This window comes from Ranitomeya variabilis, chromosome 5 (assembly GCF_051348905.1).
Source record: "Ranitomeya variabilis isolate aRanVar5 chromosome 5, aRanVar5.hap1, whole genome shotgun sequence".
Classification (NCBI taxonomy): domain Eukaryota; kingdom Metazoa; phylum Chordata; class Amphibia; order Anura; family Dendrobatidae; genus Ranitomeya; species Ranitomeya variabilis.
In genome coordinates, this window is record NC_135236.1 from 359,102,150 (window position 1) to 359,174,238 (window position 72,089).

Below are 72,089 nucleotides of genomic sequence, written 5' to 3' on the forward strand. Positions count from 1 at the left end.
AGCATCTATTTTTAATTTTGAAATTCACCGGTACCTGCTGCATTTTTTCCCCCTAGGCTTATACTCGAGTCAATAAGTTTTCCCAGTTTTTTGTGGCAAAATTAGGGGGGTCGGCTTATACTCGGGTCGGCTTATACTCGAGTATATACGGTATTTATACACAACACAGCACAGAAATAATGCAATAGATAAGACAAGTGACGTGAAGCAGAACTGTCATTATCTATTGCACTATTTCTGTGCCCAGTTGTGTATAAATATGTGATTCTTCAGGATTTGTATTAGTCTATGCCTGATGAAGAGACCTGAGTAGTCTCGAAAGCTTGCAATTTGTTGCCATTTTTTCAGTTAGCCATTAAAAGGTATCAACAACTGAGGACTCTCAATTCTAAATATTTTTCTATCTACTGGCTAACATGGTACCAAGATATATATCTTTTATACAGTATATACACTTAACAATAGAGGCAAATATAACTGTATAAGCATGGGAATAAGAAGCATCTTACACACACTTGAGAATTGGAACTGGCACAATATTGGGCGGCAACAATGCGTTTTTAAAGCAGTGGTCCAAAATCAAAGTTTAATTTAATTATACATGTTTATATATTTAATATTATAATCTAATCACTTTTCTAACATAGTTTAATTAAGAATCATCTACAGTTCCATCTCTTCCACTCTACTTTATATCCTTTTTTATTTTTTTCTCCGTTTTGATGATGTTTCTTTGAGACTCCTAGTGCATACTGGGACACTCAAATGGGATGTCATCAGGGGGCAATGGCTACAGCAGGTGCTGTCCTCAGCATGAAATGAAGCATCATCAGTGACGTTCAATTCAGGGGCTGGTCTAGTCTCTGTTCTACTGAGCATGTGTTGGCTATCACTTTCAACGCAATCTCAATATGATCTACATAATTACACTGCTATATTTCCTTTGAATGCACAGGGACAGTGCACTTTCTCATTAGCTGTAATGAAAAGTGATGCATATTCAAGAGAGTGCCCTTGGAAATGACAATCAATGCTCAATAAAGTAAGGACTATCCCAGTCCCTGAAATAGACATAATTGATAATGCTTCATTTCATGGTGGGGAACGCTACTGTGGCAGTGATTCAAACCATTGACCCCTGATGACGTCCCATTTGAATATGTCAGCATGCATGAAATGTTATAAAAATGGAAGTAAAAAAAAGAAGATAGAGAGATAGATAGAAAATGGTAGGGAATTTTTAGGCCATGTTCACACGTTGCAGATTTTACCGTGGATCTGCAGCGTTTTTGATGCTGCAGATCTGCAGCAGTTTCCCATGCGGTTTACAGTACTATGTAAACCTATGGAAAACCAAATCCGCTGTGCACATTCTGTGAAAAAAAACGCGCGGAAACGCAGCGTTGTTTTTTCTGCAGCATGTCAATTCTTTGTGCGAATCTGCAGCGTTTCTGCACCGATTGACTTGCATTGAGTCGGGCACATCCGCAGCAAAACCGCAGGTGTAAAAAAGATCTGCGGTTTAGCTGCGGATGAAACGCTGCAGATCGGGAGGAGGGAAGTGTGTGGGCGGTGACTGTGCGTGTATGTGTGCGCTGTCGAGGGTCTGTGCGTGCGCGCGTGTGTGTGTTTTTGTGTGTGTGTGTATCGTCCGATGGGGCTACAAGTCCCATCGGGCTATGCCTGCTACAGTGACAGTGATTGACACATTAGCCAATGATGGGACAGTAGTAGTCCCATCATCCGGCTAATGTGTTGTATGTAAGAAAAAAAAAACACATACAGTACATACAACATATAACAAGCACATGCAACATACAACGGTACATACAACAGTACATACAGTGTTGTGAATTCTGCTTTTGGGCTCCCTCTGGTGGTTGTAGGTGGTAATGCAGTTGCCCCTGAGTTGCAGTCCTGGTCAGGTGTATCTGCTCATTGCAGTTCTGACTGGGGTATTTAGGCATGCAGGATTCATTAGTCCTTGCCAGTTGTCATTTGTTGTTGGGAGGTGTTGGACCTCTGCTTGGTTCCTCCTGCCTTTCTGCCAAATCAGCAAAGATAAGTGTCTGGTTTTTTTTTTCCTGTGGCACACATGCTATGTGCTTCACAATTCAGTGCTATTCTTTGTGTTTCCTTGTCCAGCTTAGATTGTGTCAGTATTTTCTCAGTCTTGTTGGATTCTCTGGAGTGGCAGATATACATTCCATGTCTTTAGTTAGATTGTGGAACTTTTTGTATTATCTGCTGTGGATATTTTTAGAAGGGTTTTAATACTGACCGCCTAGTACTCTGTCCTATCCTTTCCTATTTAGCTAGAGTGGCCTCTTTTGCTAAATCCTGTTTTCTACCTGCGTGTGTCTATTCTTCTCCTACTCACAGTCATTATTCGTGGGGGGCTGCCTATCCTTTGGGGGTCTGCTCTGAGGCAAGGTAGCATTCCTATTTCCATCTATAGAGGTATTTAGTCCTCTGGCTGTGTCGAGGTGTCTAGGGTATGTTAGGCACACCCCACGGCTACTTCTAGTTGCGGTGTTAGTTCAGGATTTGCGGTCAGTACAGGTTCCACCGACTCCAGAGAAAGTTTCATGCGGCTCCAAGGTCACCAGATCATAACAATACAGCATACAACAGTACATACAGCATACAGTACATACATATAGACATACAGTAGATACACAAAACATACAGTACATACAACATAGAGTACATACTCACCATCATCTTGATCCCGAAGCCCCTGCTCACCTGTAAAAAAATATTAAAATAATAAACAAACAATATACTCCCTCATAAGCAGAAATCCAGTTAATACGAGTGTCCCACGACGATCTTCCATAGAGAGCAGCCACATCAGCTGATGCGACCGCTCTCCAGGGGCTCCGAAGATACAATGATGGAAGGTATCCTTCCGCACTGTATCCCTCCGCATCTGTGAGAAACAGTCCCTATTCTCACTTGTGGCACTGCTATGTGGGGAAATTCCCACGCAGCTTTGCCATAAAGTGAGACCAATGAACTCAGGTAACCTCTGCAGTGATGCACTGCAGGAGTCATTGTCTCCTGTCAGTGTGTTACTGGAGGCCCTGTAGAGCAGTGACATCACCTGATGTCACTGTTCTATAAGGGAGATCGTCGTGGGACACTCGTTATTAATTGGACTACGGCGGAAAGTGAGTATGCGGTCGGTTTATTTTTCATTTTTTGCAGGCGATCGAGTATGGTAAGTATGGTGAAATTAAGAATATAAAAATACTTTTTTCTGGCTGTCTTTTTTTTTAACTCTTTCACTACTATAGGATTAGTAATGGATAGGTGTCTTATTGACACCTCTCCATTATTAACCGGGCTTAATGTCACCTTGCATTAGCAAGGTGACATTAACCCCTTATTACCCCATATCCCACTGCTACAGGGGAGTGGGAGGAGAGGGGCTAAGTGCTGGAATTGGCGCATCTTACAGATGTGCCATTTCTGGGGCGGCTGTGGGGGCAAATATCCAAGGCCCCTCCCTAGGCTTTGAATATCAGCCCGCAGCTGTCTGCTTAGCCTTTCTGGCTATAAAATATAGGGGGACCCCACATCATTTTTTTTGGGGGGTCTCCCTATTTTAATAGCCAATAAAGGCTACGCAGACAGCTGTGGGCTGATATTCACAGCCTGGGAAGGGGCCATGGGTATTACCCCCTTTTCAGGCTACAAATATTGGCCCCCTTGGCCTTTTGTTTCTGTTTTTTTAAATTAAACATGTTCATTAATCGACATCGGCCTTGCTATTATATATCTATGGATATATCTATGGATAAATCTATATATCTATAGATGGCTATGTGTCATGGTTCCCAATGGCAAGGGAACGTCAGAGAACATAAATAACAGAACAGCTCTTGGGTGATGGAATCTCGAGCTGACCGTGAGCTAAACCTACCACACAACTAACAGTGGCCGGGTGGCGTACCTACGTTTTATCCCTAGACGCCTAGCGCCAGCCGGAGGACTAACTAACCCTAATAGAGGAAAAGACAGACCTGGCTTACCTCTAGGGAAATTCCCCCAAAAAGGAGACAGAAGCCCCCCACATATATTGACGGTGAGTTCAGAGGAAAAGACATACGCAGTATGAAGGTAGGTTCAGCAAAGCGAGGTCCGCTTACTAGATAGCAAGAAGATACAATAGGGAACTTCATGGTCAGCTGAAAACCCTATTAAAGTACCATCCCGAAATTACTTTAAGACTCATGTGTCAACTCATGACACCGGAGTGGCAATTTCGGCCCACAAGAGCTTCCAGCTACAGAAAAATAACATAACTGTGAACTGGAACAAAAATGCAAAACAAACTTAGGACTAAGAGTCCAACTTAGCTGATAGTAGTCTAGAAGCAGGAACATGCAACAGAAAGGCTCTGGTTACATTGATGGCCGGCACTAGAATAACTGAGCAGCAAGGCTAAATAGGATACACCCATATCCTGATGGAAACAGGTGAACAGAGAAAGTGAAGCACACAAGTCCAGTACCAACAGTGACCACCGGGGGAGCCCAAAAACCAAACTCACAACAGTACCCCCCCCTCAAGGAGGGGGCACCGAACCCTCACAAGAACCACCAGGGCGATCAGGACGAGCCCTATGAAAGGCACGGACCAAATCAGAGGCATGAACATCAGAGGCTGTCACCCAAGAATTATCCTCTTGACCGTAGCCCTTCCACTTGACCAGATACTGAAGTTTCCGTCTGGAAACACGGGAGTCCAAGATCTTCTCCACAACGTACTCCAATTCACCCTCAATCAACACCGGAGCGGGAGGCTCAACGGAAGGCACAACCGGTACCTCATACCTGCGCAATAATGACCGATGGAAGACATTATGGATAGAAAAAGATGCTGGGAGGTCCAATCGAAAGGACACGGGGTTAAGAATCTCCAAAATCTTATACGGGCCGATGAACCGAGGCTTAAACTTAGGAGAAGAAACCCTCATAGGGACAAAACGAGAAGACAACCACACCAAGTCCCCAACACGAAGACGAGGACCAACACGACGACGGCGGTTAGCAAAATGCCGAGTCTTCTCCTGGGACAACTCCAAATTGTCCACCACCTGTCCCCAAATCCGATGCAACCTATCCACCACAGTATCCACTCCAGGACAATCCAAAGACTCCACCTGACCGGAAGAAAAACGAGGATGAAACCCCGAATTGCAAAAGAAAGGAGAAACCAAAGTGGCAGAACTAGCCCGATTATTGAGGGCAAACTCCGCCAACGGCAAAAAGGCAACCCAGTCATCCTGATCCGCAGACACAAAACACCTCAAATAAGTCTCCAAGGTCTGATTAGTTCGCTCAGTCTGGCCATTAGTCTGAGGATGGAACGCAGATGAAAAAGACAAATCAATGCCCATCCTAGCACAGAACGCCCGCCAAAATCTAGACACGAACTGGGTCCCCCTGTCAGAAACGATATTCTCCGGAATACCATGCAAGCGAACCACATTTTGAAAAAACAGAGGAACCAACTCGGATGAGGAAGGCAACTTAGGCAAGGGCACCAAATGAACCATCTTTGAAAAACGGTCACACACCACCCAGATGACAGACATTTTCTGAGAAACAGGGAGATCAGAAATAAAATCCATAGAGATGTGAGTCCAAGGCCTCTTCGGAATAGGCAAAGATAACAACAATCCGCTAGCCCGAGAACAACAAGGTTTGGCCCGAGCACAAACATCACAAGACTGCACAAAAACTCGTACATCTCGAGACAGGGAAGGCCACCAGAAGGACCTAGCCACCAAATCCCTGGTACCAAAGATCCCGGGATGACCTGCCAACACAGAAGAATGAACCTCCGAGATGACTCTACTGGTCCAATCATCAGGAACAAACAGTCTACCAGGCGGGCAACGATCAGGTCTATCCGCCTGAAACTCCTGCAAAGCCCGTCGCAGGTCTGGGGAAACAGCAGATAATATCACCCCATCCTTAAGGATACCTGTAGGTTCAGAATCACCAGGGGAATCATCCGCCTTCACATTTTTAGAACCTGGTAAGTATGAGACCACAAAATTAAACCGAGAGAAAAACAACGACCAGCGCGCCTGTCTAGGATTCAGGCGCCTGGCAGACTCAAGATAAATCAAATTCTTGTGATCGGTCAATACCACCACCTGATGTCTAGCCCCCTCAAGCCAATGACGCCACTCCTCAAAAGCCCACTTCATAGCCAAAAGCTCCCGATTACCAATATCATAATTTCGCTCGGCGGGCGAAAATTTTCGAGAAAAGAACGCACAAGGTCTCATCACGGAGCAGTCGGAACTTTTCTGCGACAAGACCGCCCCAGCTCCGATCTCGGAAGCATCGACCTCAACCTGAAAAGGAAGAGTAACATCAGGCTGACGCAACACAGGGGCGGAAGAAAAGCGGCGCTTAAGCTCCCGAAAGGCCTCCACAGCAGCAGGGGACCAATCAGCAACATCAGCACCCTTTTTGGTCAAATCAGTCAAAGGTTTAGCAACATCAGAAAAACCAGTTATAAATCGACGATAAAAATTAGCAAAGCCCAAAAATTTCTGAAGGCTCTTAAGAGAAGAAGGTTGCGTCCAATCACAAATAGCCCGAACCTTGACAGGATCCATCTCAATGGAAGAGGGGGAAAAAATGTACCCCAAAAAAGAAATCTTTTGAACCCCAAAAATACACTTAGAACCCTTCACACACAAGGAATTAGCCCGCAAAACCTGAAAAACCCTCCTGACCTGTTGGACATGAGAATCCTAGTCATCCGAAAAAATCAAAATATCATCCAGATACACGATCATAAATTTATCCAAATATTCACGGAAAATGTCGTGCATAAAGGACTGAAAGACTGAAGGGGCATTTGAAAGACCAAAAGGCATTACTAAATACTCAAAATGGCCCTCGGGGCGTATTAAATGCGGTTTTCCACTCATCCCCCTGCTTAATTCGCACCAAATTATACGCCCCACGGAGATCAATCTTAGAGAACCACTTAGCCCCTTTTATTCGAGCAAACAAATCAGTCAGCAGTGGCAGAGGATACTGATATTTGACTGTAATTTTATTCAAGAGTCGATAATCAATACACGGCCTCAAAGAGCCATCTTTTTTAGATACAAAGAAAAAAACGGCTCCTAAGGGAGATGAAGAAGGACGAATATGTCCCTTTTCCAGGGACTCCTTAATGTATTCTCGCATAGCAGCATGTTCAGGTACAGATAGATTAAATAAACGACCCTTTGGAAATTTACTGCCCGGAATCAGATCTATGGTACAATCGCAATCTCTGTGAGGAGGTAGTGAACCAAGCTTAGGCTCCTCAAAAACATCACGATAATCAGATAAAAATTCCGGAATCTCAGAGGGAATAGATGACGAAATGGAAACCAAAGGTACGTCCCCATGAGCCCCCTGACATCCCCAGCTTAACACAGACATTGCTTTCCAGTCAAGGACTGGGTTATGAGATTGTAACCATGGTAATCCGAGCACCAAAACATCATGTAGATTGTACAACACAAGGAAGCGAATCATCTCCTGATGGTCTGGATTCATACGCATAGTCACTTGTGTCCAGTATTGTGGTTTATTACTAGCCAATGGTGTAGAGTCAATACCCTTCAGAGGTATAGGAACTTCCAGAGGCTCTAGATCAAACCCACAGCGCCTGGCAAAGGACCAATCTATTAGACTCAAAGCGGCGCCAGAGTCGACATAGGCATCCGCGGTAATTGACGATAATGAACAAATCAAGGTCACAGACAGAATAAACTTAGACTGTAAAGTGCCAATTGAAATAGACTTATCAACCTTTTTTGTACGTTTAGAGCATGCTGATATAACATGAGTTGAATCACCACAATAGAAGCACAACCCATTTTTTCGCCTAAAATTCTGCCGTTCGCTTCTGGACAGAATTCTATCACATTGCATATTTTCTGGAGCCTTCTCAGAAGACACCGCCAAATGGTGCACAGGTTTGCGCTCCCGCAAACGCCGATCAATCTGAATAGCCATTGTCATGGACTCATTCAGACCTGTAGGTGCAGGGAACCCCACCATAACATCTTTAATGGCATCAGAGAGACCCTCTCTAAAATTCGCCGCCAGGGCGCACTCATTCCACTGAGTAAGCACAGACCATTTACGAAATTTTTGGCAGTATATTTCAGCTTCATCTTGCCCTTGAGATAGGGCCATCAAGGCTTTTTCAGCCTGAATCTCTAAGTTAGGTTCCTCATAAAGCAACCCCAAAGCCAGAAAAAACGCATCCACATTGAGCAACGCAGGATCCCCGGGTGCCAATGCAAATGCCCAGTCTTGAGGGTCACCCCGCAGCAAGGAAATTACTATCCTAACCTGCTGTGCGGGATCTCCAGCGGAGCGAGATCTCAGGGAAAGAAATAATTTACAATTATTTTTGAAATTCAGGAAACGAGATCTATCCCCGGAGAAAAATTCTGGTATAGGAATTCTAGGTTCAGATATAGGAGCATGAATAACAAAATCCTGTACATTTTGAACCTTCGTAGCAAGATTATTCAAACCTGTAGCCGAACTCTGAGGATCCATTTTAATCAGGTGAGATCAGAGCCATTCAAGGATTAGAAGGAGAGAGAGAGACAAAGGCTGCAATTAGAGCAGAAATGCAACTAAGTCAACTATAGAGCAAGCTCAGAGGAAGAAAAAAAATAAATAAAAATCTGCAGACTTCTTTTTCTCTCCTTTCTTCTGCCAACGGTTTTAACACTGGGCCGGCCATACTGTCATGGTTCCCAATGGCAAGGGAACGTCAGAGAACATAAATAACAGAACAGCTCTTGGGTGATGGAATCTCGAGCTGACCGTGAGCTAAACCTACCACACAACTAACAGTGGCCGGGTGGCGTACCTACGTTTTATCCCTAGACGCCTAGCGCCAGCCGGAGGACTAACTAACCCTAATAGAGGAAAAGACAGACCTGGCTTACCTCTAGGGAAATTCCCCCAAAAAGGAGACAGAAGCCCCCCACATATATTGACGGTGAGTTCAGAGGAAAAGACATACGCAGTATGAAGGTAGGTTCAGCAAAGCGAGGTCCGCTTACTAGATAGCAAGAAGATACAATAGGGAACTTCACGGTCAGCTGAAAACCCTATTAAAGTACCATCCCGAAATTACTTTAAGACTCATGTGTCAACTCATGACACCGGAGTGGCAATTTCGGCCCACAAGAGCTTCCAGCTACAGAAAAATAACATAACTGTGAACTGGAACAAAAATGCAAAACAAACTTAGGACTAAGAGTCCAACTTAGCTGATAGTAGTCTAGAAGCAGGAACATGCAACAGAAAGGCTCTGGTTACATTGATGGCCGGCACTAGAATAACTGAGCAGCAAGGCTAAATAGGATATACCCATATCCTGATGGAAACAGGTGAACAGAGAAAGTGAAGCACACAAGTCCAGTACCACCAGTGACCACCGGGGGAGCCCAAAAACCAAACTCACAACAGCTATGTCTATAGATATATCTATAGATATAACTATGGATATATCTGTAGATATAACTATGGATATATCTATCTATAGATATATTTATAGATAGATATATCTATAGATACATCTATCCATATATCTATCTGGCTACTTTCACACATCAGGTTTTTGCCGTCAGGCACAATCCGGCGAGTTTTGAAAAAAAAACGGATCCGTTTTTTTTTTTCTGCCGGATGTTTTTTTCTCATAGAGTTGTATTAGTTGATGGCCACACGTTTCATCCGTTTTTTGCCGAATCCGTCAAAAAAGCTGTTTCCGGCGGACGGAGAAAACTTACAGAGGAACGTTTTTTCTGTCCAGCAAAAAAATGCTCAGCGAGTGATCCGGCAAAAAACATATGAAACTGAGATGTGAAATGATGAATCCGGCCTCAAAATCCGTTTTTTCATGCATTTTTCCGTTCAAATCATGCACATTTTCCGTTCGCTCTCTCTCAAAAAAACGGATCAATTGCATCAGTTTTTCACTATTTGCAACAGATCCGTTTTTTCAGAAGAAAACTGATGTGTGAAAGTAGCCTAATTATCCATATATCTATCTAGATCTATCCATACATATATCTATCTATCTGTGTGTGTGTGTGATTGAGTGTAGGTTGGACAAATGTAAAAGAGGAGGTTGGACAAGAACTGACATCACAAATTTTTTTTTTTGCTCAATAATAAATCTTTATTTAGCTGTCAAAAACGCATACAAAAACGCATCAAAAAATGCACCAAAAATGCATCAAAAACGCGCCAAAAAAATGCACCTGAGTTATCTGCCAAGAGATGCAGAATCCACACAAAAAATTCCAGAGGTAAATCCACAACGTGTGCACATACCCTTAATTCAACTATATTATAAAAATGCTGAAAAAAGAGAGAGTGGACAGCACCTCCAAAAATCATACAATAATCTAATGCCGCTAGGCAAAAATATAAATAACTGAACATGAGGTTCATAGTTTAACATTCTGATCAGACTGTATGAAGCCCACTGCAACGTCACGGCAAACCTCTTAGTGGGTTCTACCACTAATGGAGCGGAGCCCCGCGATGACCACCACCACAGCGGCAATGAACAGGCAGGGCAGAGTGCCCGGTGTCTTCAGACCGCGCCACCCCACCAGCACAAAACCACAGCAACAATGGCCGCCACACAGCACCAACCTCAAATGAAAGGAGTCCCCATCACCCCAACGGAGTGGCAATGCAGCGTCAGGGCAGACAGCCTGGTGTCTCACAGCACCCATGCTGCAAGACTGAGCCCCCATGACTCCAGACCGTGCTGCCCCACCAGCACAAAACCACAGCAACAATGGCCGCCACACAGCACCACACCAAATGTAAGGAGCAATGAAACTCATCTACATCAAGCTCTTCAGTGAGAGCAGAAATGGGCTAGACCCCTTACTTTGCAGTCTCCTGCTAATTAATATCACCTGTGCCAAATGGGAGGTGTGCACATCCGAAGAAAAAAAAAGACAGATCATGCAATATGCTGAAAAAAGAGAGTGGGCAGCACCTCCAAAAATCATTCAATCATACAATGATCTAATGCCTCTCAGCAAAAATATAAATAACTGAACATGAGGTTCTTAATTTAACATTCTAATCAGACTGTATGAAGATCACTGCCACGTCACGGCAAACCTGTGCTTGTGGGGTGATGCCGTCTGGAGTCATGGGGGCTCAGTCTTGCAGCATGGGTGGTGTGGGGCACCAGGCCATCTGCCCTGCTGGTGCATTGCCGCTGTGGTGACGGTCGGCTCCTCTCCATTAGGGCGGTAGGACCCACTACGAGGTTTGCCATAATGTGGCAGTGGGCTTCATTCACTCTGATCAGAATGTTTAACTAGGGACCACATGTTCAGTTATATAAATTTTTGCCTAGCAGTTTTAGATCAACGTATGGTTTTTGGAGGTGCGGTTTACTCTCTTTTTAGGTGCAAAGTATATTATAAAAATTCTTACTTTATTATAGGAATCCTTAGCAATCCAGAATGTCACTTTAAGGACTGGATCGCACAGGTCCATCAATTTGTATTCCATTTCAAAGATCTTACATACAGTACATGACTCTGAAATAATATTAACACAAATACAGTAAAAGGTTTATAACCTACCGTTACTGTTATCTATTAGAATTATTATTTTCCCATCTTTAAACCTTCCCTTGCTGCTCCCACAGCTATGAAGCGATGCCAACTGTAACAAAAATTATATGAATGCATGTAAAGACTGGCAACTCCAAAACGACTCACAGCCTACTTCCTCTTCATCTGGCAAAGAAGCCGCAGCACTCGTTTTCTTATCACACTTAAATGGTTAATTGTTTGCTGTCCCTTTTCAACTTCACACTTATTTTCTTTAACCATTAAAACCAAACCAGCTGCGTACATAACTTGTGCCAGTGCCAGTGCCAGTAACCACATCAGTTGCAATGCTGTGGGGTCGTCTGTGTGTACCTTTGCCTGTTCTTTTCCCTGTGAGCACATATTTTGTCATCTTTGCAGACCCTGAACTAGTAGATTATGTTAAAAGCATACTACAGAAATGTGTGCTACATGATGGAGCCAATCATTTATATACACCTTCCCTATGGCTTGGTGGCCATCTGTCTCCACACTTTTCTGGGTCTATGAAGCCAGAGCAGTCAATCAAAGATGAAGGGGATGGAGACAGAGGGACAACAAGCAGGTGGGAAGGTGTATATAACTGATTGGCCCCGCCGTAATGCACCGAGCGGCGGGACTTTGACCAGACATTCTGTGATGACAGAGTCCCTTTAAGAATGGAAACCAAGGCACAGGTGTGAACAGTGTCGTACCTAAATAAAACAACATATTACAATTTTGTTCAAAATAAATATTTACATTTTAAAAAGAGGAAGAATTCTCATTTCAGGTAGCAGAAATAGTTGAGGGATTTTCAACTCTGGAATTTCCCTGAGTAAGCAGTTAACAAAACTGGAAGTAATAAAATAATGGAAACACAATATTGGTATTCTCTATCGCTAGGAAGTTCATACATTTCCCTATTTAATTCTTTTAACTTTATTTTAGAACTTCATTTCTTTTAAAGCACTAAATTGAATGTTCATCTCTGGCCATCATTTTTTATCTATTCTAAATAGGTTCAAAATTTTGATTTTACATTTTCCACGTCTTTATGGGTGTTGAACCTCTTTTCTTTCTTTCCTGGTGTGGAGCCACACATTTCCTGATTACTTCCATACAGACATAGTCGTAAATAATAAAGTTGCCTCCCTGCTGCTACAGTACCATGATGGGTGGAATAGAGGTTTACTGCCTAACGGTATGCACACACTGTATCTTTTCACACAGATTCTGCCTGGAGCCTGAAAAAAGCACTCAAAAAAAAAAAAGAAGAGATCATATGCACTGCAAAGTCTAATCCTCTTGCTGTGCATTTGTTATATCTTTTGTAGATGATGCCAAAGATGCTCTATGAAAAATTCTGCCATCATCTTCCTGAAGAGTCTTCTGCATTACAAATGACTGAGACATTTACACCATGTTCCAAATTATTGTGCAAATTATATTTTTCTCGGATTTTTCTAAATGGTCGGTGCAAATGACAGTCAGTCTAATAAAAGTCATCACCCGTTAGAGTATTCATCGAATTTTATTGAAGAAACCTCCCAATGATAACAGTATAATCTCCAAAATGAATAAAAACTCAAAATGCACTGTTCCAAATTATTAGGCACAGTAGAATTTCTAAACATTTGATATGTTTTAAAGAACTGAAAATGCTCATTTGTGGAATTTGCAGCATTATGAGGTCACATTCACTGAACAAAAAAGCTATATAACTCCAAAACATCCTAACAGGCCAAGTTACGTGTTAACATAGGACCCCTTCTTTGATATCACCTTCATAATTCTTGCATCCATTGACCTTGTGAGTTTTTGGACAGTTTCTGCTTGTATTTCTTTGCATGAAGTCAGAATAGCCTCCCAGAGCTGCTGTTTTGATGTGAACTGCCTCCCACCCTCCTAGATCTTTTGCTTGATGATACTCCAAAGGTTCTCTATAGGGTTGTGGTCAGTGGAAGATGGTGGCCTCCATGCGTTTATCTCCTTTTATGCCCATAGCAGCCAATGACTCAGAGGTATTCTTTGCAGCATGAGATGGTGCATTGTCATGCATGAAGATGATTTTGCTCCTGAAGGCACATTACTGCTTTTTATACCATTGAAGAAAGTTGTTAGTCAGAAACTCTGTATACTTTGCAGGGGTCATTTTCACACCTTCAGGAACCTTAAAGGGCCCTACCAGCTGTTTCCCCATGATTCCGGCCCAAAACATGACTCCTCTACCTCCTTGCTGATGTTGCAGCCTTGTTGGGACAAGGTGGCCATCCACCAACCGTCCACTACTCCATCCATGTGGACCATCCATGGTTGCTCAACACTCATCAGTAAACAAGGCTGTTTGAAAATTAGTCTTCATGTATGTCTGGGCCCACAGCAACCGTTTCTGCTTGTGAACACTGTTTAGGGGTGGCTGAATAGTAGGTTTGTGAACCAAAGCAAGACTTTGAAGGATCCTACACCTTGAGGTTCGAGGGACTCCAGAGGCACCAGCAGCATCAAATAACTGTTTGCTGGTTTGTAATGGCTTTTTAGCAGCTGCTCTCTTAATCCGATGAACTTGCCTGGCAGAAACCTTCCTCGTTATACCTTTATCAGCACGAACACGTCTGTGCTTAGATTCAGCCACAAATCTCTTAACAGTACGATGATCACGCTTAAGTTTAAAATATCTAATGTTTTCATCCCTTGACCAAGGCATTGCACTATTTGATGCTTTTCGGCAGCAGAGAGATCTTTTTTATTTCCCATATTGCTTGAAACCTATGGCCTGCTTAATAATGTAGAACATCATTTTTAAGTAGTTTTCCTTTAATTAGAATCACCTGTAAAACTAATTATCACATGTTTGAGATTGATTTCAGTGATCCATTGAGCCCTGAGACACAATACCATCCATGAGTTTATTTGAAAATCAAAAAAAATTAATCTTTATGACACTTAAATCCAATTTGCATAATAATTTGGAACACTGTGTATAGACTAAAGGTACCTTCACACTAAGCGTCTTTGCAGCGAGAACGACGATGATCCGTGACGTTGCAGCGTCCTGGATAGCGATCTCGTTGTTTTTGACACGCAGCAGCAATCTGGATCCCGCTGTGATATCGCTGGTCAGAGCTAGAAGTCCAGAACTTTATTTCGTCGCTTGATCACCCGCTGTCATCGCTGTATCGGCGTGTGTGACGCCGATACAGCGATGTGTTCACTTGTAACCAGGGTAAACATCGGGTTACTAAGTGCAGGGCCGCGCTTAGTAACCCGATATTTACCCTGGTTACCATTGTAAAAGTAAAAAAAAAACACTACATACTCACCTTCTGATGTCTGTCACGTCCCCCGGCGTCCACAGGGTTATGCGCTGCTGCCGAGAACTTCCTGCACTGACTGTGTCAGCGCTGGCCGTAAAGCAGAGCACAGCGGTGACGTCACCGCTGTGCTCTGCTACTGCCGGCGCTGACACATTCAGTGCAGGAAGCTCTGAGCAGCAGCGTGGATGCTGGGGGAAGTGACAGACATCAGAAGGTGAGTATGTACTGTTTTTTTTTTTTACTTTTACAATGGTAACCAGGGTAAATATCGGGTTACTAAGCGCGGCCCTGCACTTAGTAACCCGATATTTACCCTGGTTACCCGGGTGCTGCAGGGGACTTCGGCATCGTTGAAGACAGTTTCAACGATGCCGAAGTCTTTCTCCTGATCGTTGGTCGCTGGAGAGAGCTGTCTGTGTGACAGCTCCCCAGCGACCTAAACAGCGTCGCTGAGTGTGACGGTACCTTAAAATGAGTTCCGTGATGTCATTATGTTTACTTTTAATGCACAACATACATATAACATTAATCTTTCCTTTTCCCAGACATATTTCTAGTCTAGAATATTTTTAATCTTAAAGTGTTAACAATACACTGCATGTTGCAGCTTAAGGCTGCCGTCACGGTAGCAGTATTTGATCAGTATTTTACATCAGTATTTGCATGCCAAAACCAGGAGAGGGTGATAAATGCAGAAGTGGTGCATATGTTTCTATTATATTTTTTCTCTAATTGTTCCACTCCTGGTTTTGGCTTACACATACTGATGTAAAATACTGACCAAATACTGCTAGTGTGATGGCAGCCTTACAGAAAGTCAAGTTGTTGATAAACAACAGAGTATCATATTCATTAACACAAGATGCACTGAATAAACATGCATATCGGGACAATTAGGGTATGTTACCATGGTCAGTAAACACTGCGGGTACAGAAATTTCATGCCCGCTATGCGTTCACCGACACCCACGTCTTCCCTACAGAGACGGACATGTGGCACTTCTTTTCAGACCGCAGCATGTCTATTTATCTTGGGGAGACACTCAGTCTCCATAAGATAAATGTCACCCGTACAATGTATTGAACGTGATTTTGCACGGTTCAATGAACATATGTGGAATCACCTGCATTCAAAAGCCGGCACTGCTTTGAATCCAGCGTAGATGTGCTGTGTCCAAAGTGCTGCCTAATACTGACCATGGGAACATACCCTTACAGGTTACACCTCCATTCAATTCTAAAACCATAAGCATTAATGGTACCTCATCTGCACCTATAATACCATCCACTCTTCGGGAAGACTCACTACAAGATTTTGTAGGGTATATGTGGGAATTTTTGCCCATTCATCCAAAAAGAGCATTTGCCAGATCAGACACTTATGTTAGACAATGGGACTTAGCTTGAGTTCTCAGTTCTAGTTCATCCCAAAAGTTTTCAGTGGTGTTCAGGACAGGGCTCTGTGTGGGCCAAGTCAAGTTTTTCCACACCAAATTCACCTCGACCTTGATTTTTGCACTGAGGCAGAGTCATTCTAAAACAAAAAAGGGCCTTCACCTTTATGACGGGGTATGCGACAGAGCCGGAAGAGACATAAACAATCCAACAAGATTTATTGGAACAGGGAACTGAGACAACTCAAATGAAAGTAAGTCTGCAGTGTCCGTAAGTAGTCCACAATGAGTTCCCACAATGAGTCCACACAAAGAGGGGAACAGTTCCGGGGGCGCCACCCGGTAATCTGACGCCAGGGAAAAGACAGAAATAATCCTGGTATAAGTTCAATGGACCCAACCGATGAGGAACATAACACAATTCCATGTGGCAGCTTTTAATCCTGCACCAGGACCTCGCCTCAGCAATACATCCTAGCCCCTGGCCCGTCCACATCTACCTGCTTATGCCCAAACATGTGTCTATTGTTCTGTGTTTTGGGATCCACCCCACCATGGGGGAGGGCTCCTACCTACTTTTGACTATATGGCTAACTTAAGAAGTTTACAGAAGCTACAAGCTTGTGTTGGACACTCCTATGATGAGGATAACAAAGACAGACTGCCCCCACTGGTTGTTGACTCAAGCCTGATTACATTGCAGTCCAGGGACACAGGCCGGGGGAGGGACACGCTGTTACCACCTTCACCAAACTGTTCCCACAAAATTGGAAGCATATAATTGTCCAAATGTCTTTGTAACAGCCCTCTGCTATGGCTAAGAGATTAGTACCCTGAACAAATGACCTCTTTGTATTAACTCAAAATGGTGTATGTATATTGGTTTTCTAAACTGTACAACCCCTTTAATGATTATTCATTATTTTACCTACATCATATTATTTCATTAATTAATAAATCTGTGTGAATAAACCTTCTTTGCCCATATGGATCCACAGCAGCCCAAAAACAGGATATTAAGAATCTATACAACATGGGTCAATAATAAAGACAAGTATAAGCTCTAAAACGTCTAATCATTCTTATTTCGTATTTACCGGTATGCCTTCTCATTCATGGGGCCAGATACACTTGGAATTGCAAGGCTTGATTATTATCGTTCAGTACTTCTGAAATGACATGTGAGTTTTTGGTGTGAATTTATAGGAGCCTGGTGTAATTTTCCAGCAAATTAGCAACTAATGACATTTTTTTTCACATGTGCCTTAAATGCCTTAAAGCCATTCTCCTGCAATATTTATGGACAAAGACAGTAGTAAAATGCAGCCATTTTGTTCCCACGATACTCACAAAGAGCAAGAATTTATCCCTGTGTATAGCTAGCTGACTTTATTGCCTTTTGCTTTCTATATTACTGTAATTAAATGAAAACATTTGTACTGCTGATGAGTTACCTAATTAACCATAAAGAATAAATGGCAATTGTGTTAATGAAACGATTTTACCGAGGTGTTTAGTTCAGTGACAGAAATGCCTTCTAGGTCTTAACCTCTATTTTCAGGTCTGACAAGAAGCCATGGCCTATAATTAACAAATAGCTTCTAACATATTCTGTTAGGTACAGAATCGTTCCCAAAATATCCTACAATTCATGCGTGTGAACAGACATACACTATGTGATTATCTTAGTACAGTTGGACTGAGTTATGCGCATCCCATCTGCATTCCCAGCTACACTGACACTTTTATTGTATGTAATATACACTTTATGCATATATAAGTATCCAATTATATACCATATGGGCTTAATGATTTTGAGGAATCAGATGGTAAATCGTTTTCACATGTGCTGTTATAAACTCTGCTTTTTTCAGCAGATAGAAATTGGGAATGTACATACAGAATACAGGAAAATTATTTATCAGTTATCTGTAATTGTTGGGTGAATATATGTAAGATGGCAAAAGGAAAAACTGTATAGCACACATTGGGAGATGTTAAAGGGAACCTGTCTCCAGGTTTTCCCAATATACGGGCACCACTTTTAAGGCCTCTTTTACAGCATTCTAAAATGCTCAATGTCAGTCTCCAATTCTCTCTGCATAGTACAAATAATAAGTTTTACTATAACCCCATTCGGTGCAGTCCGGTTCTATGGGTGCCACTGGTCTTGCTTCGGTGCCTCCTCTTGTCTTATGATCACCATCTTCCTTCTTGCTTTGTGTAGATGACACATCCTAGGTCAGCCACACAGTGTCCCCCAAACACACTCCTGCGCAGGCGTACTTCTCCAGAAGTAAAACCGGCGCATGCGCATTACAATATCTGCAGAGGGCAGCGCGAAGTACACCTTCACAGGTGTGCAATTCAGAGACACTGTGTGGATGACAAAAATCCATATGATGAAGGGAAAGACAGCTCTTTGGAGGAGAGAGTAGGCGAAGGATCAAGACCATCGACACCAATCAGACCAGATCGCGCTGTATGGGTGTATAATAGAAATTATTTTTGTACTATGCAGAGGCGATTGGGGACTCACATACTTACTAGAATGCTATAAAAGACACCTTAAAGGAGGTGGCTGTACCTTTCAATGGGAAAACCTGGTGACACGTTCCCTTTAATACACTATGTTCCAAATTATTATGCAAATTACATTTTTCTCGGATTTTCCTAAATGGTCAGTGCAAATGACAGTCAGTCTAATAAAAGTCATCACCCGTTAGAGTATACATCGAATTTTATTGAAGAAACCTCCCAATGATAACAGTATAATCTCCAAAATGAATAAAAACTCAAAATGCACTGTTCCAAATTATTAGGCACAGTAGAATTTCTAAACATTTGATATGTTTTAAAGAACTGAAAATGCTCATTTGTTGAATTTGCAGCATTACGAGGTCACATTCACTGAACAAAAAAGCTATTTAACGCCAAAACATCCTAACAGGCCAAGTTACATGTTACCATAGGACCCCTTCATTGATATCACCTTCACAATTCTTGCATCCATTGAACTAGTAAGTTTATGGAGAGTTTCTGCTTGTATTTCTTTGCATGAAGTCAGAATAGCCTCCCAGAGCTGCTGTTTTGATGTGAACTGCCTCCCACCCTCATAGATCGTTTGTTTGATGATACTTCAAAGGTTCTCTATCGGGTTGAGGTCAGGGGAAGATGGTGGCCACACCATGAGTTTATCTCCTTTTATGCCCATAGCAGCCAATTACTCAGAGGTATCCTACACCTTGAGGTTCAAGGGACTCCAGATGCACCAGCAGCTTCAAATAACTGTTTGCTGCTTTGTAATTGTATTTTGGCATCTGCTCTCTTGATCCAATGAATTTGTTTGCCAGAAAACTTCCTCATTATGCCTTTATTTGCATGAACTCTGTCTCTGCTCTGTTTCAGTCACAAATCTCATCAGAGTATGATGATCACTCTTAAGTTTTCTTGAAATATCTAATTTTTTCATACCTTGTCCAAGGCATTGCACTATTTAACGCTTTTCAGCAGCAGAGATCCTTTTTATTTCCCATATTGCTTGAAACCTGTGACCTGCATAATAATGTGGAACATCATTTTTTAGTAGTTTTCCTTTAATTAGAATCACCTGGAAAACTAATTATCACATGTGTTTAAGATTGATTTCAGTGATTCATTGAGCCCTGAGACACAATACCATCCACGAGTTTATTTGAAAAACAAAACAATTACATCTTTAAGACACTTAAATCCAATATGCATAATAATTTGGAACACAGTGTAAATGCAATCATGCCTTTTTTTCTAGTGCAATTCAAAAGAAGAGGGTGCTCAGACTGAACGCCATATTTTGGAGTCCCCAGACAATTTTTCTAACACCTGTACTGGAAGAAGGGTTCCGGCATGCATACTGTGAGAATTATTCACGAAATACATTGTTTCATCAGAAATTTGTGGAAGGCAAAGGGGCACATTTTGTCAATTGAAAAGTGACAGAATTTTGATTCAAAATGTAAAAGGGTTGTCCTCTTCTTTATAAATGTATTTAATGTAACCTAACTGCCATAGATAAGTGCTTTTGTAAACAACCTGCATTGCCAAATCTCTTTGTAAACTGAGCTGCCCCTTTGGTCACATGATATCTGGCTGAAAATCATCTGACTTTCTGTGATCAATTTCTCTCTGATTTCTTGGCTCTGCAATCTCATGTGACAGTCATGTGACTTTAATTGTTGGTGGGGCTGTATTCAGCAGTGCTACTGCTCACTTACAGATCTGTGAATGCGGGTACAGACATGGGTCTCCCATCTCTCTGCACATGTCCACCACCAGAGCTCTCCCTGATATCTGTGTGTATACCACAGAGTGCATGTATTTGTACACACACCCTACTTATATATATATACATACATACATATATATATATATATATATATATATATATATATATATATATATATATATATATATATATACAAACACTTTTAAGGGTTTAAGGACAGAGAGGAGACAGAAGATTGCAGCATCTGATTTCTCCTACTCCGATGCAGGAAAGATATATATCTTGGTACCGTGTTAGCCAGTGGATAGAAAAATATTTAGAATTGAGAATCCTCAGTGGTTGATGCCTTTTAATGGGTAACTGAAAAGATGCTAACAAATTGCAAGCTTTCAAGACTACTCAGATCTCTTCATCAGGCATAGACTAAATGAAGGGACCTGAGTAGTCTCAAAAGCTTGCAATTTGTTACCATCTTTTCAGTTAGCCATTAAAAGGTATCAACCAATGAGGACTCTCAATTCTAAATATTTTTCTTCTCCTACTCCTGCACTTAGAAGCACTTCACAATCATATTAAATGGTGTAAGTTTCTTTTAGCTGTGCAAGGGTTAATAGGCTCAGTTAAGAGCTCCTTGAAACTTTCCTGCTTTAAGGCTCTCAGCTGTGCACTGTTAGCCTCACCCATCTTTTATATATACTGGCCCTCTGTCTAGCATTCATTGTCAGAGGTAGCTTTTGCTGCACGGCTGGTGATTGTTGGTTGTTGTTATTGGAGAAGATGTTTGGTGGATTTATCTGTGACTGTTGCTAGGTTTTGAGTGTGTTTTAATTCCCTTTCTTCTACTTTGGTTTAACCCCATCCTCCACTCCCTGGTGTTTACCTCTGTTGTTTATGTGTGTATATTTGTATGATTGGCATTTTCCTTTATCCCTGTTACCTTGTTAGTCTGGCTGATGTATTATAGTACACTACTACTTCCCCCAGTACCAATTAACCAGTCACCGGTACTTTTCTAAGAAAGCTGTGCCTGCGCTACACCAGCATGTCAAAGACATCACCCATTCATTCCAAAATCTGTCTGCCAGTGTGCATTTCACCACAGACACTTGGACAAGTAAGCATGGCCAAGGGAGTTACATCTCACTGACTGGGCACTGGGTGACTCTGGTGGCTGTGGGGACAGGCGATGCTCCACAAGTCTTGGAATCCCCAAGGCTTGCAGGACAAACCTCTACATTTAACACTTCCTCCACTGCTTCTGCCTCCTCTATCTCCTCTATTGCCTCCACCTACACCCTCAACCTCTGCCTTCATGAGACAGGCGTTCCACCAATGCATAGCAAACCCCCACCACCTCCGTACTGCGCAACCAGGACTCACCACAATCAGGTAGTCTTAAAATTGATGTGCCTTGGATCGCAGTCATGCAGCTGAGGAGTTGTGGACAGCTCTCAAGGCTGAATTTGATCAATGGCTGTCTCCGCTGAACCTGCATCTAGGGAAGGCCGTGTCCGATAGCGGTGTGAAATTGGTAGCAGCCTACAGTGAGTCAAGCTCACACATGTGCCATGCATGGCTCACATCCTCAACCTGGTGGTACAGCCTTTTCTCAGCCACTATCCTGGTCTAGGTGAGCTGTTCCAGAAAGCACAGAGGCTGTGTGCTCATTTACTCTGTTCGCACCCCTCTGCTCATCGACTTGCATCAATACAGAGATCTTTGTCCATGCCAGTTAACAAGTTGATATGCGAAGTGCCGACAGGGTGGAATTCCACTCTGCACATGTTGCAGCGACTGTGGCAGCAGCAGCGAGCCCTGACACAGTATGTCATGTCGTATAGCCTGGGCCAATGCAGTACGGACGTGGCGTATAACACATTTACAGAGTGGGCACAGATTAAAGACCTCTGCACCCTTCTGCACAGTTCTGAAATGGCTACTAAGATGGTTAGCGCTGATGACGCCCGTCATCATCATCACTATTCCGGTCATCTATATACTGGAGCAGACTTTGAATAGCCTGCGGGAGGAGATGGTGGTCCCAAAAGAAGAGGAGGAAGCAGAGTAGGCTGCGGAAGGGATAACATTGTCTCTAAGTTCAAGACTGTCATCAAACAGGCGGTTGCCAAGGGAGGGTGGATTACTGCGATCGAGGGGGGCTGGTGATAACAGACAAACAGTTATCGAAGGTGCAAGATCCGAGGAACAAATGGAGGAGGAAGAAGTGATGAGAGAGCAACTGTTGGATGAAGAGGATAATCTTCCCCTCTGTGTTGTTCTGGGTTGGCGGGAGGGGATAGAGGAAACAAGCCTCATGGTTACCCAGCCACCAACCCAGCATGGGCTCGGACCTCATGGTTGAGCCCGACATATGAGTGCCTTCTTGCAACACTATCTGCAACATGATTCCCCATGATTAAGAATAATGCTGACTACTGGGTTGCCACTTTATTGGATCCACATTATAAAACCAAATTTTGCCAGATGATTTCCACTATAGCAAGTGATCCGCGAATGCTGGAGTATCAAAACACGCTTTTATATAACCTTAAGAGAGCTTTTCCCCAAGACAGCAGTGAAGCACACAGTTCGCATCTCACCCTTTCACATTTTGGTCTTCCAAAATGGAGGCGTGGCCTGAGCTCGCCTTAAATGGCTTGGAGATTTTATCATGCCTGGCAGCCAGCATTCTCTCAGAATGTGTCTTCAGCGCTGCTGGTGGTGTCCTGCTGGATAAGTGCATCCCGCTGTCCACTGAAAGTGTAGACCGCCTAAATTTCATTAAGATGAACAAGTCATGGATCTTCAAGGACTTTTGCATCCCAATCGCAGACTGTATAAACTAGGTGAAATTGCATTTTTTAGTGTGATGCATTAATGTAAATTAACTGCACTCTGTGATATATTTAGTGTCGGTATATTTAGTTCTGTGGCTACTGCTGCTGCTGATGTTAACACAAATTTGTGGAAATATGAACAAGCATGGTTTGTTTACATCTGCTGGGTTAGCTGTAGTGAAAGACGTGTTGGTCCCATTTATACTACTTCTATTCTCGTGAGAGTTATTCCACTTCGGTGGTGTCAGGCCCTCATTTTTTAAAATGTGAAAACGCCTGTTTGGGTGTCCATCTACTGGATTGGGTGTAGTGGAAGAACTGTTGGTCCCTATTATACTATTTCTACTCTACTGATATTGATGCCACTTTGATTGTGTCTGCCAATAATTTTTGGAAATGTGAACACTCATGGTTGGGTGTCCAACTGCTGGATAGGGTGTAGAGAAAGACCTGTCAGTCCCTATTATACTATTTCTGCTGTGGTGAAATTGATGCCACTTTGGTGGTGTAAGGCCCTCATTTCTTTAAATGTGAACACACCTTGTAGGGTGTCAATCTGCTGGATTGGGTGTAGTGAAAGACCCTATAATACTGTTTCTACTCTCCTGAAATTGATGTCACATTGGTGGTGTCTGCCAATAATTTTTAGATTTGGTTGGGTATTCATCTGCTGGATTGGGTGTAGACAGGGCCGTATTTGCCACTAGGCACTTGAGGGCACGTGCCTAGGGCACCAGGAAGCGGGGGGGTGTACTTGAGCTAGGTCAATTGCCTGCCTCCCCTCCTCCAGCCCTCCTTCCCGCCCCCCTCCCTGAAGGCGTCATACTCACCCTCCTCCAGCGGTGGCTGCAACTCCGTCTCAGCAGTGGCAGCGCGTCCTGTCTTCAGCGGTCATGAGGTACCGCTCATTAAGGTGATGAATATGCGCATATTCATCACTTTAATGAGCGGTACCACGTGACCGCTCATACAGGAAAGAAGATGCTGAAGAGATGCCGGGAAGTTCTGTGCCGCGCGGTGAGAGGTGAGTATGACAGGGGAGGAGGATGGGGAGCTGTGCACGCAGGGTGGGAGGATAGAGGAGCCATGCATGCAGGGGAGGAGGATGGGGGAGCCATGCATGCATGGTGGGAGGATAAGGGAACCATGCATGCAGGGGAGGAGGATAGGGGAGCCATGCATGCAGGGTGGGAGGATAGAGGAGCCATGTAATTAGGGGAGGAGGATGGGGGAGCCATGCACGCAGGGTGCGAGGATGGGGGAGCCATGCACACAGGGTGGGAGGATGGAGAAGCCATGCATGCAGGGGAGGAGGATAGGGGAGCCATGCACACAGGGGAGGAGGATAGAGGAGCCATGCATGCAGGGGAGGAGGATAGAGGAGCCATGCACGCAGGGGAGGAGGATGGGGGAGCCATGCACGCAGGGTGGGAGGATGGGGGAGCCATGTACGCAGGGTGGGAGGATAGAGGAGCCATGCATGCAGGAAAGGAGGATAGAGGAGCCATGCACGCAGGGAAGGAGGATAGAGGAGCCATGCACGCAGGGGAGGAGGATGGGGAGCCATGCACGCAGGGGAGGAGGATGGGGGAGCCATGCACGCAGGGTGGGAAGATAGAGGAGCCATGCATGCAAGGGAGGAGGATAGGGGAGCCATGCACGCAGGGGAGGAGGATGGGGGAGCCGTGCACGCAGGGGAGGAGGATAGGGGAGCCATGCATGCAGGGTGGGAGGATAGAGGAGCCATGCACTTAGGGGAGCAGGATAGAGGAGCCATGCACTTAGGGGAGGAGGATGGGGGAGCCATGCACGCAGGGTGCGAGGATGGGGGAGCCATGCACGCAGGGTGGGAGGATGGTGGAGCCATGCACACAGGGGAGGAGGATAGGGGACCCATGCACACAGGGGAGGAGGATAGAGGAGCCATGCATGCAGGGGAGGAGGATAGAGGAGCCATGCACTTAGGGGAGGAGGATGGGGGAGCTATGCACGCAGGGTGGGAGGATGGGGGAGCCATGCACGCAGGGTGGGAGGATAGAGGAGCCATGCATGCAGGGGAGGAGGATGGGGAGCCATGCACGCAGGGGAGGAGGACGGGGGAGCCATGCACGCAGGGTGGGAGGATAGAGGAGCCATGCATGTAGGGGAGGAGGATAGGGGAGCCATGCACGCAGGGGAGGAGGATGGGGGAGCCATGCACGCAGGGTGAGAGGATAGGGGAGCCATGCACGGAGGGTGGGAGGATAGAGGAGCCATGCACGTATGGTGGTAGGATGGGGGAGCCATGCCTGCCGGGTGGGAGGATAGAGGAGCCATGCATGCAGGGGAAGAGGATAGGGGAGCCATGCACGCAAGGGAGGAGGATAGAGGAGCCATGCATGCAGGGGAGGAGGATAGAGGAGCCATGCACGCAGGGAAGGAGGATAGAGGAGCCATGCACGCAGGGGAGGAGGATGGGGGAGCCATGCATGCAGGGGAGGAGTGTTATGATCCCAATGGCAGAGGATCTCTGATATTCCGGCAAGATAGCAAAAATATAAATACTGCTCTAGGGAGGTGGAAACTGGGCTAACCGCATACCTGATCCTGACACAAACAACTAAAAGTAGCCGGTGAACGTGCCTAGCAAAAATATAAATACTGCTCTAGGGAGGTGGAAACTGGGCTAACCGCATACCTGATCCTGACACAAACAACTAAAAGTAGCCGGTGAACGTGCCTACGTTGGTTCTAGACGTCTCGAGCCAGCCGGAGAACTGACTACCCCTAGAGGGAAAAAATAAGACCTCGCTTGCCTCCAGAGAAATTGAACCCCAAAGATATAGAAAGCCCCCAACAAATAATAACGGTGAGGCAAGAGGAAAACACAAACGTAGAGATGAACTAGATTCAGCAAAGTGAGGCCCAATAGTCTAGATAGCAGAAAATAGATAGTGGACTATGCGGTTAGCAGAAAACCCTACAAAACATCCACGCTGAACATTCAAGAACCCCCACACCGACTGACGGTGTGGAGGGAGAATATCAGCCCCCTAGAGCTTCCAGCGAGTCAAAAATCAAATGTAAAGCAAGCTGGACAAAAACACTGAATAATGCAAACGATCCAAATTGTACAAAACAGACTTAGCTTTTCTTGCATGAGGCAGACTGAAAGGAATCCGGAGGAGACCAAATAGGTCTGGATACAACGATGCCAGGCAAGAGACTGAGTCCAGAGGAGACTCAAATAGGAAACACCCGCTGCTTAACGACACAGCTGGAGCTCAGGCCTGCAACAAGACATACCTAACACAATACCGTTAGTGACCACCAGAGGGAGCCCAGAAACACAGTTCACAACAGTACCCCCCCCTTGAGGAGGGGTCACCGAACCCTCACCAAGACCCCCAGGGCGATCAGGATGAGCAGCGTGAAAGGCATGAACCAAATCAGCCGCATGAACATCAGAGGCGACAACCCAGGAATTATCCTCCTGACCATAGCCTTTCCACTTAACTAAATACTGGAGTTTCCGTCTAGAGATACGAGAATCCAGAATCGTCTCCACCACGTACTCCAACTCGCCCTCAACCAAAACCGGGGCAGGAGGCTCAACAGCAGGAACCATAGGCACCACGTACCGCCGCAACAAGGACCTATGGAACACATTATGAATAGCAAAAGACGCTGGAAGGTCCAAGCAAAAAGACACCGGGTTAAGGATTTCCAAAATCTTATAAGGACCGATAAAGCGAGGCTTGAACTTAGGAGAGGAGACTTTCAAAGGAACATGCCGAGAAGACAACCAAACCAAATCCCCAACACGAAGTCGGGGACCCACACCGCGGCGGCGGTTGGCAAACCGCTGGGCCTTGTCTTGTGACAATTTCAAATTGTCCACCACATGGTTCCAAATCCGCTGCAACCTATCCACCACAGAATCAACCCCAGGACAGTCAGAAGGTTCAACCTGACCCGAGGAGAAACGAGGATGAAAACCAGAGTTGCAGAAAAATGGTTAAACCAAGGTGGCAGAACTAGCCCGATTATTAAGGGCAAACTCGGCCAGTGGCAAAAAGGTAACCCAGTCGTCCTGATCAGCAGAAACAAAACATCTCAAATAAGTCTCTAACGTCTGATTAGTTCGCTCGGTCTGGCCATTAGTCTGAGGATGAAAAGCCGACGAAAAAGACAAATCAATACCCATCTTAGCACAAAAGGATCGCCAGAATCTGGACACAAACTGGGATCCTCTGTCAGATACAATATTCTCAGGGATGCCATGCAAACGAACCACATTCTGAAAGAACAAAGGAACCAAATCAGAGGAGGAAGGCAACTTAGGCAAGGGCACCAAATGGACCATTTTAGAAAAACGCTCGCACACCACCCAGATGACAGACATCTTCCGAGACACCGGAAGATCCGAAATGAAATCCATGGAAATGTGTGTCCAAGGCCTCTTTGGGATAGGCAAGGGCAAAAGCAACCCGCTGGCACGAGAATAGCAAGGCTTAGCCCGAGCACAAATCCCACAGGACTGCACAAAAGAACGCACATCCCGCGACAAGGAAGGCCACTAAAAGGACCTGGCCACCAAATCTCTGGTACCGAAAATCCCAGGATGTCCCGCCAACACCGAAGAATGAACCTCAGAAATAACTCTGTTGGTCCATCCATCAGGGACAAACAAATCAGACAACAATGGCAAAGGATACTGAAATTTAACAGTGATCTTATTCAGAAGACGATAATCAATACAAGGTCTCAGAGACCCGTCTTTCTTGCCCACAAAAAAGAATCCTGCACCAAGAGGGGACGAGGATGGGCGAATATGTCCCTTCTCCAAAGACTCCTTTATATAACTCCGCATCGCGGCATGCTCTGGCACAGATAAATTAAAGAGTCGTCCCTTAGGAAACTTACTACCAGGAATCAAATCTATAGCACAATCACAGTCCCTATGAGGAGGAAGGGCACTGGACCTGGCCTCATTAAATACATCCTGAAAGTCTGACAAAAACTCAGGGATCTCAGAAGGAGTAGAAGAAGCAATAGACACCAATGGAGAATCGCCATGAATCCCCTGACACCCCCAACTAGACACAGTTATAGCTTTCCAATCTAAAACTGGATTATGGGCCTGTAACCATGGCAGACCCAAAACGACAACATCATGCATTTTATGCAGTACCAAAAAACGAATCACCTCCTGATGTACAGGAGTCATGCACATGGTCACCTGCGTCCAATACTGAGGTTTATTCTCTGCCAATGGCATAGAATCAATTCCTCTAAGAGGAATAGGATTTTCCAAAGGCTCCAGGACAAAACCGCAGCGCTTGGCAAACGACAAATCCATCAGACTTAAAGCAGCACCAGAATCCACAAAAGCCATAACTGAGTAAGAAGATAATGAACAAATTAAAGTCACAGACAAAATAAACTTAGGCTGAAAAGTACCAATGGCGACAGGATTAACTTTTTTCTTTAAACGTTTAGAGCATGCTGAGATAACATGTGTTGAATCACCACAGTAGAAACACAACCCATTTTGACGTCTATGATTTTGTCGCTCGGCTCTGGTCAGAATTCTGTCACATTGCATAGAATCAGGTGACCGTTCAGACAGCACCGCCAAAGGATCATCAGATTTGCGCTCCCGCAAACGTCGATCAATTTGAATGGCTAGAGCCATTGAATCATTTAGACCTGTAGGGATAGGAAACCCCACCATCACATCTTTAATGGCTTCAGAAAGACCATTTCTGAAATTTGCGGCCAGTGCACACTCATTCCATTGAGTAAGCACGGACCATTTCCGAAATTTTTGGCAATATACCTCAGCTTCGTCCTGACCCTGAGAGATAACCAGCAACATTTTTTCAGCCTGATTTTCAAGATTAGGCTCCTCATAAAGCAAACCAAGTGCCAGAAAAAACGCATCAACATTCACCAATGCAGGATCTCCTGGCGCCAGAGAGAAGGCCCAATCCTGAGGGTCGCCGCGCAAGAAGGAAATAACAATCTTAACTTGCTGAGCGGAATCACCAGAGGAACGAGGTTTCAGAGACAGAAACAATTTACAATTATTCCTAAAATTCAGGAATTTAGATCTATCTCCAAAAAACGGCTCAGGAATAGGTATTTTTGGTTCACACATAGGGCTATGGATAACAAAATCCTGAATGCTTTGCACCCTAGCAGCAAGCTGATCCACACAAGAAGTCAAAGTCTGGACATTCATATCTGCAGCAGAGTTTCAGCCACTCAGAGAAAAAAGGGGATGGAAGAAGCTAGGCAAACTGCAGCAAAAAAAAACAAAAAAACTCAGAACTTCTTTTTAATCCCGCTTCTGCAATGCATTAAACATTTTCTTTCGGCCTGGCATTCTGTTATGATCCCAATGGCAGAGGATCTCTGATATTCTGGCAAGATAGCAAAAATATAAATACTGCTCTAGGGAGGTGGAAACTGGGCTAACCGCATACCTGATCCTGACACAAACAACTAAAAGTAGCCGGTGAACGTGCCTACGTTGGTTCTAGACGTCTTGAGCCAGCCGGAGAACTGACTACCCCTAGAGAGAAAAAATAAGACCTCGCTTGTCTCCAGAGAAATTGAACCCCAAAGATATAGAAAGCCCCCAACAAATAATAACGGTGAGGCAAGAGGAAAACACAAACGTAGAGATGAACTAGATTCAGCAAAGTGAGGCCTAATAGTCTAGATAGCAGAAAATAGATAGTGGACTATGCGGTTAGCAGAAAACCCTACAAAAACATCCACGCTGAACATTCAAGAACCCCCACACCGACTGACGGTGTGGAGGGAGAATATCAGCCCCCTAGAGCTTCCAGCGAGTCAAAAATCAAATGTAAAGCAAGCTGGACAAAAACACTGAATAATGCAAACGATCCAAATTGTACAAAACAGACTTAGCTTTTCTTGCATGAGGCAGACTGAAAGGAATCCGGAGGAGACCAAATAGGTCTGGATACAATGATGCCAGGCAAGAGACTGAGTCCAGAGGAGACTCAAATAGGAAACACCCGCTGCTTAACGACACAGCTGGAGCTCAGGCCTGCAACAAGACATACCTAACACAATACCGTTAGTGACCACCAGAGGGAGCCCAGAAACACAGTTCACAACAGAGGAGGATGGAGGAGCCATGCACGCAGGTTGAGAGGATAGGGTAGCCATGCACGGAGGGTGGGAGGATAGAGGAGCCATGCACCCAGGGTGGTAGGATGGGGGAGCCATGCCCGCAGGGTGGGAGGATAGAGGAGCCATGCACACAGGGGAGGAGGATAGGGGAGCCATGCACGCAGGGGAGGAGGATAGAGGAGCCATGCACGCAGGGAAGGAGGATAGAGGAGCCATGCACGCAGGGGAGGAGGATGGGGAGCCATGCACGCTGGGGAGGAGGATGGGGGAGCCATGCACGCAGGGTGGGAGGATAGAGGAGCCATGCATGCAGGGGAGGAGGATAGGGGAGCCATGCATGCAGGGGAGGAGGATGGGGGAGCCATGCACGCAGGGTGAGAGGATAGGGGAGCCATGCACGGAGGGTGGGAGGATAGAGGAGCCATGCACGCAGGGTGGTAGGATGGGGGAGCCATGCCCACAGGGAGGGAGGATAGAGGAGCCATGCACGCAGGGTAGGAGGATAGGGGAGCCATGCACACAGGGGAGGAGGATAGAGGAGCCATGCACGCAGGGGAGGAGGATAGAGGAGCCATGCACACAGGGGAGGAGGATGGGGAGCCATGCACGCAGGGGAGGAGGATGGGGGAGCCATGCACGCAGGGTGGGAGGATAGAGGAGCCATGCACGCAGGGGAGGAGGATAGGGGAGCCATGCATGCAAGGGAGGAGGATGGGGGAGCATGCACACAGGGTGAGAGGATAGGGGAGCCATGAACGCAGGGGAGGAGGATGAGGGAGCCATGTACGCAGGGTGGGATGATGGGGGAGCCATGCACACAGGGTTGGAGGATGGGGGAGCCATGCACACAGGGTGGGAAGATGGGGGAGCCATGCACACAGGGTGGGAAGATGGGGGAGCCATGCACACAGGGTGGGAGGATGGAGTATAAATATGGAGTATAGATACTGGGCCCTATAGGGTGGGACACAGTGTGAGAGGACAGTGTGAAGAGGGGGCCCGTATAGAAAGGAGAGGTCAGTGTGAAGAGTATGTACCATAAGAGGGACAGTGTGGGGGTCATATTTTGTGCAGACAATATAGTGAGGGGCAATTTTTTTATTCAGGAGCATTATAATGACACTTGTATCTTTAAGGGCATCATGTGGAGATTTTCTGCAAAAGAGCGGAGCACACATGACATCCGCTCTTGATTCTAGGCAATTTTTCATTAAAAAAAAGCCAAGCGGTTCTCCTTTGCGTCTGAGCCCTGCCGTTTGGAAATGTTCCAAATTTTCGTAAAATTTCTGATTGTTTCACAATTAAATGCAAGTCATATGGATCAGATTTTATCACTATCATGAAGGACAATTTGTCATGAAAAAAAGATCTCAAAATCAGTGGTATCCATTGAAGAGTTCCAGAGTTATTACCATGTAAATTGATACTGGTCAGAATTGTAAAATTTGGCTTTGTCATGATGGTGAAAACAGGGTTGGGGGTGTGAAGGCGTTAACAGTGTTTTCATCAAAGCTTTTGTTTTAATATGTGAAATGAATGAGTACTTTAATGTTCAAGAACACAATAATACATTATAGTCGAATAAGCAAAAAGTGGTCCAACAAAACAAGCATGCCTGCTATTAATTTGTGTCCAGCACTTGTTTGATCCATCATAAGGATGACCAATTCATGTTCTGTGAAAATCATTTATTAGTTAGCAAACTTGAAATCCAAAAATATGTTTGGATTTTCTCTGTCCCAGTACACATTTTTTATTGAAAGGCATAGAATCTGGCACCTTGGCATAATAATTAAAATTTGGATAAACTCCCACTATTTGGGCCAGCTGTTTATGGGAATTTGCGAGCAAAGTGCTTTTTCATTTCCAAAACAAATAAAGCCTCTTCGTCAGACATGAAGCATACACTAAAGGGAGCATTCATAACTGCTGCTGTGTTCTATGCTCACTGCTGTGTTCTATGCTCACTATCTACAGGTCTCCCACTTGACCTTTGTACAATTCATGTTACTAAGTCAAACCTTGTACAACTCCAGAGCATTCCTAAATTTTTTTTAGTAAAATAATTTTTTTTCATATTGGATTAAATCTGATTGGGAATTAAAATAATTTATTTATACCTTCTTTTTATGTTTTCTAAAATTACCAATGAACAAAAAATACTGTCTAGTTTTGCAAGTTGTGTTTCATTTGCCTAAATACTGCACTGCACCATTTTTACTATACACATTTGAAAACCTCACTTTGCTCATGTTATTTTAGCCTATCATTTAATACATTTACCAGAAAAAAAAATTACATTTTTTATATTACCTGAATAATCATCAGGAGTAGTGATGAGCGAGTATGCTCGTAAATCATGTTTCTCCAAGCATGCTCGGGTGGTCTCCGAGCATTTCAGGGTGCTCAGGGTTTTAATTTATGTCGATGTAGCTGCATGATTTGCGGCTGCTAGACAACTTGAATATATATGGGGGTTGCATAACAAACAGGCAATCCCCACATCTATTCAAGCTGCCTAGCAGCAGCAAATCATGCAGCTGAGTTGACATAAACTAAATCTCCGAGCACACTGAAATACTCGGAGACCACCCGAGCATGCTCGGAGAAACCCGAGTAACGAGCATACTCGCTGACCACTAATCAGGGTGCGCCCATAGAAGTAGATGATTTATTTCAGGGTGTAAAGAAAGACAAAAATCCTAGTAGCACTCTAGATGCCAGGGTGGTATCGCTGCTAGCGAACCACCATTAGAAAAGTTTTTAAACTCCAAAAGAATTATGACAAAAATAGGAGAAGAAAGGGAGTATCAAGTACAAATTTTAGTAAAGTATTCTTGTGAAAAGACAGTGAGGTAAAATGACAACATACAAGACAGACACAAAGAACAGGGTCACGTGCAGAAAATGTTATATGTAGAAACATAACCCATGTGTATAGGTAGTATAACACAAGGAGTACAATATAGAGTATATCCTGGCAGGCATTGTCCCAAAGTTAGAAGTATACATCAAAATAAGAGCTCTAAGTAGAATGACAAGTATATATACGAAACAGAGCTTACAGAAAGCAAAAGCTGGGATACTTTCACTCACATTGCCTCTATAACTGCCCTCTATTTTAGAGAATTAGACAACAGGCACAGAAACTGAGGAGCAACGAGAACAGAAGCTATGTGGCAGTGGGCACTAAAGATGTATTGACAGAAGAAGTGTGGTAGTGTTGAAAGAAGCTGCTGTCAGTTCCCCTTTTTTCCATCAGCATGATTATTGATTCCATATATCATCAGGGGTGGGGTGAAGGAAAGGGATGGAGTGGTGATGAAGCTGTCGTTAGTGACCGCAGCGCCACCTCCTAATGATGTCTTGTTGATGTCTTGTTTTGTGGGGAGGTGTGATAAAACTGTCTATAGGCGCACCTTTTTGAGCTCAGTCTCCTGTTTAAGACATCCCTTAAATATAATGTCACAGACAGTAAAGTAAAAAAACAACACAGTTCTAGGGATTAGCAGTATAGGAAAAATAGTAGGGAATGTTAAAATCAAGCAAATTACAAAAGAGCCCTAAATGTATCAGGCAAACCCACTCATTTCATTTTCTTACCGGCGCTAGAAAAATAAAGATTGGAACCTGATAAGATAACTGCCCCACTATGTCTACATTGGTTTCAAGACATAACACATCAGTTATTCTTTCCATCATGTGGATTGGTGAAACCCTGCCTTTCTTAGGTAGATTCTGAGATAGTAGAGAAATATCTAGTGTTGCCCTCCAAATAAAATCTTATGTAAAATGAAAAGCTAATGGAATAATGCATTTGAATTATTTGAGAAAGAGAAATAAGAAAGTAGAGAAAGAAAAATAAGGAACATATTACTGTAAAAATATTTAGTTAGGGCATGTGATGCCAACAAGGCATTAGAGGGAGCATTGGACAATCTTGTAAAATACTAAACTAAAGCGGCCTAAAAATATGCCATTATTTAAGTCACCAATAAATTCACATTCTCTTTCTGGGATGAGACTCAAAACTAAACTGGCTAAGAAATATAGTAATAAGAAAAACACAGCATTGACATTTAGTGGGTATTTGGGAGGTGCAATAGAATTTTATTTGTATGCTGTGATAAAAATGTACTTAATTCTGAGTCACACTGAAATATTGTGAGATACATAAAGGGAAATTGTTGGTAGTTGTGCCCCTTATTGGAGGCAATTTTGGTTATGTTTGGATGGGAATAGTCTCACACCTACAAAGCTGACATAGATACTCAGAGTCCTTAGTAGGCCCATACAAATAAATATTATAGACTGCTATCCTCATATGCACCATGGGCTCAAGAAATTGCAATGATTCCATGGCCATTCTGAAACATCTAGTTAGACTGGTTTAGACTGTGAATTCCCAGGTGTAAAATGTATTCCTAATGGCTACTGTTTAATTGTTTCCTTGCAAATATCCTATCTTCCTGAACAGGAGACTGGACGGATAAGATAGGGGATATGAAAGGCTGTGAGCGGGGCCGGGACCAGGGGTATGCACCTGCCTAGGGTGCTGTCTCCTGCCTACCCGAAGGGGGTGGATTTTGTGGAGAATTAAAACATTGACAATGCTGAATGCCTGCAGTTGCCCGGGAACCTTCCACCAGCCGCAGGCATTCAGCAATGTCACTTTTTTCTGCTTATCCAGAACACTGATCGCTGGGGAGCAGGGACAAGGATGATCTGTCACTGACACCTCTCACCCCTGTCTCTGCCTGATTTCCAGCCATCTTACACTCCCTCCACTCAATTGTATTCACGTCTATAATACGCGTATATGATTGATGGCGGTGCTGTCCGAGAGAGATGCTGTAATCAGACCCCTGCTTCCCCGGGAACTCCATCAGAATGCAGGTGACTTCCAGCATTCCAAACATACTGTAGAGGCATGCAGAAATCAATATGTACAAATTTGCTGGGATTCTACATTTTTTTGAAGCTTATCTTGTATATTCAAAAATGTCCCCGACTGAGAAGTGTGATTTTCATGTGAACCCCACACAAAAGTTGGTATTCTGCCCAGTTCTATTCCTCCCATTATGTAGATGTAATTTTCATTTTTCTCACCTAGATGTAGAATCTTGCATTTCTCCCTGTTAAATACTATTCTATTAGTCGCTGCCACTTGTTCAAGCTTTTCTAGATCCTTCTGAATCCTTTCTCTGGCTTCTCTAGTGATAGCTAACCCTTCTGGTTTTGCATCATCTGAAAATTTGATTAGTTTGTCTTCAGTTCCCTTATTTAGATCATTTACAATAATTTTTAACAACACTGGGGCCAGGAAAGAGCCTTGTGGTATCCCATTTGAAACACTCTTCCAAATAGATGTGCAACCATTTATCACCACTCTTTGCGTATGAACATTGAGCCAGTTATGCATTCACATAACCGTAGCCTTGTCAATCCCATAATTTGCAATTTTTTCAATAAGGATAGTATGAGATACTTTATCAAATGCTTTGATAAAGTAGAGATATACTATAACTACCACATTTCCCTGATCCTCCCAGTAAGTGATTCCATCATAAAATGAAATTAAATTATATTAGTTAGGCATGACTTGCTGGCTACAAACCCATGCTGTTTCTGGTTAATTATTGTATTCTTATCCAAGTATTTATATACATGCTGTTTAATAATTTGTTCAAAGATCTTTCCTAGTATAGAAGTAAGGCTCACTGGCCTGTAATTTCCTTTCTCCATCTTCTTTCCTTTTTTACAATAATAATAATCTTTATTTTTATATAGCGCTAACATACTTCACAGCGCTTTACAGTTTGCACACATTATCATCGCTGTCCCCAATGGGGCTCACAATCTAAATTCCCTATCAGTATGTCTTTAGAATGTGGGATGAAACCGGAGACCCCGGAGGAAACCCATGCAAACACGGAGAGAACATACAAACTCTTTGCAGATGTTGTCCAGGGATACATTTGCCCTTCTCCAGTGTCCTGGGACTTCTTCTGTTCTCCAGGATTTTAAAGATTCTGGACAGTGATTCTGCACTTTCCTCTCCTAACTCTTTCAGTACAATAGGATGTAATTCATCTGGACCAGGAGATTTAAATTAATTTAAATTAGCTAAGTGTCCCCTCACCATCTCTTTGTTTATAGACAGTGTGGATTCTTTAACTGCTTGATGGCACTATGAAGATCAGTTGATCAGTTGTTGAATTAGAGAACACAGATGCAAAATAGGAATTTAAAAGTTCTGCCTTCTCAACATCATTTTTGACCATTTCACCCTTTTCATCCTGTAAAAATCCTATAGCATCTTTGACTTTTCATTTACTTTTGACTTACCCCTAAAACCCTTTTTTATTGCTTTTGTTCTCCCTTGCAAGCCTCGCTTCATTACTGGCTTTAGCTCTTCTAACACTTGCCCTGCATTCCTTGCAAACAGTATTATATTGTTCTTCAGATATGCCCACCTCTTTCCATTTGATATACATTTATTTTTTGCTTTTTAACCAGTGCTTAAGTTTTGTGTTCATCCATCCTGGTCACTTTAAATGCTTTCAATTCTTCCTTCTTCTCAGGATTGCCACTGATTCTACAGTGATAATTTCATTTGGCAAAATCTCCCATCCATCTTTGACATTTCTGTCCTTTAGAACATCCAGCCAATGGATCTTTCCTACCCTCTTTCTAAGTCCATTAAAATCTGCCTTTCTGAAGTCCAACTTGCATAACATTACATAAAGGAAATACTCCTTTAAAATTAATACTTAAAATAAATGATCTATAGAAATAATGCCATAAGGGGAGAAAACATTGGGGACAGGAGCTGAGGAATATTCTCCCCCAAAACCCCACCCTCATCGATACATATGGCATACGGAGATTTCTTGTACAAGCACTTCAGATTTGTGAATAAATTTGCTGTCAGACCTCTCTAGTTGCACTACTGCAACCAGCATGGATCTCCTGGAAATAGTTTTGCCACTAACAAATAGGGTTGCCACCAAGCTGCTAAATTACTGGCACAACTAGTGTTTACACTTGGAGCAGGTAAACGTTAATGGGAACCTGTCAAAAACTTTTACCCCCATAACACTAAAAAGATTATGTAGCCCTTTAAAAGATAAGCCAGCCAATCTCTTTGTGTGCCCAAAACACTGCTCTAGCAGCGAGAAATATTAGGAAGTAGTATCTGGAAGTGCATTGGGGCGTGATGATGCACTCCTAGTTTCTCAGCCTCATGTAGTGTTTTCTACCTTGCAGCACCCTACCCTTGATAATTACATGGTCATTAACCTGTCAATCAGCATATCTTTTAAAGGCTACACAGTCATATAAATTATTTGGCTGGAATAAAAGATTCTGACAGGTTCTCTTTAAATGTTTTTACTGGCAAAAGAAAGTGGATATTCTATAACAAACAAACACAATGTGTCGACAGTCACGTTACTTAGGCTGGGTTCACATTGCGTTAATGTGTGCACGCTAACGGACAGCGTTGCACGGCGAAAATGTCGCAATTAACGCCGTGCAACGGGTCCGTTAGCGTGCCCATTGACAGCAATGTAAATGTCTCCTGCAGCGCATCACTAGCGCGTGCCTTTTTCAGCTCGCGCTAGTGATGTGCCGTTCTTCTGTGACGCGCCTCGGACGCTGCTTGCAGCGTCCGCGGCGCGCCCGAGGTCCGTTCCCCGCTCTCGCAGATCGGGGATCTGCGAGAGTGGGGACGTTAACGCGACCCCAAACACGGCCCCTAAATAAACATTGCGTTAGCGCAATCCGCTAGCGCTAGCGCTAAACGGATTGCCCTAACGCAATGTGAACCTAGCCTTACCATTTGAATTGAATACTATTCCTGTGTCAAGCTATCTAGCTCTATGAATGTCAGCAGTTGTCAGGACCAGGTGAAGTGTGGACTAACACTAGTGGGATTAGTTAAGACATGGCAGCAGAGAGAAAAAGACAGCCAATGCAGACCTGCAAATCAGAAGCAGATGAGTATGCTCACTTGAGATCATTTGTTCTATACATTATTTTGGTCTTTTTTAAGCCAGTAAACATTGGTATACTTTTTAAGTTTTGTATGGAATATTGTAGTCTGCTGTGCTATTCTATGTGGTGAAAAATTATATTAGGGAACAAAAAAAAAGACCAACATCTTCAGAAGAAAGCAAGTGTGAACAGATACAAGCTGATGTGAATGCATTATATACAACCCAAGTGGTGCTGCAGTACTCTGTGCTAAGATGTATGCAAACATTAAATATGTGACATTTGACATAGCATTATGGAGTATATATTCTACTTATAAACAGGGCCGGTGTTTGGGGCATGCAGACCAGGCAGACGCCTGGGGCCCCCACCTACAAAGGGGGCCCCCTGCGTATGCAGCCCCTTTATGAAGTGCCCAAAGGGTGTACAGCAGTGAAAAATGCTGTGCATTGCTCTGTAGTCCCGGAGCGTCTCTCGCAAACCCCCCTTGACTGTGGTCCCGGAGCTATGTGCTGATTGCTGTAGGATTAGGTTTCACAGTCATATACAGCAGCCATGAGCATGGGCTCTGACCACAGTCACTAAATCACTGCTTGTAATCTGACAGGGAGACCTCCTCTCACTACTCTCTGGATGATATAAGACAGGAATAATGTCTGCTGAATCAGGGTATTTATAATATAGAAATAAATTAATTCCCATGTGAAATAATAAGGGTAAACGATACACATATATAGTATAGGTGTGCATAGGAATCAGCGTTTTTGGTGCATTTTTTTTTTTGCAGCCAAAGCCTGTTCTCTTGGCAGTGAAAACACTGCTTTCAAAACACCAATTTTTTAGGTTATGTGCAGACGACCCAGAAATGGCAGCACTTTGGGTGCAGCGGACATGTGCTGCATCCAAAGTGCTGCCATCTTTTGAACGCAGGTGATTACGCATGTGTTCATTAAAGATAAATTGACATGCTGCGGTCTGGAGAGACACGCCTCATGTCCGTCTCTGAGGGTGAACTGTGGGTGCCGGTGCACGCTTAGTAGAGATGGAATTTCTTGAAATCCCATCCACTATGCTGTAATATCTGGCCGCTGCGGGTTGGACGTTGTTCAAGTACATAGCAGCCGACCTGCAGCGTTTACTGACTGTGGACACACACCCTTAGAGCTTTTGTTGTTTGTTTTTTACAGTATGCATTTTGTCTACAGTATATGTTTAATAAAGTTAGTTTTATTCACCAAAACCGCAACGAAAAACAACGTTGCGACATTTGCAGCTTTTTTTTTAACATTTTCATTGCTTTCTACAGGTGAAAATAATTGCTGAAAGTGATATGCTGCAGATTTAAAAGACGCTGCAGTTGTGAAATTCAGTCAGGAGAAAATAAAAGAGTGTGCAGGAGATTTCTGAAAGTCTCAGTTTTTGCTTGTGCTGTAAAATACTGTAAACTTCTTATTTGCAGAAGAAAAAGCTGCAAAAATTCTGCATATGAACATGGCCAAAAGCTGCTTTTAAAGCGCCAGCAAAACATATGAAATATCCGAAATCTCCTGCATGCGCTTGTTTGTTTTTTGACTGGATTTCAGAACTGTAGCGCTTTTTAAATCTGTAGCGTGTCACTTCTTTCAGTGTGTTTTCACCCGTAGAAAGCAATGAAAGAATAAAAAAGCTGCAGATATTGCAACAGCATTTTTTGCTGCAATTTTTTAAGTGGTTTTGGTGAATTAAACTATAAGGTCTCGTGCACATGTTCCGTATTTGGTCAGTATTTGTAATGCAGAAACAGGAGTGGAACAATGAGAGGAAAAATATAATAGAAACAGGTCACCACTTCTGGATTTCTCACCTACTCCTGGTTTTGGCTTAGAAATACTGATGTGAAATACTGACCAAACACTCAACGTGTGAACGTGGCCTTAGACATACTGTAGACAAAGCAAACATCCTCACTCCCCAAAAAAAAGCTGAAAAAAGTGTAAAGAACCCCACAAAACAAGCTGAAAAACAGGTGTTTTGAACGCAACATTTTTACTGCCAATAGAAAAGGTTTTAGCTACTGAAAAAAATGCTGCATGTGAGCATAGTCTTACTCTGAAATGCTATGGCTATCTGTGGTGTTACATAGGACTGCAGGTGACATCTACTACATTATCTGTACTCAGAAAGTTATCACTGCTGCTATCTCTGGTGTTACATAGGACTGCAGGTGACATCTACTACATTATCTGTACTCAGAAAGTAATATCTGTGTTATCTGCAGTGTTAAAAAAAATTAAGAGGGGGTTGGGGGACAACTTTTTGTCTTGGGCTTGGGCCCCCAATCTTTTCTGACCCTAGCAACGCCCCTGCATACAGCTAATAGTGGCAAACCCATTGGCTGATATAAGGCCTCTAAATATGGGGGCCACAGTGCGAGCAGTGGCTCCAGGCCCCTCCACCAACTGTATCCGCATCCTGCTCATGTAATGTAACCTAAATGTCTGTGTGATTTTACAATGTTAGCATTTGGGGCCCCACTTTAACCCCTTCATGACCGTGGGATTTTTCGTTTTTCCATTTTCGTTTTTCACTCCCCTCCTTCCCAGAGCCATAACTTTTTTATTTTTCTGTCAATTTGGCCATGTGAGGGCTTATTTTTTGCAGGACGAGTTGTACTTTTGAATTACACCATTGGTTTTACCATGGCGTGTACTAGAAAACGGGAAAAAAATTCCAAGTGCGGTGAAATTGCAAAAAATTGCAATCCCACACTTGTTTTTTTTTTTTGCTAGGTTCACTAAATGATAAAACTGACCTGCCATTATGATTCTCCAGGTCAGTACGAGTTCATAGACACCTAACATGTCTAGGTTATGTTTTGCCTAAGTGGTGAAAAAAAATTCCAAACTTTGCAAAAAAAAATAATAAAATTGCGCCATTTTCCGATACCCGTAGCGTCTCCATTTTTCGTGATCTGGGGTCGGGTGAGGGCTTATTTTTTGCGTGCCGAGCTGGCGTTTTTAATAATAGTATTTCGGTGCAGATACGTTCTTTTGATCGCCCGTTATTGCATTTTAATGCAATGTCGCAGTGAACAAAAAAACGTAATTCTGGCGTTTCGATTTTTTTTCTCATTACGCCGTTTTGCGATCAGGTTAATGCTTTTTTTTATTGATAGATCGGGCGATTCTGAACGCGGCAATACCAAATATGTGTAGATTTGATATTTTTTTTATTGATTTATTTTGATTGGGGCGAAAGGGGGGTGATTTAAACTTTTATATTTTTTTTATTTTTTTCACATTTTTTTTACTTTTTTTTTTAACTTTTGCCATGCTTCAATAGCCTCCATGGGAGGCTAGAAGCAGGCACAGCCCGATCGGCTCTGCTACATAACAGCGATCATCAGATCGCTGCTATATAGCAGAATTGCAGGTGTGCTATGAGCGCCGACCACAGGGGGGCGCTCACAGCCACCGGCGATCAGTAACCATAGAGGTCTCAAGGACCTCTATGGTTACCTTCCTGACTCATCGCCGACCCCCGATCATGTGACGGGGGTCAGCGATGCGCTCATTTCCGGCCGCCCGGCCGGATGCGGTAGTTAAATGCCGCTGTCTGCGTTTGACAGCGGCATTTAACTAGTTAATAGCGGCGGGTGATCGCGATTTCACCCGCCGCTTTTGCGCGCACATGTCAGCTGTAAAAAACAGCTGACATGTCGCGACTTTGATGTGCGCTCACCGCCGGAGCGCACATCAAAGCAGGAGACCCGACATCGGACGGTATAGTACGTCCGATGTCGGGAAGGGGTTAAACTTTTGCCTAGGGCCCCACTTTGTCTAAAACTGGCCCTGCTTATAAAATGAAGATATTTAGCGCACAACTTCGTGAGTGCGACCCTACTTAGTAAGGCTGGTTTCACATTTGCAAAATCCTATATAGAAAAGAAATACCAAAATTATCTGATAAATATATAATTAATGAACATTAATTATAAATATAAACCCAAAAGAATATTCACCAAACAGATAATAAATCAAATATATTATTTTATTAATATATAAAAAGCGAATGACACAATATACATGATAAAAACAGGAATTTTTATGAAAATAAAAGATATATAAAAATTAAATATAAAAGAAACACAAATAATTAAAAACGAAGTGGTAGCGAAACGTGCCTTGGAGTGGTGTGTGCGGGGGCAGTGGCACGTCATATCGGTCGGTATTTGTGGCTGGCTTATTAGTAATATTTCCCATCTTTAATCTTTTTTTGGGGATTAAGTTTCGCACTCTTGGCTAGAGTTGAGCAACTTTTACTTTTTTCGGATCGAGTCGGGTTTCGCGAAACCCGACTTTGTCAAAAGTCGGGTCGGGTGAAATCTGCCGATTATTGCGAAAAGTCAGGAGCCGACTGAAACACGAAACCCAATGCAAGTCAATGGGGAATCAAAGTCGGCAGTGAGTGGAGGACAGGAAAACACCTACAGTGCCCATTTTAATGCCAAAAACATCAATTGTTATTACTGGGGGTCATTTGGCTAAAGTTGTGGGGGGGCAGGGCTGGCTCAAGATTTTCGTGGGCCCAGGAAATGCAGAATACGTCACGGTGGTGGAGCAGGGAGAGGTAAGTATTTCAACTTTGCAAGTGCTGTGATCCTGAGCAAGCAGGGGGGGCCCACTCGTTGGCACTGGCACAGGGCCCCTCATAGTACGGCGGTGTGTTTGACGGCGGGTGGCGCCTCCCACTGGCAGAGACACTTTTGCATACTATGAGGGGCCCTGTGCCAGTGATGTCGCCAACGAGTATGCCCCCCACCTGATGAAGGAACCTGCACTTTCATCTGCACCTTCCTCTTTGTCCCCGTGTAAGGTGGTATAGTATGCGGGAAGGGGAACCTGACTTTCAGCAGGGTCAGATTCTGGCTGTGTAGAGTGCAAGGGGAATGTAGTGGTCTGGGTCAATGTACCAGCAGACTCATCTAGCAGTGGCTGGGCAATGGGCAGGATGAGGAGGAAACACAGATTTAGGCCCAAATAATAAAGTAGGCTAAATGCAGTTCAAAATTGGTAACAGGACTAACCAGGCGGCATTGCTTTGTTCAGTGGAGGAAAACTGTAATGAGTGGCAGACATAGTTAGTAGGCCCAAATAATAAAGTGGGCTAAATGGTGGCATAGCTAGGTACAGGGGTGGGCTCCTCTGCTGAGTAGCAGACAGTGGTAGTAGGCGCAAAGTATTAACTGGTCTAAATGGAGGCCAGGAACCCTGTATATTTTAACTATCATCTATCATTTCAACAAATTTGTATTGGCAGTGCCATTGATGGATTTAACAGCCCAGACTACACAGTGGTGGAGCAGGGAGAGGTAAGTATTGCAAGTGGTAGAGCACTGTTCGAGCTGGGGGGAACACTCTCTCGTGGGCGGCGGTACTGGCACAGGGCCCCTCATATTACGATGGTGTGTCTGATGTTGGTTGCGCACCACCACCGTCAGAGACACTTCATTGTACTATGAGGGACCCTGTGCCAGTGCCGTCAGCCAAGAGTGGGTCCACCCACCTGTCCAGGCAAATGGCACTCGCACGGGTGCTTGCGCCAGGTGGTGACCACGGCCCTGTGGGGGGAGTCAGCCCATTTATGGAGGTATAAAATGGCCTATGGTGGACATTCAGCAGCTGCAAATGGAGGAATTGGAGAAGTCAGTAAACAAGGTAGAAGGTGTATATAAACTTGTTGAGAATTTAAATCTCCCTTTTTTTTGGGGAGACTGAACAAAAACTCAGGCCCAGTGTATATAACAACGCAATCTAAGTGGCAGAAAGTGGCTGGAAGATATATGGAGTAAATCAAAAGTGAATAGCACCAGTCCAAGATACGTATCAAAGCAGGGTGTGACTGTTAAGACTAAAAAATAACCTTTAATAATTTTTTAATTAAAAAGTTGGTATGGCCAACTATATATAAAACATAGAGGACTTACAAGACAAGATTCCCATGCGAGGGGAATAATCAATAGCTAATTGCCCAAGACTCTCTGGTCCACACAGATATCTCAGTCTTTTAAGGGAAAAAAGCACTCCTATCAAGGAGTATATAAACCATATACACCTCAATCCGCATATAACTTATCCCCATCCACAAAATGGAGATGCAGGACTTGTGAACAGTGTATAGTAAATGGAATGTTCCATTTACTATACACTGTCCACAAGTCCTGCATCTCCATTTTGTGGATGGGGATAAGTTATATGCGGATTGAGGTGTATATGGTTTATATACTCCTTGATAGGAGTGCTTTTTTCCCTTAAAAGACTGAGATATCTGTGTGGACCAGAGAGTGCTGGAAGATATATGAAAAAATACAAGGACTGTAGTACAATTTCAATCTCCCTACAATGATCTCAGGACAAGTATGGCAGCAATAAAAAGGACTGCTGCACACAAAAGTGCACTGTGGACAAATAAACAAGATAACTGTGCAGAAAGGAGCATCAGGATTTTTGCTTTTAAAAAAGCAGTTGGTTTGCACAGCAGCGGTGCAAACAGCAATGCAGCTATCAGGGAGCCTTATAAGACAGCCTAATAAGCTACAGAGCTGATGCACAAAGATATAGCCTCCACTGTCCCTGCAAAAAAAAGGTGGTGTTGGACAGTGGAAATCGCTACAGCACAAGCGGTTTGGGGGTTAATCTTCCTTCCCTAACTATATCCCTTCTTCTGATGAAGCTGCAGCACCCTCTCCCTATGCTAAGATCGGCAGAAGTAAGATGGCGGTCGGCGTGCCCGCCCCTTTATAGCCCCTGTGATGCCGCAGAAAGCAAGCCAATCACTGTCATGCCCTTCTCTAAGATGGTGGGGACCGAGACCTATGTCATCACGCTGCCCACACTGCGTCCTCCTTCATTGGCTGAAAAATGGCACTGAAAGCGTCATATGAAATGTGACTTTTGCGCGCAGATCGCCGACCTCATGGCCGATCCCACACTAGGATCGGGTCGGGTTTCGTGAAACCCGACTTTGCCGAAAGTCGGCGATTTTTGAATTAGTCTAATCCGTTTCGCTCAACCCTACTCTTGGCACTTTAATTATCTAATTCAAATCAATTTTGCACTAGCACAATCCTTGAATGAATTTTGTGTGGATATATGCATATTTATAGTGGGACTTTAATATTTTTATTTATTTATTTATTTCAAGCACCTTATTTTCACATATATTACTTATGACGGCTATTGCACTATGTTTATTATGGAGTGTTATCATTTACATATGTATTTAATTTACTTTTTGCCAGTCATTAATTGTAACTAGTTTAGGGGAATTTATAACATTATTTCATATATATTGCATTTTTATTTTCCTTATATATATAATTTATTTTTACCAATTGATTTGACATACCCTGCCTCCCACATACAGGTTTATTTATTTTTGTTTCTTTTATATTTAATTTTTGTATATCTTTTATTTTAATAAAAATTCCTGTTTTTATCATGTATATTGTGTCATTCGCTTTTTATATATTAGTAAAATAATATAATTGATTTATTATCTGTTTGGTGAATATCCTTATGGGTTTATATTATGGTTTCACATTTACATCTGTGCGCGCAGCGTTTGATCCTCATGGATCCGCATGCATCATGCTTACATATATTTAAAATGGTGTACGCAGGGACATGCGTTCGCTTGCGGATGTGTACTCATGTGTCATTTCACGGTCTGCGGTGGGGTCTGGCGAACGCAACATGTTGCATTTTTTGAGGCGTCAAATATGCGCTGCCATATGCATGTGAATAAAATGCGTCAAAACAACGCATTAATGTCTATGGGAACGCATTGGTACTCAAGAACATGTGTACGCTTGATTTCGATACGCATGCGTACTTCAGAATGAGCAGGTCCATGAAATGGTTTACTCAACCCCCAAAACAAAGCTGTATAAAAAGAGGGTGTGGGCACTGGAAGTACAATACTCTCAAGCCACTGGAAGCGATTGTTACTGCTTTGCTGATCTGAAGACTCTGGATTTCACTCAGGATGTGAGTAGTGATCAGCGAATATACTCATTACTTGAGATTTCTCGAGCACACTCGGGGGTCCTCCAAGTATTTTTTAGTGCTCGGAGATTTAGTTTTTATTGCCGCAGCTGAACGATTTACATCTGTTAGCCAGCATAAGTACATGTGGGGGTTGCCTGGTTGCTAGGGAATACTCACATGTAATCAAGCTGGCTAACAGATGTAAATCATTCAGCTGCGGCAATAAAAACTAAATTTCCGAGCACTAAAAAATACTCGGCGGACACCCGAGCGTGCTCGGGAAATTTCGAGTAACGAGAATATTTGCTCATCACTAGATGTGAGTATAGAAGCTATAAAAATGTCTGTCTGTTTCGCTCACTGCAGTCTGTACTCGCTTCTGTCTCTCTTGCAGCATTCCTCATCAAAGATGTCCTCCAGTGAAGCACATACCTCCCAGAGCGGACAGGAGACTGATGAAGTGAGTACATTTGCTACTAATTGGTAAGTATTGACAGTAAGTAATACATGATTTTACCACATGTGTCATATTACACATGTGGTAAAATCATGTATTATCTTTACAAAACAGTTCAAGGCCCAAGTTCAGGTGGAAAGACGGCAGGTAAGTATTCTTGACTGGTTTTGTTTGTTTTATCTTGACAACTATATTAATGTGTTTCTTTGATTTCTAGGTTCCACATCGTGAAACCACCATTGAAAACGACCTCCTAATAACATTGGTGCAGAAGCGAATTCCGTTGTGGGACACCCGGGATCAGCGGCACTTGGACACTGTGGTCATTCGGCGGCTATGGGATGAAGTGGCCAGATCGCTGTTGGATGATTGGGACCATGCCACGCCACAAGTCAGAAAGGATTTTTGTAAGTATTGCAATGTGGTCTGACGCGGCAGTGAACCTGTGGTGCATTGTTTTACAATTTCATTTTTTTCCCCCTTCACAGTGAAGAGAGTCAAAGTCCGGTGGCGTTCGATGAAGGATCATTTCAATAAGGACATGAGAGAGGAGAGTTGGGTTCGAAGTGGTGTGGCTCAAAAGATTTCCAAATTCCAAGTACCATCCTAGCCAGCCCGAGGCCTGAGGTTGGTCATCGAACGTAAACATTTTTGTGTTGTATTCCATGGTATAACATCTGAATTTTTCTTTTCAATAGGATATGTTGGCGCTTTAAATTTTTTTATTTTTTTGTAGTAATGTTTTTCATTTCTTTTTCAAACAGAACCTGGAGCAGCACCGCTGAACCTGGATCGTCCTCTGTTGGAGCAGCCACTCATCGAACAGCCACCGAACAGTCCCAGTCATCCACCAGTGATGCAGTAAGTGGGCAGGCTTCACAATCTGGAGAACAGGCAGCTGGTCCTTCAGATTTTCCCCTGTCCCAGCCCTCTGCCACTGTTTTTTTTGCTCTTCTCAGCAGCAGCAGAAGGCCTGGAACAGGCCACTCATGCCCGAGTTTGTTCACATCGGCTCAATATTCCAGAATGGCCTAAAAGCTTTTGGAGACAGACTAGAAAGTGGGTTCGCGCATGTGAACTCACTTTTCCAGGAAGTCAACCTACGCTTTGACCGCCTGGAAGCCGACTTTCAGAGTCCGGCACAACATTTTTTTAATGCTATAGAGCAGGGCATGTCGGAAAACCTTACGCCTGATCTCCAGCTGAATGTGATGCAGGCCTACCATGCTGCATACAGCTAGACTATGCAGCAGACTCGGTACTTCCAGCAGCAACACATGGCATTTCCAGCTGTTCCACCACTAACCAGGTTCACCACCATGCCGAGTCGTGCTGCACAGCGGCCTATAGCCACCTCCATGCCGAGTCCTGCTGCACACCAGCCTACCTCCACCACCATGCCGAGTCCTGCTGTACACCTATCTACCTCCACCACCATGCCGAGTCCTGCTGCACACCAGTCTCAAGCCACGATTCCCAACCTCCCAAAGAAAAAAGAAGCAAACAGAAGGCCAGTACCAGTTCAGCACAGCAAATCAAGAAGACGACTAGGAATAGCAAACGTACCCCCAAAACTGTCCTACTACCTCCACCTTCACTTTCCAATGTGTCTCTGTTTTGTAATTTGTCTCTCCCTTCCCATGCTTCCACTTCTAATGTGTCTGCTTCTATCCTTGACCTCCCAGACCGGACTCATTTTGTAGGCCCTTCTCCTTAAACCCCTTCATCATCCACACCTGCTAGCCAATCATACCAGCTCCACAACCCCCATGTCCATCACATTTCACCCTCTGACATTCTCCAAAGCTAATTTTTTATTCCCCAAAGCTAATTTTTAGTGTTAAATAAAATTTAGCTTTTGTTTGCACATTCACAGTGTGTTCTTTATCTCTGTATGCGCTGTCGCCATACTTACGCGCCGTCACCGAAAACACACACTTATGTGTATTGTATTGTTGAGGGAACTTGGAACAGGTGTTTAACTAGAGGTTTTTTATTATGTCAGTCAGCAAACATTACAGGAACATTTTAACATTACAGGTAAATTTAAACATAACATTACAGGTACATTTTAACATTACAGGTACATTTTAGCAGCTTAAACCATTTTGTCTCGCCATGCCAGATGTCCATTATCAGAAACAAAGTAGGCAGCAAATGTATCCCTCATTTGGGCAACTTCCACTGAAGTCCTCAGAGGGTGATCTTGGTAATCACGCAATGTGGTAGTAACAGGTTCCTCAGGTTCTAAGTTTGGTCGCTCTTTAGCCAGGATGTAGTTGTGCAGAACAACATACGCTTTCACAACCTCATCAATAGTATGAATTTTTAGATTAATGTAATGTAATAATTTCATCTGTACAAGGATCTATACAGAGAATTTCCATGAGACACGCCCATTGGACATGGCTTGTGTCAAGGAAATTCTCCTGGAAAAGCATTGTCATATCGAACGCATGCGCATAAATAACACATAAGCAAGCCAAAACACATGCAAACGCAGCATTTTATTGGCATCATGCGTAAGATGATGTGGATAAAAAATGCTGCGTTTGCGCATGCGGATGATACGCTGCAGACTTAAACGCTAATGTGAACCTAGCCTAAGCCATACCACCAATGTACCTAGCTGTGCACAAAATTCTTAGGGATGCGAATTTTTTATAGAAAAAAGTAGCACTCAAGATTAGAGGCAGTGTGCATGCTACTTACTACTGGCTGAGTGCCCTGGATCTTCGGGTGAGCACCACTCAGAATGGTATTGCTACAAGATAATAAATGATACCGCGCTTGAGGGTAAGTGATCTAGAAGAACACCAAGAGTGGTACAAAAAGGGGTGGTACAATATGGTTCACTGCGATATAGCCCCAGGTTATAATGCCGATGATTTTGATAACAGGGTTACTCAAAATAGCCTAACAAATAAATGCAAAAAGTCCCTTAAAGACTAATACACAATTAGGTACAGCTCGGAGTGCCTGTATGGAGAGCAAGAAAACTTTCTGCGTATAGCATTATATAGTGAAGTGGGATGCCACTTGATCCCAGCGCCGCTCCGTAGCTTCTGTGACGTGACGCGGGAGCAGGTCACGTCGGCCATTTTTTTCTTCTTTTGCTGGTATCCAGGGCGCCACTGGCTGTGGCTTCCCTGGCTCAACACAGCACTTCGGACCTTCGCTATCTCCCGGATCATTGGAGCTCACACTCCTTCTGAGAGTCTCACGACCGGACACGGCCTTGCATTTTCCAGCATGCACCTAATTATATAAGCCAGTGGCCGCAAGTGCATCTATATTTCCCACAATATTCATTTATTGCTTGTACTACCTGTACTCTGGTCAGGGGCTCACTATCATTTGGGTGGGAATCAGCTCCCTGTGGTGATTCTATGATGGGATGCAGGTACACCTAAAGGTTTCTGCATCCCACTTCACTATATAATGCTACGCAGACTGTGAGGATAATATATAATCTAAGTTTTAGTTTCTCTTGCCTGTTAGTGCCATGCTGTGGGCTAAAACCCCCCTTCTCTTTGTGTTCCTGAAATGTGTGTGTAGAAGAGGTTTTATTGCTTCTAGCTCTCGGGAGCAAAGGAATTTTTAGGATCGGTATAGCTGCATAGACAATGGTACCAGCTGAAACTGGTCTGATCTCTCTTTTAAAACATGAGGCTCTTTGTCCTAATTTTGTAAGATTCTGGGCCACCGAGTTGGGCTAGGAAAATAATAAATACATATTGCTAAAGTCCATCGGCGGATCTATCAGCCACTGTAAGCGCGAGCCTCTAATTCCAACAGGTAAAAAATACGGATTTCTCCAGAACTGTGTGACCCAACTAGGACAAATTTGGTCTCATTAGAAAGCCAATTGTAAAATAAGAAGAATGCTGGGTGTGTTATGATTCTGACATGTTTCGGAGCAGAAATACAAGAATTATAAGAATTGTTGGAGAAAACTGTACAGCTGAGGAGAGGGGAGGGCGATGTTAACTCAACCCTTTTAGTGATGTCACGGGGCTGAGCTATAAGTTTCTGCAAGGCACCCCAGCCTTTAGTCTTACCAGAGGAGCTCTGACTGCCAGACCTGATGCATTGGGACATTTGGGAGCTCCGCCTACTAGCCTGGTTCTGCCGAAAAATGATCTGAACATATGTAAGTGTTAATTTCACATTTAACCCCTGTTATTTTATAATTACTGTTGTACATAGTTCCAATTGTCTCTTATTGTAACATCCTTGTAATATTTTTATAAACACTACCTTTTTCTTTCGGAGTAAAATATCTAAATTACTAGTTCGTTGTTCATGCTCTAAAATGTACCCTAAGTCTTCTGAAGGGAATTACGCTACTGTTTTGGGTTAGCTTCAGACCCGTTTAATCAAAGCTGGTGGCAGCATACCTTGTTCTGTGCATTTGGGAGTTGTTGTAGCGACGGCGGCGTTGATAATTATTGTTCCTACCTGAGTGGGAGTAGTTATATCGCCCTTGCTGCAGCGTGCCCAGTAGCCAGTACAAAATCAGGCAGCCTTTCTGGTGACTAATTACCTTAGGTGCAGTACCTAGTCTGACCTGAGGGTAAGGGGGGCGCCAGAGAGCTGCAAGTTCTCAAATGGAACTGTAAAGCAGGATCTACATAAATCCCTGCAGTTCATGGTATATTGTAGAGCAGTGGGATAACTAAAATAAGCCCCTGCTGTAAATCGATAGGTCAATAACCTTGTGTGTGTTTTCATCACATTGCAAGCAGTGGAGGGATAACTAAGATAAGCCCCCTGACCTTAGGCCAGCCGTCTGTTGGCCTAAGGTCACCCCGATCCGTGACATAGGGCTGACGGTCACGGTGTGGATCTGTGACACAGACAGTTTTCTTGCTCTCCACACAGGCATTCCAAGCAGTGCCTAATTGTGTATTAGTCTTTAAGGGACTTTTTGCATTTACCGTATTTTTCCGACCATAAGATGCACTTTTTTTCCTCCAAATTTGGGAGGAAAGTGTGGGTGCGTCTTATGGTATGGATGTAGCATGTGGGGAGGGGGGCAGCAGTGAGTGGGATCACACTGTTATCCCACTTCAGGATATCCCCGCTGCCCGGAATCAGCGCTGGGAAAACCACGTGGTCCCGATGATTAAGTGCAGTGAATATTCATTAGCGGCTCCCCGCCCACCTGAGCGGTGAGCCGGGAGCAGCAAATGAATACTGCACTTAAGCAGGGACACGCATGGCTTCCTCAGCGCTGATTGCTGCAGCAGCTAGGGAGATTTGTGTGTCCTGGGGAGGAGGCAGCAGCAGCAGGGGCCAGAGCGGAGAGGAGATCGCTGTATACCTGCCTGCCATGCCTGGATGCCGAGTGCTGTGCACAAACAGGACCTGTGTGATGTCAGGAGTGGGCGGGCTGGAGCATCACATGGCAGCTCAGAGCCCTCCCTCTTCTTGACATCATCACAGGTCCTTCAGCCTCTCCACTAGAATCTGCAGCTTCCTCAAAACCTGTGCTGTGGAGAGGCAACAAGAGGGAGGGCTCTGTGTGCAGTCATGGGATGCTTTTACCTTAACACAGTGGCTGGCAGGCTGCCACAATTAAGAGGTTAGTCTTTACAAAACACAATAAAGCACTCTGCCACTCCTGTGGTGAACTATAACTCCCAGCATGTCATAGGATCTGCAGGACATGCTGGGAGTTATATTTCTCCCATGGGATTTTAAAGCAGCACTCCAGTGCTATTTTGCAGTGCTGGAGTGGTGCTTTCAATATCAGCCCTGTGCCCCCATTCTTATACTCACCCTCCAGCATCTTCATATAGTACTGTACAGACAACACACTGGTCCTGCAGCTTCCAACATAATAACGTACTATTATATGTAATAACACCACATATAATAGTATGTTATTAAATATTTTACCACATTTTTTTGCTTCAAATATTTTTTTTCCCTATTTTCCACCTCTAAAACCTGGGTGCGCCTTATAGTCCGGTGCGTCTTATAGTCCGAAAAATACGGTATTTGTTAGGCTATTTTGATTAACCCCGTTATCAAAATCATCGGTATTATAACCTGGGGTCTATATCGCGGTGAACCATATTGAACTACCAATTTTTGTACCACTCTAGGAGTTCTTCTAGATCACTTACCCTCAAGTGCGGTATCATTTATTATCTTGTAGCTTTTCCACTAACAGAACTGGCACCCTGTCTGTTGTGATTCCAGCTGCTGAGGGGTATTTGTGGTGGGTGTCTATTATATTTTCTTGTAGTCAGAATGGTATTGACTTCAGCTGACGCTGATACAGTTGAATCCTGTGGTAGAACAGAACGCTGTAAGGTCCCTGCCATAGCAGTCTTCACCCTGTGGTCCAGTGGTTGCTGTAGGTCCCTGTATTAACTGTGACAGCCCTCTCTCAAGTCAGGGAAAAAAAGGAATCAATAGCTCGGATCAGGTGAGTATAAACTTTATTTTTTTTGGAACGGGAGTAGTGGGGACACAAAAGTGCTATTATTATTTTTGGTACTCAGGAGACATCACTACTTTTTAAGGAGCTACTTTTTAGTAGGCAGAATACTTGCGCTACTCCAGGCGCTAACAGCCCATACTAAGCCAATGAATATACCCATCACATAATATGACTTATTTAACCGGTGACAAAAAAAATCTCAAATTCTTAATGTGTTTGTCACAAACTTCAACAAATAAAAAGTAAATTCCCTGAAGACAACATTTAATGTTAAAGTCAGCTCGTCCCTCTGGATATAAGTGATTAGACATGACATTGGAATTCTGCAAATTCCCAGTAATACTAAGAAAACAGCTCACAAATACAAACATCCTATCTAAGAATAGATCAAGTGGACTTGGCAGAAACCAAACCATTGATGCTAACAGTGTGTGACAGGAAACAAGGCCATGTGATCTGCATGTTTTGTAGCTCAAGTTCTTGTGTAAGATTACAACAACACATTCTTCCAAAACCGCTCTCTGAGATCCTAACATCCGAACAAAAGGCCGTATTGAAGCTGCCGGTGCTGACAAGCTCACCACTGTTTCCCCTCTGAATAATTATGCAGAGTAGCTTCATTACGGATGTGCCGTAAATTAGCTTCATTGTCCATTATGCAAAAATATTTGTTTTGGATACTAATGGAAGATTCTAGAAATAGATGACAGAATAGCTTCATTAGTTTTGTTGCATGACATAAAATATTCTATGTTTGTCCCCCTTTCAGTTTTCGTTCACTGTACATATAATTTTCTACCAATTTGAGAACTAAATGTCTTTTGCCAGATGAAAGCACAACAGATTCTTGGTCTGAAAATTTTTAAATATAAGAAAATAGTTCAAATATTTGGTATAACATGAGCTTTAGGATTAAATTAGGGAATTCTGGAAACATCTACATTTAAAGAACTCTGGTGTATTCGTGATAAAAGTTATGAAGCTTTCTAATATATTTTAGAAATATATATTTTGGTAATTTTTCATTTTTTTTAAATCTCTTCGTATTTTAATACAAGAAGAGCTTTCCAGAGGTTGCGAATCTGGCCATGTGATGGACCCACATGCGCTCTGTAACTGCAATCAGTGTCGTCACATTACCAGGACAGATTTCCAACCCCTAGAATTGCGGTAAGCTGAAATCTTGAAAAGCTTGACGTATTAATAAGTAAAAGGGCCAAATCATCAGGACCAGCATTTTGCATGCCAGTCTTGATCCAGGGTGTGCCGGAGTAAGATGCTCCCAAATCATTCATTGGCATGCCCCTATAGTGAATTTGGCGCATCATTCAGCTGCCGTGCACCAACTTCAGATGTATACTCCAGTTTATCTACCACGAACTGCTTCATAAATTGGCCCCATTGCATTTCAGCAAGTATATAATGATTTTTTTTGCTTTTTGTAAATCATTTTAATAATGCTGCAGGACTGTAGAGAATTTCATACTCCCTTATGTTGCTATGCAGGAGCCATTAGCAGAGCGCAGTCGTTCATGGCAGTCTATAGTCACTCCATGTATTGTAGACTATAATTATTATATTTAACCCTGATTTTTCTTCTTTGTGTGATGTCTAGGACTTTAGCTAGTATTATAAATACACTCATTAGTTGACGTCTTTCAAGTTATTAGTGTATAATAAAACTCTCTTTATGAATGTTACCTTACCTTAAATAACCTATTCTTTTAACAAACCTTCTTTGGGCTTGTCATCGTGTCTGTAGATGTGACAAAGAGATGTAGATGGACTTACAATACATAGGCTTGATGTGCCTGATGTTCTAATTTAATTTCTGCCCACATTTAATTTCTCTCTGTGTTCATTTCTTTGCTTTTGGACTGTGATTTTTTTGTCAATTTATTCATTTATTTTCTTTTGTTCTTATTTTTTTTTGCTTAGGAAAAGAGAACGGCTAGTACAGAATAAGTCTTATGCTAAACACATACATTCAGCTTGCTTTATCCTCAGATGACCTTACGTACTGCCTGTAAGTGTAACCTTTCAGCTTTTGCATTACCAGAATGGAAAATGAGTCTCAGAAATCATTGCTTTTACATTGCAAATACTGTACAGAATGTACTGCAATAATATGAAGCATTTAAGGGAATTTAGGAAAAAATTATACTTCCAGACACACAGTCCTTTCTGAATGCATCGTGAAAGAACACAAAGCTCAAAGTATACAGTGTGTCCTTGGCAAAATTGGAAAGTGTAACAGCTAAGTATTAATCCGTCTAGTGCATACTGCATGCTCTTCTTTCTATGTGACTGAGAGCAGACAGTAAACAAATTGGATTCATTTTCAATTTTAAATACCTTTCTTCTTTGACTGTGGTCCCGTCTCTAAACACCCAACTATTTAACAATGATTACTAGATATAGGTTTCCATTCATTTTTTTTTATAACTTTCCCTGCCATTTATAATCATCACTATAATCATCAGCTCACCTGACAGTAAGAAGTGCATATATAAGGTTATACAATGTAGTCTAAAAAGATGGTCCTTCCAATGTAGTCTGTGGATGGTCCTTCCACAGTATAAGCCTATAGATGTAAAAATAAAACAAGCATTGTCAGCTCAGTCACCACTCTTAAACAATAGAATTTATCCTAGGCCAGAAACAGGGTGACAACACACTGAAATACAGATAATTCAGTATGTACTGAACTCTTCAAAATAACATTTGGCCTTATTAAAACCACATTAAAATCCACATTAAAATCCACATTGAGTAAGTGTGTATAGTTTAGGCTACTTTCACACTTCCGTCTTTTTGCCTCCGTCACAATCCGTCGTTATGGAAAAAAAACGGATCCTGCAAATGTGCCCGCAGGATCTGTTTTTTTGCCATACACTTTAATGGATGACGGATTGCGACGGATGGCCACACGTCGCATCCGTCGTGCGATGCGTCGTGTTTTAGCGGTCTGTCGTGACAAAAAACGTTCAATGTAACTTTTTTGTCCATCGGATCCACCATTTCCGACCGCGCATGCGCGGCCGGAACTCCACCCCCTCCTCCCCGCTCATCACAATGGGCAGCGGATGCATTGTAAAACTGCATCTGCTGCCCACGTTGTGCTATATTTAGCACAACGTCCATCGGTACTTCGGGCTGACGTTTTGCGACGGCCCCGTACCGACGGATGTGTGAAAGTAGCCTTTTCCAAAATGTTTCAGACTTCATCAGTCTTAACTCATGGTTTACAGTTGTATCAAATTCCAGCACCTATTCCTAACAGTTGGAAAGGATTCTATAGGGGATCTGGATCTTGAAGAACTGGGCTGTGTAACAACATCCTGAATTGTGCCAAGGTGTACATGCTTAGCCTCTGTTCCATTCATTGTCTATGGGACTAGTGAGTAGAGAGCTCAGCAATTTCTATCATTTCCAAATAAAAAAAGGAATGGAATGGAGGTTGAGTATGCACATCTGCTTTCCTTTCAATCTGAGGATTGTTCAGGAACCTGGCTGTTGGAACCTCGGCGATTAGCAGGTCATATCCTACACTTTTTTTCCCCAGAAAAAAACTTTTATGGCTAAGTCCATTAGGCCAAGTATCTAGGTCAGGCTGAAACATCTCTGTCTACATTCAGTGACTTTACAAAAATATCCATCATGGTTTGTCTAAGTTCTCTGATCTTCACAATAAGAGAGTTTCTAGCAACCATCATGTATATATCCTTCTTGTTTAACTTCTGCAACCTGAAGAAACCCTAACACTTTCTGTCTCAAGATGTTTCTCACTTGTTCATGCATCTTGCTCTATTGCGCTTTCTCTAACAAACTTCGTCTCAACTTTTTTCTTCTGCCTCAGAAGTTTCATCTGCTTTCCCATGCCTTCTACTTCTTCCACTATGTTCGACAGATGTTTTGACTGTTTAACTGCTTTATTTTTCATGGTAGTCTTTATTGGTTTCCCCTCCGAGCTGTGATGTGTCCTATCAAGATATTGGTTTATACAGTGGGTGAAATAAGTATTAAACACATCACCTATTTTCTAAAAAAAATAATTTTCTAAAGGTGCTATTTACATAAAATGATCACCAGCCAGATGTCGGTAACAACCCATCCAATCCACATAGGCAAAGAAATCAAACAATAGATGTCTATTAGGTTATGTGTAATAATGAAAAATGACAGAGGGAAAAGTCATGATCACGCTTGCTGACATTTATTTAATACTTTGTACAAAAGCTTTTGTTGGTAATGACAGGTTCAAGACTCCTTCTGTATGGGGAAACTAGTCGCCTGCATTGCTCAGTTGAGATTTTGGCCCACACAATCACTCTTCAAATCCTAAAGGTTCTATGGGCTCCTTCTATGAACTCTAAGATTTTGATCCTTCCATAAATTTTCTTTTGGATTGAGGTCAGGTGATTGGCTTTATTTTATTTCTCTGAAACCAATTGAGAGCTTCCTTTCCTGTGTGTTCGGGATTAGGGATGAGAGAACCCGGTAAGGAATCCCAAACACAGACTTTTTACTGTACGTCCTTTTTTTGTTGGGGTACGCCAGTCTAAAAGAGGTTGATCAGAGCCAATCAACAAGCTTTTAGAATGTGAGCACTTCCGGAGTCATCACAGCCATGACAAATATTGGCATGGCTCTGGTTGGCTGGCACACCACGTGTTCTGGCCTGTATAAAGGCCGGATCACAAATTCTGCTGCCATTCTGCTCCATGTAGGGATAGGACGCAGCAGGAGTGAGGGACAGATTCTGAATGTGCACTCTACAAAAATGCCACTGAGTGTACTCTACAACCCATATCTTCGGTAGTACTGTACCAAAAACCTCTGTGTGTACTCTGCAACCTATATCTGTGGGGGTACTGTGCTAAAAAGCAGCCGTATGTACTCTGCACCCCCTACCTGTGGGAGTAATGTGCCTTTAAGCCGCTGTGTATACTCTGCCCCTCCACCTGCGGGAACACTGCTCCTTTAAGCTAATGTGTTTTAGGGTTGGCGGATTGCACTAAATAAAATAAATAATAAAGCGCAATCGCAACCCCGGGTCCACCATGCAGAGATGGACAACTGCTGCAAGTAAAAAATGACGGAACACATGGCGAGCAATTGCCTGTGCACACTGGGTTAACGTCACTCAGTGTGAACAGAACACTGAGTTCCAACCTTTGATATTCCACAGAGAGGAACAGTACAGAGAGCCAGGAAAAACCAAGCGCATACCCGGAGCCTGAGCAAGACGCTGGGAACGATGTCTATGCTGAGCAGCTATCTGAGCGGCTGGACCTGAATGGGAGACAAGGCAGAGGCAGACAAGGTTTGGGATCTATTCCGTACAGCGGGAGAATCAAAATGCCTAACAGTATTTACTCTGCCCCCCTGCATAAGAGAGTACTGTGCCTTTAAGCAGCTGTGTGCACTATGCACTCCATGTCTGTGGGAGTACTGTGATACTTTTGAAAACAAACAATTGACATCAGCCATCTTATTGTCGTTTCTAGACCAAAAAAAAATAATTCTGGACTGTTGGGTGTTTTCTAGTAATCTGGGAAATAAGTAATTGGCAGCAGCCTTATTATTACCATTCGTAGGCTAAAGAAATACATTTTCTGAACCGGAGTGTGTTTTCTAGTACATTTGAAAAGAAATAATTGGTATCTAGCATCGCATTGCCATTTGTTGTCCAAAGCAATACATTTTCTGGACCAGTGTGTATTCTATTAGTCTGTTAAGTAAATAATTGACATCACCCATCTCACTACCATTTGTAGGCTAAAATAATACATTTTCTGGACTGGTGTGTGTATTCTAGTAGTTTTGGTAGTAAATAATTGGCATTAGCCATCTCATTGCCATTTGTAGGCCAAAGATATGAATTTTCTGGGCCGGTGTGTGTTTTCTATAACTTTTGAGAATAAATAATTGGCATCACCCATCTCATTGCCATTTGTTGATCAGATAAATATATTTTCTGAACCTGTATGTTTTCTGGTACTTTTAAAAATAAATAATTGGCATCAGTAGTATTGTTGCTATTTCTTGGCCAAAGGAATATATTTTCTGGACCTGTGTGTGTTTTCTTGTAGCTTGGGAAATAAATAATTGGCATCAGCTTCTCATTACCATTTTTAGGCCAAAAAAATAAATTTTCTGAACTTGTGTGTGTTTTCTGGTACTTTTGAAAATAAATAATTGGCACCAGGCATATTGTTGTTATTTGTAGACCAAATAAATACATTTTCTTTGCTGGTATGTGATACTTAGTAGTCTGGGAAATAAATAATTGGCATCATCTGTATTGTTGTCATTTGTAGTCCAAAGAAATACAATTTCTGGACCGGTGTATGTTTTCTTGTATTTTTGAAAATAAATAATTGGCATCAGCCATCTCATTGCCATTTGTAAGCCAAAAATATATATATTTTCCTGTAGCATTGATTTATGCAAAGTTTTTTTGCAGTGGGCTGGGTGGTGGAACTACTGTGCCGAGTAGGGTTCAGCGAAACGGGTCGTGCATTTTCATAAGTCGCCGACTTTTGGCAAAGTCGGCGTCTCATGAAACCCGACCCCGATCCCTGTGGGGGTCGGCCATGCGGTACGCGATCTTGGCGGCAAAGTCGCGTGTCGTATGACGCGTCTAGCGCCATTTTTTCAGCCAATGAATGAGTGTGGGCAGAGTGATGACATAGGTCTTAGGGGAGTGAACACCTATCGTCATGTTCTCGCTTGTGCGCAGTAGGGATTTGGAATTTGCAATACGAAATTTTCTGTGCTGGGACGGAGGAGGAGGAGGAGGAGGAGGAGGAGGAAAAAAAAGAAAAAAAAGAAATTAAATTCCTTCATCGGGTTTCGTGTTTCGGTCGAAACCCGACTTTTAACGGTGGTCGGCCGATTTCACTCGACTCGACTTTTAAGACAGTCGGGTTTCACAAAACCCGACTCGACCCTAAAAAACTAAAGGTCGCTCAACCCTAATGCCGAGGCCCAAGGGAAACCTGGAGGGGCATAGCTAGGTAGCTCACGAAATCCAACCTTGGATGCACAGCGGTGGATGGCACCATGATCTGAGGAGAAACAAAGGAGGTGGAACCAGGTGCTACACCAGGACTGACCTCGTTTAGGTGGCAGATAACCCCCTAGGGAAGGGGAGCAAGAACGGCCCAGAGGAAAGAATAGTAGATGCAGGCAGGCACTGTAGGAACATGGGAACCACAAATTCAGACTGAAACGGTTGATGTACAGATGAGCTAAGGCAGGTGCAAACTGGACCAGGTGATGCACAGATGAGCTCTGGCAAGTGCAGAATCGACTATTTGATGTACAGATGCGCACTAGCAGGTGTGTGCAGAACTGGCTGGTGAACTGATGATCACTGATGTGGTGCGTGTGGGACCGACCGATGTACAGAAGGGCACTGACACATGCGTGCAGAACCAGCTGATGTAGAGAAGGGCACTGGCAGGTGCAGACTGGACTGGCCTATGTAGAGATCGGCAATAGCAAGTGCATACAGGACTGACCGATGTACATAAGGGCACTGGTAGGTGCAGACTGGAATGGCTGATGTACAGATGCGCACTGGCAGGTGCGTGCAGAACTGGCTGGTGAACAGATGAGCACTGACAGGTGCATGCTGGACCAGCTGATATACAGAAAGGCATTGGCAGGTGCAGACTGGACCAGACAGGCTGGCATGGCTGATAAACAAGCAGGTGGACACGGCTGATAGACAGGCAGGTATGCAGGAATATGAGCACTGAGACCTGAGAACTAAGAAGAGTGTTTAGGAACAAAGTAACTAAGTTCCACAGGCCCCTCCCTTCAAGTGGAGGTGCCTTAAATAATGAGTGTCTCACAGCAATTGGCTGGGGACACTTTAGGACGGCACAGTGCCCGGGAATCTGCATGTAGTGCGCGCACCCCAGGCATCAGCAGCCAAAGACAGATGTATGGGATGGAGGCCGCGGCGGTGAGTAAGTTGGCGTCTCTGCCGGGGAAGAGGGACAAAAGGCAGAGATACTGGAGCAACATTTTTTAAATGATTGTGACCATTTACATACAGTATTTTCTATCTTTTATTAACAAAAGTGACTAAAAATGTGCCCAGAATTTACCATGGCACATAAACCAAATGTAATTAAAGAATGAAGCATTAAAGGCCATTATTTGTTACTCATGCTTATCTCACTATATGAATGCCTTCAAAAAATTATCTTCAATGTTAATCGTATATAGCATCTTGAGGTCTCTTTACATATAATGACTATTCAAGATAGTATGGAATGACCAAAGGTTTAATATTTAGTGCAGATGATTTGATAGACATTTCAATCACTTTGATCTGAAAAACAGGTGGAGATCAGTTTTCTTCTCGGTGAATGAGGAGCGTCCACAATTGTTGGAGATCTGCAAAACATACTGTATGGGCCCTATAATAGCTCTTATTATCTAAACTATTCGATTTTGTGTTAAATTTATTTGGCAGCTGTTAATATTGTGTAATGTTTGGCAGCTGTTAATAATGTGTAATGTCTTATACAATCTTATACAGTAAGCAAACAATGTATCAATATGACATCACAATTTAAAAATGAAAAACATACAGTAGAGTCAAAAATATATTTAATAGATATTCACTTACAATCACTTTTCAATTTTTTTAAGAAAGCAATGACTGTGGTTTCTATTGGATGTGCAGTTAGTAAAGCTATTTTTAACAGATGTAAAATAGCATTGAGTGTAAAAGCAGCTGGAATCACACTGTTCTTCATTAAATACAAATTTCAGCACAGATACTCTATAAATAAAAGGCCAGTGGAGCAGTGGCGTAGGAAGGGGGGTGCGGGGGAGCGGGCCGCCCCGGGCGGCACAATGCGGGGGTGGGTCACCGGGCCGCGGCCAGCGCTGCAGGCTGCAGCTGTTTAACGCTATTGACGTGCGGGCCCGCGCCCGCACGTCAATAGTTAACAGCCGCCAGCCAATCTGAGGCTGGCAGCTGACGTCAGTAGTCCCAGCGTGCATGTCGCCGGCGTCTGACATCATTGTTAGTCGCCGGCGAGTGCACGCTTCAGCTGCGTGGAGAGAACTTGTTTTTTTTTGCAGACCCGATTTTTGGTAACCTTTGTTACCTTTGTGTGTATTGAGCCGGGGGGGAGGGCGCCAAACTCGGGAACAGCCCCAGGCGGCAAAAGCTCTAGCTACGCCCCTGCAGTGGTGTACTGGTGCTAGGAATTACCTTAGGACTGGATTATTTTCAGCACTTAAAAGTATTGATGCAATGACTGATTTACACATTTGAACTTCAATAGAAAAAGTTTTATAACAATACATTTGCAATTTTGTTGTGAAGTTTTATAGAAAAAATGTGTAAATCAGCTTTTTGCCGTTAAGATAAGCTTACATTACCTCAGCTGACTTACTGAAAGAATGTGTTTTTCATTGCCAAATTGCAGGTTATTTAATACACTATGTCTGGAAAGGGGGCTTTGTTGAAATTGTTTTGGCTCTAAAATGATCCAAGATGACTATTCAGTAAAACTATGTATTTAGCTACAAAAAATTAGTGAAGTTAATGTATGTGATAGTAATTAATATTAAAATGCAAATTTAAAAAATGTAGCTATCAGGGGCATGAGAAGGACATAAACAAGAGTTACCGGAATCTTCCATAGAATGCAGATATCAATATAACCCTAATTTATCTATCATAATGCAGCATTTTTCAAAATTATTATATGCTCACATAGTACCATCTACTTATCTATTTAATAAATTTCATATGAATCTCCTATTTAACAGGTTGGTCACAGACATCTCCGGCCCCTCTGTAAAAATTCTGATTCTATTCGTTCTGTCATTTCTGACTCTTGCATATTTGCATATTGTGTAGAGACCACTTCTTACCATACTTCTATGTTTTCCACAGCTTCTTACAATTGCTTGATGGTCATTTCCATGTCATTCGTGAAGGTATCCAACTAAAGAGACTTCAGTCTCCTATTTCCTTTTACCATGACCGTCCTGAGTAGCATTATTATTATTATTTATTTATATAGCACCATTAATTCCATGGTGCTGTACATGAGAAGGCGTTACATACAAATTACAGATATCACTTACAGTAAGCAAACTAACAATTACAGACTGATACAGAGGGGAGAGGACCCTGCCCTTGCGGGCTTACATTCTACAGGATAGTGCGGAAGGAGGCAATAGGTTGAGGGTTGCAGGAGCTCCTGTGTTGGTGAGGCGGTAGCTCCGATAGTGATGAGGAGGCAGCGAGGTCAGTACAGGCTGTAAGCTCTCCTGAAGAGGTGGGTTTTCAGGTTCCGTCTGAAGGTTCCGAATGTGGCTGATAGTTGGACGTGTTGGGGCAAAGAATTCCAGAGGATGGGGATATTCGGGAGAAGTCTTGGAGGCGGTTGCGTGAGGAGCGAATAAGTGTGGATGAGAGAAGGAGGTCTTGGGAGGACCAGAGATTATGTGAGGGAAGATATCGGGAGATTAGTTCAGAGATATATGGAGGAGACAGGTTATGGATGGCTTTGTTGGTCAGTAATAGTAATTTGAACTGGATACGCTGAGGGAATGGGAACCAGTGAAGAGATTTGCAGAGGGGGAAGCGGAGGAGTAGCGAGGAGAGAGATGAATTAGTCGGGCAGCAAAGTTAGGATGGACTGGAGAGGTGCAAGGGTGTTAGCAGGGAGGCCACAGAAAAGATTGTTGCAGTAGTCAAAGCGGGAGTTGATGAGGGCATGCACAAGCATTTTAGTAGATTGACGGTTGAGGAAAAGACAGATTCTGGAGATATTTTTGAGCTGGAGGCAACAGGAGGTGGAAAGAGCTTGGATGTGTGGTTTGAAGGACAGGGCAGAGTCAAGGGTTACTCCGAGGCAGCAGACTTACGGTATGGGGGAAAGCGTGATTTCGTTAATTGCGATAGATAGGTCAGGTAAGGAAGATCTATGAGATGGAGGAAAGGTGATGAGTTCAGATTTGTCCACATAGGGAGGTTATGGGGTTTGGGCATTGGTCTAGTATACAAAGGGGTTGTGGTTAGGGTTGAGCGACTTTTTGCGAAACCCGACTTTGTCAAAAGTCGAGTCGAGTGAAATCGGCCGATCTTCTTGAAAAGTCGGGGTAGTTGTTCGGCCGAAACACGAAACCCAATGCAAGTCAATGGGGAAGCATAGTCGGCAGTGAGTGGAGGCCAGGAAAACACCTACAGTGCCCATTTTAATGCCAAAAACATCAATTCTTGTTACTTAAGCTTGTCAATCTTAATTTACCTTACAATAATAGGTAGCCATTGAAAATTGGGGGGTCATTTGGCTAAAGTTGTGGGGGGTAGGGCTGGTTCAAGTTTTTAGTGGGCCCAGGAAACGTGGACTACGTCACGGCGGTGGAGCAGTTAGAGGTAAGTATTGCAACGTTGCAAGTGCTGTGATCATGAGCAAGCAGGGGGTCTCACTCGTTCGCATTGGCACTGGCACAGGGCCCCTCACAGTACGGCGGTGTATTTGCACGGCGGGGGCGCCTCCTACCGGCAGCGACACTTTTGCGTACTATGAGGGGCCCTGTGCCAGTGACGTTGCCAACGAGTGGGCCCCCCACCTGATGAAGGAACCTGCACTTTCACCTGCACCTTCCTCTTTGTCCCCGTGTAAGGTGGTATAGTATGCGGGAACAGGAACCAGACTTTCAGCAGGGTCAGATTCAGGCTGTGTAGAGTGCAAGGGGAATGTAGTGGTCTGGGTCAATGTACCAGCGGGCTAATCTAGCAGTGGCTGGGCAATGGGCAGGATGAGGAGGACACACAGATCTAGGCCCAAATAATAAAGTGGCCTAAATGCAGTTAAAAATTGGTAACAGGACTAACCAGGCGGCATTGCTTTGTTCAGTGGAGGACAACTGTAATGAGAGGCTGACACAGTGAGTAGGGCCAAATAAGTAACTAGGCTAAATGCAGTTCTAAATTGATAACAGTAGGAAACAGGCTTTGTTCAGTGGAGGAGAACACCAAGCAGCGGCAGACATCGTTACTAGGCCCCAACCCAAGTAGTAGGGCAACTGCAGTGTTACATTTAAAAATACTTAATGAGAGCCTGAAGGTTGAAGCTCAGACAAGGAAACCTGGAGGAGAACACCAAGGAGGAGGAGAACACCAAGGAGCGTCAGACACCGTTACTAGACCCCAACCCAAGTAGTAGGGCAACTGCAGTGTTACATTTAAAAATACTTTATGAGAGCCTGAAGGTTGAAGCTCAGACAAGGAAACCTGGAGGAGAACACCAAGGAGGAGGAGAACACCAAGGAGTGGCAGACACCGTTACTAGGCCCCAACCCAAGTAGTAGGGCAACTGCAGTGTTACAGTTACAAATACTTAATGAGAGCCAGAAGGTTGAAGATCAGCTTTTTCAGTGGAGGACAGCGTGATTTAGTGGCGCAGACAGACAAAGGTAGTATGTGTTAACTAAAAAAGTTGGCTCTATGCAGTATTAAATTGGTTACAGGGGTACACAGGCAGCATTGGTGTGGTCAGTGGAGGACAATTGGAAGGAGGGACCGCAGACAGACTTCCTAGGCCTAAAATAATAAAATAGGCTCTATGCAGTTTTAAATTGGTAACAGGGGTACACAGGCAGCATTGGTGTGGTCAGTGGAGGACAATTGGAAGGAGGGACCGCAGACAGACTTCCTAGGCCTAAAATAATAAAATAGGCTCTATGCAGCTTAAATTTGGCAACAGGGGTACACAGGCAGCATTGGTGTGGTCAGTGGAGGACAATTGGAAGGAGGGACCGCAGACAAACTTCCTAGGCCCAAAATAATAAAATAGGCTCTATGCAGTTTTAAATTGGTAACAGAGGTACACAGGCAGCATTGGTGTGGTCAGTGGAGGACAATTGGAAGGAGGGACCGCAGACAGACTTCCTAAGCCCAAAATATTAAAATAGGCTCTATGCAGCTTAAATTTGGCTACAGGGGTACACAGGCAGCATTGGTGTGGTCAGTGGAGGACAATTGGAAGGAGGGACCGCAGACAGACTTCCTAGGCCTAAAATAATAAAATAGGCTCTATGCAGCTTAAATTTGGCAACAGGGGTACACAGGCAGCATTGGTGTGGTCATTGGAGGACAATTGGAAGGAGGGACCGCAGACAGACTTCCTAGGCCTAAAATAATAAAATAGGCTCTATGCAGCTTAAATTTGGCAAAAGGGGTACACAGGCAGCATTGGTGTGGTCATTGGAGGACAATTGGAAGGAGGGATCGCAGACAGACTTCCTAGGCCTAAAATAATAAAATAGGCTCTATGCAGCTTAAATTTGGCAACAGGGGTACACAGGCAGCATTGGTGTGGTCATTGGAGGACAATTGGAAGGAGGGACCGCAGACAGACTTCCTAGGCCTAAAATAATAAAATAGGCTCTATGCAGTTTTAAATTGGTAACAGGGGTACACAGGCAGCATTGGTGTGGTCAGTGGAGGACATTTGGAAGGAGGGACCGCAGACAGACTTCCTAGGCCCAAAATATTAAAATAGGCTCTATGCAACTTAAATTTGGCTACAGGGGTACACAGGCAGCATTGGTGTGGTCAGTGGAGGACAATTGGAAGGAGGGACCGCAGACAGACTTCCTAGGCCTAAAATAATAAAATAGGCTCTATGCAGCTTAAATTTGGCAACAGGGGTACACAGGCAGCATTGGTGTGGTCAGTGGAGGACAATTGGAAGGAGGGAATGCAGACAGACTTCCTAGGCCTAAAATAATAAAATAGGCTCTATGCAGTTTTAAATTGGTAACAGGGGTACACAGGCAGCATTGGTGTGGTCAGTGGAGGACAATTGGAAGGAGGGACCGCAGACAGACTTCCTAGGCCCAAAATATTAAAATAGGCTCTATGCAGCTTAAATTTGGCAACAGGGGCACACAGGCAGCATTGGTGTGGTCAGCGGAGGACAATTGGAAGGAGTGTCTGACACAGTAAGTACTCCGAGTCCCAAAACCTAAATTGATGTTAATGTATCCCAAACAAAAAAAAAAAAAAGGGTGGCATGCTTAGGTACAGGGGTGTGCTCCTATGCTGACTTTCAGACATTGTAATTTGGCGCAAAGTATTTACTGGTGTAAATGTAGGACAGGGCCCCTGACTATTTTAACTAGCATCATACATGTCAACAAATTGTTATTGTCTGTGCCAGGCATGGAAGGATTTCAGCGCATAGACTAAACAGTGGTGGAGCAGCGACAGATAATTTTGCAAGTGGTAGAGCACTGTTTGACCTTGTGGGGGGACACTCTCTCCTGGCCAGCGGTACAAGCCCAGGGCTCCTCATGTTACAACAGTGTGTCTGACGTTGGATGCACGCCACCACCGCCAGAGACACTTCATTGTACTATGAGGGACCCAGTGCCAGTGCCGTCGACCAAAAGTGGGCACACCCACCTCTTCAGACAAACGGCACTCTGACGGGTGCTTGCGACAAGTGGCGAGACCACGGCCCCGTGGGGGGAGTTAGGCCATTTAGGGAGGTGTAAACATGTCGTATGCTGGACAAACAGCAGCTGCAAATTAAGAGATTAGAACAGTCAGTAACACCAGTCCCAAAGCAAGACCTTTTTACAGGAAAGCTAGGTGTCAGCCGGTAAAGGTGGGGCAAAATAATTTGAAATCCATGAGTGGTTCATTTTAATGAAGGTTAGATCATCAACATTTTGGGTAGCCAGACGAGTCCTTTTTTCGGTCAGTATTGAACCAGCAGCACTGAATACTCTTTCTGATAGCACACTAGCTGCTGGGCAAGCAAGCTCCTGCAATGCATATTCAGCCAATTCAGGCCAGGTGTCTATTTTGGATGCCCAGTAATCAAAGGGGAATGACGGTTGAGGGAGAACATCGGTAATGGAGGAAAAATAGTTAGTAACCATACTGGACAAATGTTGTCTCCTGTCACTTTGAATGGATGCTGCTGTACCTGTCGTGTCTGCGGTCATTGCGAAATCACTCCACAAGCTGGTTAGAAAACCCCTCTGTCCTACGCCACTTCTGATCTGTGCACCTCTAACACCTCTGCCCTGTTGCCCCCTGCAGCTCGTGTGAGAACCATCACCGCTGTGTGCTGGGAATGCCTGAATCAAACGGTCTACAAGAGTAGCTTGTTTGGTTGCCAATATCTGTTCGAGGTTCTCATGTGGCATGATATTTTGCAATTTGCCTTTATAGCGAGGATCAAGGAGGCAGGCCAACCAGTAATCGTCATCTGTCATCATTTTTATAATGCGTGGGTCCCTTTTGAGGATACGCAAGGCATAATCCGCCATGTGGGCCAATGTTCCAGTTGTCAAGTCAGTGCATATGCTGGGTTGAGGAGCACTTTCTGGCAAATCAACGTCACTTGACTCCCTCAAAAACCCTTAACCCGGCCTTGCACCGCCAGCAGTTTCTATTGCCCCCTGAGAAGCTTCCTCATCCAAAAAATAGTCATCCCCATCATCCTCCTCGTCCTCCTCCTCTTCGCCCGCCACCTCGTCCTGTAGACTTCCCTGAGGAGACAATGGCTGACTGTCATCAAGGCTTCCCTCCTCCTCGGCTCAGACGCCTGTTCCTTTATGTGCGACGCATTAGGGGGATGCTCATGCTTATTACGGCGTTGTCTGCACTAACCAGCTGTATGCATTCATCAAAACACTGAAGGACTTGACACAGGTCTTGGAGCTTCGACCACTGCACAGCTGACAACTCCATGTCTGCCATCCAACTGCCTGCCCGTGTATGTGTATCCTCCCACAAATACATAACAGCACGCCTCTGTTCACACAGTCTATGAAGCATGTGGAATGTGGAGTTCCACCTTGTTGCAACGTCGATGATTAGGCGATGCTGGGGAAGGTTCAAAGACCGCTGATGGTTCTGCATACGGCAGGAGTGTACGGGCGAACGGTGGATGTGAGAGCAAAGTCTGTGCACTTTCAGCAGCAGGTCGGGTAACCCGGATAAATTTTCAGGAAGCACTGCACCACCAGGTATAAGGTGTGAGCCAGGCAAGGAATGTGTTTCAGTTGTGAAAGGGCTATGGCAGCCATAAAATTCCTTCCGTTATCACTCACTACCTTGCCTGCCTCAAGATGTACAGTGCCCAGCCATGACCGAGTTTCTTGCTGCAAGAACTCGGACAGAACTTCCACGGTGTGTCTGTTGTCGCCCAAACACTTCATTGCCAATACAGCCTGCTGACGCTTGCCACTAGCTGTTCCATAATTGGACACCTCGTGTGCAACAGTGGCAGCTGCGGATGGAGTGGTCGTGCGACTGCGGTCTGTGGACGAGCTCTCGCTTCTGCTGGAGGATGAGGAGGAGGAGAGGGGACGAACGCCTACAGCCAACTGTTTCCTAGACCGTGGGCTAGGCAGAACTGTCCCAATATTACTGTCCCCTGTGGACCCTGCATCCACCACATTAACCCAGTGTGCCGTGATGGAGATGTAACGCCCCTGGCCATGCCTACTGGTCTATGCATCTGTTGCCAGGTGCACCTTTCTACTCACAGATTGCCTGAGCACATGGACAATGCGGTCTTTTACATGCTGGTGGAGGGCCGGGATGGCTTTTCTTGAAAAGAAGTGTCGACTGGGTAGCTCGTAGCGTGGTACAGCGTAGTCCATCAGGGCTTTGAAAGCTTCGGTTTCAACTAACCGGTAGGGCATCATCTCTAACGAGATTAGTCTAGCAATGATGGCGTTCAAACCCTGTGTACGCGGATGCGAGGATGAGTACTTCCTTTTCCTAACGAGAGTCTCATGTAGGGTGAGCTGGACTGGAGAGCTGCATATGGTGGAACTAGCGGGGGTGCCGGTGGACATGGGTGACTGAGAGAGGGTTGGTGATGGTATTCTTGATGGTGCCCTACATACAGTTTTTCCAACCACGAACCTGGTGATTTCCTGACTGCTTTGGCCTTGCAACGAAACCGCAACATTACCTGCAGGTGGTGTGGTAAACGGTGGGCTTACAGTGAGGGAAGGGATGTCGCCTTGCTGATTAGCTTCATTGTGAGAGGGTGCTACAACGTTAAGGGACGTTTGGTAGTTTGTCCAGGCGTTGCATTTGCGGAGCCCCTGATGTGCCTAAACAGTAGAAACCCCCCAAAAGTGACCCCATTTTGGAAACTAGACCCCCCAAGGAACTTATCTAGATGTGTGGTGAAATTTTGTGTGAAAAAAAAGTACTTTTTCATTTTTACGGATCAATTTGTGAAGCACCTGAGGGATTAAAGTCCTCACTATGCTTCTAGATAAGTTCCTTGGGGGGTCTAGTTTCCAAAATGGGGTCACTTGTGGGGGAGCTCCAATGTTTAGGCACACGGGGGCTCTCCAAACGCGACATGGTGTCCGCTAAAGATTGGAGCCAATTTTTCATTCAAAAAGTCAAACGGCGCTCCTTCCTTTCCGAGACCTGCCGTGCGCCCAAACAGTGGTTTACCCCCACATATGGGGTATCACCATACTCAAGACAAATTGGACAACAATGTTCGTGGTCCAGTTTCTCCTTTTACCCTTGGGAAAATAAAAAAATTGTTGCTAAAAGATCATTTTTGTGACTAAAAAGTTAAATGTTCATTTTTTCCTTCCATGTTGCTTCTGCTGCTGGGAAACACCTGAAGGGTTAATAAACTTCTTGAATGTGGTTTTGAGCACCTTGAGGGGTGCAGTTTTTAGAATGGTGTCACTTTTGGGTATTTTCAGCCATATAGACCCCTCAAACTGACTTCAAATGTGAGGTGGTCCCCTGTCATGGTTCCCAATGGCAAGGGAACGTCAGAGAACCCAAACAACAGACCAGCTCTTGGGTGATGGAATCTCGAGCTGACCGTGAGCTAAACCTACCACACAACTAACAGTGGCCGGGTGACGTACCTACGTTTTATCCCTAGACGCCCAGCGCCAGCCGGAGAACTAACTAACCCTAATAGAGGAAAAAACAGACCTGGCTTACCTCTAGGGAAATTCCCCCAAAAAGGAGACAGAAGCCCCCCACATATATTGACGGTGAGTTCAGAGGAAAAGACATACGCAGTATGAAGGTAGGTTCAGCAAAGCGAGGTCCGCTTACTAGATAGTAAGAAGATACAATAGGGAACTTCACGGTCAGCTGAAAACCCTATTAAAATACCATCCAGAAATTACTTTAAGACTCATGTGTCAACTCATGACACCAGAGTGGTAATTTCGGCCCACAAGAGCTTCCAGCTACAGAAACATAACATAACTGTGAACTGGAACAAAAATGCAAACAAACTTAGGATTAAGAGTCCAACTTAGCTGATAGTAGTCTAGAAGCAGGAACATGCAACAGAAAGGCTCTGGTTACATTGATGGCCGGCACTAGAATAACTGAGCAGCAAGGCTAAATAGGATACTCCCACATCCTGATGGAAACAGGTGAACAGAGAAAGTGAAGCACACAAGTCCAGTACCACCAGCGACCACCGGGGGAGCCCAAAAACCAAATTCACAAC